Source organism: Rhipicephalus sanguineus, chromosome 5 (genome assembly GCF_013339695.2).
Source record: "Rhipicephalus sanguineus isolate Rsan-2018 chromosome 5, BIME_Rsan_1.4, whole genome shotgun sequence".
Taxonomy (NCBI): Eukaryota; Metazoa; Arthropoda; class Arachnida; order Ixodida; family Ixodidae; genus Rhipicephalus; species Rhipicephalus sanguineus.
The window spans coordinates 18352422-18413369 of record NC_051180.1 but is presented as its reverse complement, the minus strand read 5'-3'; the positions used below and the strand labels follow the sequence as shown (position 1 = coordinate 18413369).

The 60948-nt window shown below is 47.1% G+C and overlaps 2 protein-coding genes and 1 long non-coding RNA gene across 4 annotated transcripts; 1 reads left to right on the top strand and 2 right to left on the bottom strand.

The window, feature by feature from the left end:
• Positions 1 to 5909: 5909 nt before the first annotated feature.
• On the top strand, positions 5910 to 12361 carry LOC119393314 (NFX1-type zinc finger-containing protein 1). The gene is made up of 3 exons (XM_037660262.2): positions 5910 to 6193; positions 7720 to 7998; positions 9159 to 12361. Exons 1-3 carry the CDS (start codon positions 5910 to 5912, stop codon positions 12232 to 12234), a joined length of 3639 nt encoding a protein of 1212 aa, XP_037516190.1. The 3' UTR covers positions 12235 to 12361.
• A 3412-nt stretch (positions 12362 to 15773) lies between these two features.
• Positions 15774 to 18480, bottom strand: LOC119392773 (uncharacterized). The gene is made up of 3 exons (XR_005183696.2): positions 18355 to 18480; positions 16896 to 17035; positions 15774 to 15923 (listed from the first exon to the last, which is right to left on the bottom strand). It is a non-coding gene; the product is annotated as an uncharacterized LOC119392773 (long non-coding RNA).
• A 1870-nt stretch (positions 18481 to 20350) lies between these two features.
• On the bottom strand, positions 20351 to 38223 carry LOC119393312 (alkylglycerol monooxygenase). Of its 2 annotated transcripts, XM_037660260.2 has the most exons (10): positions 38005 to 38223; positions 32701 to 32831; positions 30303 to 30454; positions 29384 to 29487; positions 28477 to 28639; positions 25062 to 25207; positions 24748 to 24882; positions 24053 to 24169; positions 23267 to 23349; positions 20351 to 22646 (listed from the first exon to the last, which is right to left on the bottom strand). In XM_037660260.2, exons 1-10 carry the CDS (start codon positions 38110 to 38112, stop codon positions 22439 to 22441), a joined length of 1347 nt encoding a protein of 448 aa, XP_037516188.1. In that variant the 5' UTR covers positions 38113 to 38223; the 3' UTR covers positions 20351 to 22438. The 2 variants fall into 2 exon arrangements, with proteins under 2 accessions (XP_037516188.1, XP_037516189.1); XM_037660261.2 differs by lacking the exon at positions 20351 to 22646 and having other exon boundaries at positions 23263 to 23349; positions 38005 to 38217.
• Between the last annotated feature and the right edge of the window lie 22725 nt (positions 38224 to 60948).

Sequence of the window (60948 nt, the reverse complement as noted above, 5' to 3'; positions counted from 1 at the left end):
AGAAGATGAGATCATGAAGGGGTTGCACAAATTGTCAGCAGCAAACGTTGCCATTTGAAAGCAAACCTTCCCCGTAGCTCATATACGGGCCATTTGTGAAGGAGATTTCATGCCCGGATTCTAATAACGTGTCCATACCGATCTCCAAAATTACTAAAATCTGGACCCCGGTTCTGAAATATAGCTTTTGTTTCACGGTTATGTTTGAACACATGGTGACCACGAGGGGTGCCTCTCGAAAACAATGCTTTAGGTCAGTCATGCCTATGTAGCTCACGAGCACACTTATTAAGACAATAAAAAAAAGTGAAGCGAAGACAGTCATGTGCGGGCCACGGGCCACACGCGCGAGCCTCGCGGGCCGCGTGTATGAGTTCACTATACCCCTGGTATAGGCTATCGCAAATGTTTGGCAATATCGAGGGCCAACGACAGCATAATTATTCACAGCACTGTCGATAGCATTATCGCTAGTAATACCACCGATGGTGCTCTCGATTTCGCTATCAGTAATACTATCGATAGTTTATCGATAATAGTACTATGGATAGTTTCTTTAGACCATCGATAGTTAAAAAAAATTGTAGTGACTTAGCTCGGCTATGCCAGGATATACGTAGGGTGACCTAAGTTTCAGCTGATTATTCTTAGCTCTCCTGGTTGTCTAGGATTAGCTTGATTATCATGCTTACTGCTGCTTCAATGACACACACAGGGTGTGCGCATCATGTGACACATGTATATTTATTTTTTGCTCAACGCCGTTTCTCTAGTGCCACAAAGACGGCTCGGTGGTCAGTATAGTAACACGCTGCCGTCTCTATGGCAGCGTCTCGTGCCCGGTCAACACCACCTAGACAAGAGAAGGCTTGCGCACTCCCTTCGTGACGTCACAGACCTTGCCCGACGGAGAGGGACGCTATCGCCCGTGGCGCAGTTTGCGCGTTCATGCAGTGGCAGCAGTGGACACACTCGGTCAGTCGACGCTGCACACGCGACAGGGACGCGATCAGCCCGCCCGCAGCCACGGGCTCATAGCGTTAGAGTGTTCCAACGTTCCGGTGCGCCAGATGTGTGACATCACTGCTCCTCGCGCATGCGCAGCACGGCTCTTGTACGCGCACGCGAAACCGCTCCGGCTCGGCCAGTGTAGTACAAATAGCTGTCGATGCTATCGATGGTCAATCTACCGATAGTTCTGTATCACCGGTGTACACGCGTTTGATGATCCAAAAGCGGACCCCTCTCGCTTTGCTCTTGCCTTCGCCGAGTTCCGTTCATCGGCTCGTCTCTCCTCCTGGCCGAGTGCTCCTCCACTCCTTGCGAGGAGGGAGAGCAGCGAGCGTGCGTACCTGCCAGCAGAAAAACAGGTTCTTTTCGTGGATGACATGACCAGACGCCAATGTTGACGTCACGGCCGCCGCTGCGGATTACCGAAAGGCCCGGGGAGGAGAACGGATTGTTTCTTAGAATTTGTGGCGCACCCGCGGCTCGTAGCGCTGCCGCGTTTGGCATTGTTCATCGTGACGGCATTCTGAAACTCGATGCGCGCGTTTACTTGAAACGTCAAAAAAATTATCGGAGGTGATTTAAGGGCCCTTTAAGTACAATTTGTGAAAGCATAAGCAACCGCTCATAGGTAGTGCCCTTTCAAGAAGAACGAAGTAATTTAAGAGCTCGTTTTTCTTTGTTAGACACAAAATTAATGAATACCAAAAAACAATTAATCCAAGAAAGGTACAGGGGATGTAATTTGTAGTGTTTTAATTGTATTGTAATAAATATCATATAAATGTGAAGAAATTAAAGTGGACGAAAAGGTATTTTAACAGTCAGAAGACGGCATAAACCGCCGAATCAGCTGTCGTTATACGGACCCGAGACAAGAGGAAGCTAAGAGACAAGCCCCGTTAACTCCATACAGCGTGGTTATACAGGATGTCGTCGATGCTTCTTATGTATCTATGGGGGCGGAAATCAGTAGTGAGTATGCTCAGGTGTAACAATCAAAGCGCACCACGGTCCGGCCTATGTAGTCCGGACGCGCACTTCGATCAGCGACGTTCGCAACCGGATACAAAGGAAGCTCGACGGATCGGTTGCCTGCCGTACGTGTTCGTCTCCCAGTGCTTCGCTGCTCGATACACACCGTGGACACGGTCGTCGTACGAGGTGAGATCACATGCTTCTGCGATTGGTGTCCACCGTTTCGATTCCTGCGTAGACGTGACTACATGCACGATGCCGTTCTCTCACTTTAGGTTACTTCCATGCAGTAAATTCTTGCTGCATTCTGCGCAGTGCTTGGAGCAGTGTTCTGACCCCCGTATTCTAGCAATGTTTAAAAGTTATTTGGGCTTGAGTGCCGTGCACTCTTTACTGAGGCTGTGCTCCAACCGCGCGGTAACGAGCGAACTTAAAGGTCCACGTTACTTCTGAGGGTGGACTTTTGTAGAAAGCATGTGGCTTTTGTAGAAAGAATACACCTCAAGTGTATTTACATTATGTGCCATAGAAGGATCAGTGTGTGACCAAATTAAGTATAGTCCTTTAAACGGAATTTCTCGTAAATCATAACGTACTTGGGTTAATTGCTAAATTGAAGCGCAGGTGTGTCTGGAATACTGAAGAAGCAGGTGCTGAAACATGACAAATAACTCATAAAGGTGAATAAGAAAACACCGACGCCGTCGTTCTCTTCTGAAACGCCAATTTTGTTCCTACTTGTGCCCCTGTTTAATCGCCTGCTTTTCAGTAAAACAAATCTCTACCAAACTTGCTAAATTCTCTTCCAATGAATGTGTTCAGGAGCGCATTTGAACAACCCGGAGTTTGATGATAGTGCTGCGGCTTAATGCCAGCGCAAGAACGGCGCAACCACGTGGACAGGACAAGACAGAGCGCTCTCCATCGGCTTTTCTATTTGGTTGTCCCTTTGTTTTTGTTTTTTCTTTTTTGCGTGGAAAGAAAGTACTACGTCAAACCAATTAGCACAATACTGTACTGGCAAGAAACCTTCATTTTGTGAAGACGAATCCTTTTGTGTTAGTCGACGTGACATAACACCGCTCACTCGTTAACCTTAACAAAACCTCTCATCGAGATTTTGCTATTATATATACATACCGGGGATTTCGTTGGCTGATTCGATACTCTCGCCGCACTGCCTGCCAGCCACTTCTGACAAGCTGCATCCGTGCTGAGCAGGGTGGCATCCCACTGAGCCGTGGATTTGTTGTCTGGTGTCATGTTTTTAATATTGGAATTGTGTGTGCAGTACCACATCGTACGGAGTAAATTCTCCAGCGTGATCTCAGCTCGCGATTGTAGCGTTGGACAAATTTGCGGCTAGCACTAATTCCAGTCTTGGTGACATGTTAAAATTGCGCGCTTACTTGAGGAATCGCGATGGGCCAACCAGCGGAGACGGAACAAGAGAGAAAGAGGTAGAAGAAGACCTCAAAATGAGCGATCATAGATAGACGCACGTGTTTAATTTATTCTCTTGTTGGTTTTTGCTAGACCTGACTGCATTTTCTGACCTCCGTTCTCGAGATTATCTGTAAATGTGTTATCAGGAACGCCAACACTAAATTAAGCGGTGGGACAAGAAGTGCTTGCCTCAGAAACCAACACTGTAACTTTATTTGGCGAAGAAGATGAAGACTAAGCTTGGCTTTATTCCTTGCAGCTTTTCATCTCTCAATCAACAGTACCCGTCCAAAATTGACTCGACTTATGGTGTCACAGTCTCCGTTCATAGTTAAGCAGGTAAGCGTTTAGTCATATTCAATGCCGCATTTACTTCGCGTACGGGTGACTGCTGATCAAATAATCTGTTATGCTAATTCAGGGAGTAAGAACGAAATGTTGCGCGATAATGGTTAAAAACAAAAACAAAGCCGAGACACAGTAGGGAAGCTGTGTCGTTTTGACCCAGAAATAGTTGTCGCAGCTTACAATGACAATATTGAGTGCAGTGTCTCAATCGCTATGTGCTTGTGCTTTCTGAGCACGGTGTTTGCGGTTTCCATACGTCTGGTCATTTTCGAAAGGATATGGAATACAAAAGCTTCCGTGCACAGATTTTCGTTGGCACTTAAAAAAAACAACTACAAGTGCTGTTTTCGTCCGTAGAGCAGGCCCGAGGTGCTGTAGAAAAAAAGGGGTGTACTGCAAAACGGAAAGGCGAGCTAGTTGGTACTGATTCATAATGGTGTAATAGTAGCGCAAAAAAAAAAAAAAAGGCGAAGACAAGAAAGTGTCTTGTGGTGTTCACTTTCTTGTCTTCATCTTTTTTTTTTTTTTGCGCCACTATTACACCAATATGAGGGGTGTACTGTTTGGAATATTACGTATAATTTACTCGCAGTCACGAGGGCACGATGCGCCTATATAACAGGCGAACTCGCTGTAAGCATAAATGTCGGCGCTGATGTGACCCAACCGACAACTACTTACGTGCGTCTACGTACACTTTCTGACACGCAAAGTAACGAGCGCTCACGCAGGGGACGCTAACAATATGCTTACGCGAAGCTTAACCCTACCAATAAATAAATCGTGGTGGTGTGCGAAAGTTGTAATTTTATTGAAATAACAAATGAAATATTGCCTCGTTCGATCGAGCTTTAGGAATGACGAGTCGCTTTTTCTCAGTAACAATGTGTTTCGAATATTTCAGATCGCCAGCTCTGCGCGATCAAACGCAAAGCTGGAGAAAGCGTGCGATAAGCGTCGTCCCGGCATCTGGGGTAGACATAACAGCTCCACTAATGTGAAACCTGTGGAGGGGCGAACCATGCAATGTGCGTCGGTGTTTCCCACAGCAAAGTCACTGCTAATGGGTAATGAGAGACAGAAGAAAGATTAGACACAGAGACCCGCAGTCCGCTTTTAGTTAACGTGTACGCTGCGAATCTTTATTGGTCAACTACGCACAAGAGAAATCTCCCACCGGCACTACATTGCAGGTCAAGATCCAGTGCCTATATATACGGGGTGGCCGGTGAACGGTTGTGCAGCGCGAGCAGTCGGTTTTTTTCACTCAAGAAACTCGCTAGCAGACGCTGCCTGCGTCGGCGTTGTCTCTCGCGGACGAAGGCGCGTTCTCGTTCCTTGCGAGCTGGTAGTTCAGCGTTCATCGCAGAAAGAGCGTTACCATAGTCAAAGCGCGCCGTTCGCTCTCTCTCGCCACACGGCGAGCGCTGAAGCGGTGGCGCCCTCTCTTGCGTTGAAGCAAATCGACAGGACACAATGCACAGGGCGACAGCAGACGACGATTCCCGCCGACACGCCGAGACCCTAAGGTGCTTCGCCCCTAAAAACAAGTTATACGCCACTCGAGGAGTCAGTAATTTAGGTTATACCGCAATCCTTCGCACTCCCCAATTTGTTCTGGGTATGTCATTAAACAACTTGTTTTATAGTAGTGATGTACTCGTACTTCTGATTAACACTTCTTAATGTGTATTGTGACTACGCATTGTCATTCTGGATGTACTGGAGGATGCGAAGATAGCTTGATGATAGTGGTGAGAAAGGCTCTTGTTTATTGGAAAACTGCTAAAAAAATACCTTCCTCACACCCCTATTCAACCGATAACAACGCTGTTTATTCCCGACGTCCACGGTGAGTCATTCAGCGACAGCAGCTCCGAAGAGTGCTTAAATACTTCTCGGAACGGAAACGTACGTTTTCTTCTCATCTTCTGTTTAAACTACTTGCGCTGCTGCGTCTAACCAAGGTGTCGGATAACAAACGAAAAAAAAAAGCAGCCGGGGAATGTGGAGACTTGATCGACAGCGAACGGACTCGCGATACTTCAGTCTGATGTCAATATTTCTACGATAGAAGTTGGTATGGGTGAGAAATTCAATTGTAATTCGCCTTGTTTCCGTGCTTCAGCATGCACCGGTTGAAACGGCAGAGCGGCTCGACGAGCAACGACGAGTGCTTCTCGAGCGCATCGAGCGAAGACGACGACGACGTCACGCTTGACGAGGCGCTGTTCGAGTCCCCGCTGCCGCCGCGCTTCAGGGACGAAACCGCGGCCCAGCTGAGGCTCGCGAAGGCCGGCTGCCGAGACAACAACGGCCGGCAAGGCAGAAACTGCCACACCTACAGCAAAGGGGCAGGCTTCTCCCTGGCCAACGATGGCGACTCCTCACGGTCGCCGACGGCGAAATCAAGGTCAGCACTGACACTAATACCAGGGGCGTAGCCAGAAATTTTTTTCGGGGGGGGGGTTCAACTATACTTTATGTATGTTCGTGCGTGCGTTTATATGTGCGCGTGTATATATACGCCAGCAAAACTGAAAAATTTCGGGGGGGGGGTGAAACCCCCCAATCCGCCCCCCCCCCTGGCTACGCCCCTAACACCAATGTGTAATATAGTGTTAATTTTGTCTGGGTACAATAGGCTTACTTAGCCTCAGGTAGAAAAAGTATTAACTTAGGTTGGTTGGTGCATATACTAGAAGAACTGAGTGGCAAGGCAAGGAACGGGTCAAACAGACTCAGACAGACGAAGCGCTTCGTCTGTCTTCTACTAGACCCAACTCTTCTGGTATAATTTAGACAGTTTTGCTTAAGACATCTGGGCACCGTCACCTTGGGCTGCAGTGTCAAAGGAATGCTTTCATATTTTTTGTATCTCGTGACGTGAATTGACACGGTCAGGAAGAGTCGAATGCACCAACCCAACCTCTTTCATGTGTATGTGTTGACCGTTAGTTTAGTTGTTCAAGATACAAAACGGCAATGTTAAGAGCCAAATATGGCGGCGCCGAAGCCCATCTGTTATATAGTCTATACTTTATAGGACATCGTGACGTGTTGGCACTTTTCAACCTCTCGTGGTGGCAGTGGCGTAGCCAGAAATTTTTTTCGGAGGGGGCGGGTGGCGTTCATGTATACATGGTCGTGCATGCGTTGTATGTGTGCGTGTATATATACACATGCAATGCTGAAAAATTTCGGGGGAAGGGGTTTGAGCCCCCCCCCCCCCTTGTTAACACCAATGGTGGCTCGTTTGGTGGCTCGTTGGTTCACAAAGGGGTTGGGGAGGGCGATGGCTAGCGGCATAGTAGCTGGCCAAGCGAGTTCGGGTTTGGCCACGCACAACTTCCCTCTCCCCTCAGACACTCATTCACGCACGGGAAGGAGGAGGAGGCATATTCTCTGCATCAGTCCTTAACGCAAAAAGAAGAAATAAACAAGATGCGCATTACTGTTGTAATGCACCAAGTACACACTGCACGATTGAAGTTTCTTGGAATAATAATAATAATATCTGGGGTTTTACGTCCCAAAACCGTGATGTGAATTTGAGAGACGCCGTAGTGGAGGGCTCCGGAAATTTTGACCATCTGGTGTCCTATAATGTGCACCTAGGTCTAACTACACTGACCTCTAACATTTCGCCTCCATCGAAATGCGAATGCCGCGGCCGGCATCGAATCAGCGACCTTGGGATCAGCAGCCGTAATCACTTTACCACCGAGGCGGACAAGTTTCTTGAAAGTCACTGTAAAACTTGGTATCCATTTAAAAATTTATGAAGACCAACGCTTAGCATCGTCGACATCAATACGTTCCTTTTTAAACACGAAGTTTCACCGAATTCTAAAACCACTTTAGCTTCCCTTTAACGGCATGTTACATATATCCGAAGTGCGTTTGTCCTGCGCATATTTTTCTTTCACTATGTACCAGGTCGTGGAGGCACGTCTCTAGGACCGCGGACACGTACGCGTTGTATCAGCTGCTCGAGTCTTCCGACACGGAGGCCCTGTTCACGCTCGTCCTCATGGGGGACAACCTCGACGCCCTGCTGGAAAACGCCGCGCTCGACTGCACAGCGCTCAACACGCTTATCGCGTTGCTCGCCAAGGCGTGCACGTGCCGCCAGGCTGAACACCTGAGACTCCTGCTGGGTACCGTGGCGGCCAACAACAGGTTCCTGCGGAACGTCGAGCAGCAGCTCGTCTGCAGGTGCGGCCGCCGCTCGTTAAAATCCTTGTGCGGATGATCGAATTCAGTCATCTTCAGATGACCATCCAATACAGTTATATATGAAATCATCTTGACAAGTCCGTTCTTCGGAAGCCCGCCAGGTGAATGAAGAAGGTTAATGAAACGCAAAACTGTAACCCGGCAGCTCTTGCTGCAAAGTGGTGTGCGGCATTTTTTTTCCTTTCAAGACATTGTCTTGTGTATTGAAATTCGATATCTGCTGATTCAGATATCCGGTAAGGGAAATTATTGTCACCTCTGTGTTCGAAAGCAGTTTAGTAAGGAAGCAAGATAGTGCGCAGCATTAGCTAGATAGTGTTTTTTTTTTTTGCTTTTTTGTGTCGGCCTATATTGCGCGTGTGTGCGTTGTGGGGGGGTACACACACGGAAAAGGAGGTGGTCGTTAAGAGAACTGCATTGAAGCCTAATCTTTTAAGCGAAGCTTCTATAGACTTTGTTACGTAAGGCATATGGGCGCCGCCATCATGGGCTGTTAAGCGAATGTTTTCTTATTTTTGTATCCCGTGACGCGAACTTATGATAAAGCCAGGAAACGCCGAATGCGCCAACCCAACAGTTTTCATGCGTATACAGCGCTGTTCGCTTGGTTGTTCAAGATAAAACACGGCAAGGCTAACAGCCCAGCATGGCGGCACCGAAACCGGTCCGTAAAATAGTCTGTATACAGAGACTCGGCTCTACAATTCCTTGCCAAGTTGCTTGCTTAAACCTACGACAAGTGGATCGGTCTAGACAACAACGCCGAGCGGACGACCCGATATGCCCACAACGATCGGTAATTGATCTGGCGTGTATCTCGGCTCACCACTGTCGATTAAGCACACATTTCTTCGGTTTTAAATGACTGTAGCATTCGCTCTCTTGATCGTGCGAAAGAAGCTGTATATTTGATATGTATTGTAGTGTTATGCTAGATAAGTCATAAACATCAATGCTGTCGATTTGGAGTGCGTATTAGTAAAGGCTCTTTCGTTTTGATAATTGTAGGGAGATGTGAAAAGTTCTGGCTCAATTGTTGCGCATGTTTCTGCATAAAGTCGAAAAAAAACGCAGTATGCCCTGTACTGGTTAGCGCAATTATTTGTTACACTGAATAGTTTTTCCGTCTTTCTTTCCAGGCGGCGGTTGCCAGCCTTCTGGGACCATTTCGTCGTACCCCTGGTGAAGGTCGTTGAGAAGTCGGTGAAACTGCTTCCACGTGAGGGGAAGAACAACCTGTGCGGCGTCGCTGCCGCTTTGTTAGATTTGGTCAACAGCAGTCTTCAGGACACGCAACCTCTCGACGTGAACGTAGTGGAAGCGGTAGAAAGTGTAGGCACACTCTTGGCCGAGGCGAACAAAGTCGACTTTCGACGAGTCGTTGGGAGGACGCATTACGCCTCGTTTCCAGGAGACGGAGACGCTGGAGAGAAGTCGTCAGTGCTGCCAGCGGAATTCATTCAAAGCGTGCAACTCGGCGAAGCAGATATAGGTTCTATTCGTCCTGCCACGACAGCCGAATACGTAAAGGCTCAGTACAGTCGCCTCAGGCGACTCTTTCTGCAGCCACTGGACAAAGTCTTAAGCACACTGCAGTCGTTCCCGGTCTCGGCTGAAGCCTGCAACGTTGTCATATACACAAAAGTCAAGATTGGTCCTCCGATATGTACGATCAACGGCGTCGGTCACAAGGTAAACTTCAGCGTCGTAGACAGCAGAGATTGCGAGTCCAGGCTGCAGCCTGGATGCATGGTGTGCCTCAGCAACGACGGCTTTCAAACAGTCTTCTTTGGCACTGTACTCTGGCGAAGTTTCAAAGACAGAGAACGGGGACATATGGTAGCGTCCTTTCCCGATGCTAGGAGGCTCGAGGCTGCGGCATCAGCGCGAGGCTTCGTCATGACGGAGTGTCCTGAGCTCTATGAAGACTACGCTTGTGTCTTTGACGTGATGAAGCAGTTTGAGGCGACGCATCTGCAACTGCCTTTCAGAAAATACGTCGTTGACGGACGCAGCGATGCTGCTGCGCCTGGATACATGAACAACAACACCGTTTTTGACGTGAAAGCGCTGTTCAAGAAGAGTGTGTTTATACGCCCACACAAGGACCGAGATTGGCCGAGCAGCGAAGAGACCGAACTGGATCGTTATCAGTTCGATGCCGTACAGACGGCAGTTTCAAGGGCTGTCACACTCGTGGAAGGGATGCCTGGAACGGGCAAAACGTTCATGACAACGCGGCTTGTGTCTGTCATGTTGGATAACATAAACGTTTCCCACGGAGGTCCCATCTTGATCGTATCAAAGGACAAGGAAAGCCTCTGCTCGCTTATGGCACATTTTGAAGAAGTTCTGGATGACGTTGAAGTCGTCAGCGCAGACAGCGATATTTTACAAATTACAAAGAAAGTTATGTCCACCGGACCCAATCCGGAGGTTGTCGAACCAACACCTATGCGTTTACTGAGACGACATGTCGATGAGATCGAACAACTCAAGTCGCGAACTAGGAACCTGCAAGATAACATAAGACGCATTCCGTCCAGGCTCCTAGGAGAGAGTGAACTGAAATCTGTGATGAATGACAAGCATTACAAGAGCTTGTTTTTCACGATGGTGACCGGCGCTGAAGACAAGTTGAGAGACTGGCTGCTTGCTGACAACGAGGATGTTGTATCAAGGTTTTCCTCGGGATACCACAGTTCTCTGTCTGAAGACGAGGTGTGTTACATTAGTGACGTATGGGCGCTTGACATGGAGAGCAGGTACCGGCTCTACGATTACTGGAAGAACAACTATTACGAGAGAAAATCACGCGAGTGGCTCGATCTCGTGGGAAGGTTCAAGACATTGCTTGGGCTGAAGAAAGAAGTGGAAGAAAAATTGCAGTTCGAGGCCCTTCGCGCGAAGAAGATTGTAGGAGCGACTATCTCTTCCCTACCTAGAATATGGAGCGCGCTCAGAGACATCAAGCCACATACTGTCATCGTGCTAGAATCACGTTCGATTCCGGAGCCCTTCATGTTTCCAATGCTAACACTTAACCCTCATCACATCGTTCTCATCAGCGACACACAAAACGTTTTCGACAAACGGGAAGACGTGGGGGCCGCTCATGACTCGTTATTCGAGCGTCTGGTGAAACAAGGTGTCACCTGCTGTCAGCTTTTGAGGCAATATCAACTAAACCCAAACACCGTAAAAATTATAGATGCTTTCAAAACTAAGAAATTCCTTGAAAGGTACGAGTTCCAGACCGAACTTTCCGAGATACGGGGAGCTTCGTCGAACGTGCGTTTCATCGACCACTCCGTTTGCTACAGCAGGGACAACATTGTCGCGTGCGCTTTCGAAGCTGAATTCTTGGCGTCACTGGCCAAGTACTTGCTTTTCCAAGGGTACCGTCCGAGTCAGATCTGCGTGTACGTGCCCACCGTGGATCAGGTTGAACTCATCAAGTCCAATTTGTGCGGCTTGAAAGAAGAGCCTCCGGTCACCACAGTGGACAAGGCTAAAGGCTGCAAGAACGCCATCGTCCTCATGTCATTCTCGTGTCCCAACACGACGCACGACTTCGAGGTCTCTTGCAGGGACCACTACAGCGCCATCGCGTCTTCTACGATAGGGTTGTACTGCATCGGCAACCTTACGTACTTGTCGGATAACACCAAGACATGGAAGCAGGTTGCCCCCGTCCTTTATGCAGAAGGTATGGTGGGGCCGCTTCTGCTCAAGTGCCAGATACACCCGGACAAGACTACATCTGTGACGAAGGCAAAGGACTTCACGGATGTAATTGACGGCGGCTGCAGTACGCCGTGCAACGCCTTCCTGCCTTGCGGTCACCCGTGTCCCAAAACATGCCACCTTACCGACAAAGACCACCAGGGGACCATGTGCACCAGACCTTGCAAGAAGCTGCTCCCTTGCGACCACCCTTGCAAGGCGCTCTGTGGAGAACCGTGTCCAACTGAGTGTGAAATTATGGTAAACGCGCTGAGTCCCTGCGACCACGTTGTTAGGGTGCCCTGCTCTGCAGTGCTCAGTGCGCACGAGGTGCGTTCTCAATGTACTGAAGTGTGCGGAAAGAAGATCAGCCGAGGGGTTCGCTGCACACGGAAATGTCGCGACTGCTTTCTCGAGTGCACTCACCTTAACGACGATGTCTACTTTGAAGAAGAGCCCTCTGTATGCACGAACTGCCGAATCATGTGACATTTTTCTTCTTGACTTCATCGCATACAGACCATTGTACATAGTCTTCCTGGACCATTCGGAAAGTTTGTTTTGTTTTCATTTTGTAGCTGCAGCCAGTTGAAAAGTACTTTCGCATGAAAATAAAAAAAAAATGAAAGTTGTAACTAAGCCTGCATAAGCATTAGAAATACACAACGTGTACTATAGGCCAGTGCTACAGATCGCAACCGTCGGAAAAGGTTGTAGCTAGTTTCACGCATCGACAGCAAAAAGGAAAAATTAGTCAACGTTGCGCATGGAAAGTTTCTTGATGACCAGCTTTCGTACGTACTTCGTTGGAAGGTTCGCTGTTATATGGTGAATCGGTTGCGGCAACTGTAGTGTCCAGCTTTCTTTCAGTCTACTCTATGTTATTGTTACTTTTTGATGCGAAGCATCTTATCGCGGGGTTCAATCCGGTGGTGTGCGGCGTGACCACCCTTACTGCGCATGCGCAAGCCCTCTCCACACACCTCTCCACTCCCCCTCTCTCTTCTCCATTCCCACTTCCCCTCTCCACTCCCCCTCCTCGTTCAGATGAAAGGCTCGCGTTAGGTCGTAGACACGCTCAGTCACTGCGCCGGCTGCGCCGGTGTCACGTGTTCCAACGTCAACGTCGGTGCCAGTTGCAGTAATACCTTAACGCCTGCCGAGATCGCGGAGCAGGGAGTGGAGCAGCGGAAGGCTCGACGCACCGAAGCGCAACGTAAACGTCGGCAAGCGGACCCCGAGCGTCGGGCTGGGGAAGCCCGGCGTAAACTGCAACGCCGGCGGGATGCTGCTGCGGATGAAACGCGGGCTCGACATGCCGAAACGTTGCTTCGCATCGCCTCATGGTCCCCTTTAGCGGGAGATGGTGTAATTTTTGCGCCGCCTGTATTATGAAATTACTTTTTTTTTATTGGCGCCAGTATGCCCTACGGCATAAGTTAAATAAAAGGAAAGAGTTCAGATTCGCTGATAAAGGCCAGGAGCGGTCGATGCAACGGCCCGTGCGTCCAGCGCGTTAAGTCGGGTGGTCGACCGGGGCGGTAGTCAAGGCCTCGTAGGTGGCGGGTGCGAGCCTTGTGAAGGCCCGGACAGGTCCCAAGTAGGTGATGGATCGTTGCCTCTGTGGCTGGAGCAACGCAGAAGGGGCATGTCGTTGGGGGAGGCTGTGCACCGGATGTCCAGGCAGCCTGGATGGCAGGAGTCAACGCGGCGCCCACACGAATCCTCCTGAGCGCAACCTCCTCTCGGCGAGTTAAGCCGCCGGGAAGGTCCGATCCACGCGGAGGAATGAGTGCATCCACGCGGAGTGATGAGTGATCCACGCGGAGGAATGAGGTCCGATCCACGCGGAGGAATGAGCGCCGGAGGGTTTCTTTGTGCAGGAGCAAGCTGTCCTTTGGGGACAAACGAAGTAGAGGCAGCGGGTGTTGAACTTCCGCTGGATGGCAAGCGGCATCTGCGGCCATTTGAGCCAGTGTAGACCGACGGGTCCACAATACGCGGACAGGGCAGGCGCACGAGTAAATTAGTCGGTGCACATCGGAAGCTATATCGAGGGAGCTGCTCACTTTTCGCAACTCTCGAACTGCCTGCGTGGAGTCCGTACAGACGAGCAGCCTATTGAGTGACAAGCAATCCACCTTGGGTATCATGAGTGTTAAGCCGTCCCGTATAGCTGCGAGCTCCGCCAACACTGATGGAAATGGTGCCTCTGTAACATAGGAGCATGTATGTTGCGTTTCAGGTAGCGTGGGGCATACGAGGCTGGTGTGCAAAACGCAGCTATCGATAGCTGCATCTACGTATACCGCTAGTGAGTCGTCGATGGTAGTGACGACGGCTTCCTGTTCCACTTGTCGGTTGGATTGTCGCAGGCGAGTCAGTGGTCGGTTGTCGCTGGCCTGTGCCTTGAGCCATGGTGGAATTTCTGGCAAGGGTGCAGCAGGCTGTGGCAGCGTTGAATTATAGTAGTGAGCTAGAGCCGCCGCCGCAGGAACAGCTTGACTTTTTAGGTGGCGAGCCATTCGACGCTGGTGTACGATTTCGTCGATGGTATTGAGCTGCGCTTCCGCCTGGAGGGTCGCGATAGGTGTTATCCGAGGAAGGCATGTGATCGCCCTCATGGCATCTCGGTTGGCGGTTTCGAGCAAGTCCCAATCTCTCAATGTGAGGCGTTGAAACTGAGCTTGATAAACAAGCCGAGGTTGCAGGATCGACCGCACTAAAACACGGGCCATTCGAGAGCAAGCACCTCCGGTTTTTTGAGAAATACGTCGAATGAGATGGAGGGTATTAGCACTCTTTCGACGAGCAGAGCGAACCCATGCACTCGCGGAGCCAGATGCGTCCAGTTCGACTCCGAGCACACGGATAGTGGATACAGTGCTGAGGGCTTGGCCATTTAGGCTCAAACAAATAGGCGTCTGCAGAAGGCGACGGCGACCTCGTCTGTTGGTGATAGACATGAATGCCGTCTTCGTGGCCGATAGTGTGAGTCCTATGCGCGCACACCAGTCCGAGGCCTTGTCCAGAGCACTCTGGAGTGCATGCTGCTGGCGTTGCAGCTGCAGTGAATCCATCGTATATAGTTTCTTGTTGCGGCGATTGTTGTGTTGCCCTGCTCTCTCTTTCCACCAGCTGTTCGGCACCCTGCACTGACCAGAAGGCGCTGTGTAGCTCCCATTTACTGACGCAGTATCGCAGAAAGAAAATGAGACGCTGTCTGATGAGTGCGCGTCTCACCAGAAAAAGAAGAAAGGGTCAGACGCGTGCTTCACACCGCCATGAGACATACAGAAAATATAGGACGAATTCACCATCTACTCGGCCGATCCCCTCCATTGGGTATGTGCCATGACGAGAGGTCAACAACAACAACAACAACCGCCATGAGGCGATGACCTTGTCAAGCATGCGCGGTCTAGAGGGGGCAGACGCGCAAGTCGCGCTCACTTCCAGTCGGGTTCCAGGCCCAATTTTGCTGCGTTTGGTGGGCACGCTGCGAGTTCTGGCGCTACGGTAGTATTTCGAAACCTCCATTGCAGTTATAGTGTACTAGAATATTATTCTAGTGCACTATAATTGCAGTAAGGGAGCCTTATTATATTTCCGCGCTGTCTGTTTTCGATAAAGCTTTCGCACTGTTACACGCTTTTCGAAAGGCTTGGATAGGGCTCCTCGATGCCAGCGTTCCTTCGCATGAAGGAACGTTGGCATTGAGGCACCCTATAGGCTTAGAAAGAGGCAATGCCATCTAGCATTTGCTTATACTTCAGACTAGCCTTAAAATTGAGCACGGCCTTGCAGGAACCCTACGTAGCGCTTCAGCGCAGTCAGGGTTTTAGACGTCTCTGCATATCGGACGCTGCAAAGGAAATGCGGGCATATCTACAGCAGGCTCTGCGTTTCTTTTGTGCGAACTCTGCTAGCTGGACCTGGACGGCAGAAAATCTTGTTTCTGGAGGATGTAGAAAACAACAACGCATTTTGTTCGAACACTCTTTCATTGAGTTCATTTTGTGAGCAAATTTTTTTTGGGGGAGGCATTTGTCACATCGGGCTCACACAGAATGGAGCTGGGAGTGGAAGATGTTCCCGTAGAAAGTGCAGTTGATGCACGGATGAGAGCTGAATGTGCTGAAGGCCTCCATGAAGTTTCCGATATCGCTTGGCCGCACCTGCAGGGGAGATTGGCAGCGCAGCACAATCAGCAAACCATTCAATGTTATAAATTAACGCTACATTCTTTAAAATAACTCAGTGCGTTAATGAACTAAAGCCTTATTTAAAAAAGACTCCACTTAGTTTAGAAGGAACCAAGAAGTTTACATTACAGAAAACTTCTCGGCAAAGAGCGTTCAAGACAAATGAAGTGTTAAAACATGTGCCAAGGAGAGACAGACAAGCATTCGCAAGAACAAGGGTCGCTGCAGATAGCTAAGTAGCGTCTCCATCTTGGGTAACAGCGCAAGAGAGGCAAGGCAAGAGGAGACGTTGGACAAGGTCAAGAAAATGTAAGAAGTTAACGGAACAACTGATCTCGCAACTTTGCACTTTTGTCTCGCGCGGTTGCAAGATGGCGCTGATCCAACTCGTCCAAATGTCAGTTCTTCTAAACTTTGTCGCCAAGGTACCTTTGTTGGGCTTCTGACGCATATATGGCCGTACCAGAAAACTAGACATCGCTGCTTACTAAGCAGCGATGTGTCGTTTGGAACGACAGAAATTTTAACTATATGAGGTAGCGGCGATTCACCGTGGCGTAAGTTAAGGTGTGCAAACACGAACACAAGAGATAGGAACAGACAACGTTAAATCCGGCGTTAATGCTGTCTGGGTCTCTGATCTTCTCTCGCACATGCGTGCCTTGCATTATTCTTATATTCTCCCTTATATCGTTAATGATCAGTGTTAACTATAGTTTGACGTGAAAGAAGGCGCAAGAACGTGAATGCTTTACATTACGCGGCGAGACCATGAGATTCAGCGACCTGTAGATCGCAAACCCTGGCGTGAATATCAGCAGTAGCGTGTCAGTTACCTGCCTTGAGTCACAGTAGGTTTCGCGATGTTTCCAACTTGGATCCTACGCTAGAGCACGTGCATGCGACAGCAGCGTTGGTAGCGTGACCACCATATAGTATACTCACGGGAGTTCTGAGTGTGCAGTTGAAGTACTGGCAGCCGCTCCACGAAGCGTCCGATTCGGCAGGGAGTGCGGCGAAAACCGCGACAGCAGCGAGCAACGCGCAGGCCGTGATGGACCTCATTCTTCCACTCCGAAGCCCGACTGCCGAAATGGATAGAAAAGCAAAGCGACACGTAAACCACAACTGTTACGTTCGTGGCCTCCAGAAGGAGGCCGTTCGTGCAGAGTGCAGAAAACGCACAGCTGCGTCGCATACCTGACATAATAAAGATGAGTATCGAATGTGGCTGACAATCATATTTAGATGGTTTACTTGAAGTAAGAACAGTTAATCATAGTATAATAATGTGAAGTTCTTTTCTTCCGCATTCTGGCATTCCAGTTTAGACGTAATACTGCCAACCCGCCACGTTGGTCAAGTGGTTATGGTGCTCGAGTGCTGACCCGAAGGTCGCGGTATCGAATACCGGCCGCGGCGGCTGCATTTCGATGGAAGCGAAAATGCTTAAGGCCCGTGTACTTGGATTTAGGTGCACGTTAAAGAACCCCAGGTGGTCGAAATTTCCGGAGCCCTCCACTACGGCGTCTCTCAATCATACTGTGGTCTTGGGGCCTTAAGCCCTAACAATTATTACGTCGTACCGCCAGTAATACCTCACATACGTACCTAAGAACGCTCATTATTTTAATGAAAACTATGTTTAAAAAAAGACCATGCCTGAATCAGTAAATAGATGCGAAGATAACGAACAAAATGCTCTTACTGAAATGGTATAAGCATGGCATCTTACTGAAATCGCAAGTCATCGTGAAGAGTTAATGTAACGCCTCATAACAACGCCTCCTATATTTTTTTTCTTAGGTGCTGCTCAATTTCTCACACAGCCCTACGCTACCTGGCTTTTATGAAGAAAAAAAAAACAGGCTTAAAAAACTAGCACAGGCTTAAACGAACACCGCCGTTAAGTGGAACGAAATGAAGCAAGAGGAAAGCCTATTCCACTTCTGTATTTTTTATACTGACACCTTCACACAACGAGATTTATCCCAACTCGCTTAAGTTTGACGTTCTTATCCTTCATGACTGTAGTCGGCCGGATCAAGCGGCCGCACAGCTGCACCTCGCGACTCGAGTCCAACGCAGACGAACGCGATCTCCGTTATTCAACCATGTCTACTCTCTATCTACATGCGACAGTTGTGGTGCAACATATCTACATATTTACAACGCAAGTAGTTACTGTTCGTCAAGACACCTAATGATGATATGCGACGCTACAATGACCTTACGAGAAACGGTGCATTAGGCGTAACATGGCGGATGGCGGCCATACAAGACCACTCGTTATACCCAGGCACATGATTAACTCAGCCAGCCGAGACGCTTGATTCGAAGGTATCGCGCAGCGAGTACGTTTCAGGACTACTGAACGCAATTTTCCCCTCAGAACAGCACTCACCTGTGCAAAGGATGTCACCTCAGGCGTTCTTGCTTCGAATTCTTCCCGTGCTGCCGGCCAGACGCGTAAGGAGCGTGCACTGCTGGTTCGAGCACGCGCAGCGCGTTCTTTTGTACTGCATCGTCGTCCTCGTCGTCTTCGCATAAAGCTTCAAATTGGCGTGAAAAGCGTTGTGTCTTACCAGCCGTGTTAGCTTAAGTAGTGTCATGGGTCTCTTAAATAAAACTTAATTACTAGCGGCGCATTTCATACTTCGATATTTATCTTGACTCGTCCGGTTTTGGGACAGTATTTCATAACGGGTGTGAGCCATTCATAAGGGGAAGCAACAACAAGAAGTTTGAATACAGGTGTGTGCATCTATCGTAGTCCCATATTTTTGCATACTTGAATACGGGGCGACTCCAGGTGAAATGCTAACAGACACGACGATTTTAGTAGGGCAGCGTACCACTTGCTACACAGAATCAGTACATAGCCAGGGGCGTAGCCAGGGGGTGTTGGGGGCTTCAACCCTCCCCCCCCCCCCTCTGAAATTTTTCAGTTTTGCTTGCGCATATATACACGCGCACATACAAACGCACGCACGAACATACATAAAGTATTGTTGAACCCCCCCCCCCCCACCCCCCGAAAAAAATTTCTGGCTACGCCCCTGCATGTACACGCACAAATAATTTTTGCCCTCGAGAAAAAGTGCCCCGCGCTTTAGAACTGATCGGATTCTTGCCAACTTCCTAATAAATCTAAATGTATTGATAGCCGCTCCTTCGGCAGCGGTTGAGTTCTTTGTACAATAGTAAGGGTGATTCATGTTGAAACCACGGGCCGCAAGGGATCACGCGTTCGCAGTATTTCTGTCGAGAAACAAAAAAAGAAAAGAAGAAAAGAAAAAGGCAGTAGCGCGTGTCGTTAGCCGCAGTCCAGGAAGGCGATCTCATTAAGATACTCCGCGAAGAGGTCGTGTTTACAAGGCGTGTCCTGAACTGGCGTCACGAGTGAATCTACGTAGAGAAAGCGCGCCCGCTTTCTGGCGTCACACGTCTAGGCCCATATTTCGTTGCTGTGACGCCAAGGGTGATTCACGTCCTCCTACGTTACTCGACTAAATGTCGTGCTTTGCGTCGGCCATTCATGGTTAGGTTGTCAGGCTGAGAACAACCGTGTCTAACAGATACAATATGCCGCAGTTTAAGTGCAACTGCAGCTGTGTACTATAGCAAATTTCGCCGCCTGAACGTGATACTGAAAACCAAGACACTGGTATAACGAAATTTGAAACCTATTTCCCTGAATTTTCTGAGGCAATAACGAATTATGTACATTAAGCCACGGCCGGCAAGACGTGCGATTCAGATTGGTCGTGATCAATCAAGCCGCGATTATCGAACTATGTAGGTGCGGTACGAGCATATTTTTTGCACATATATGTTCAATGTTGCTTCTATGGCGTAATGCCTACTGCGGTAATACAAACAAACAAACAAACAAACAAACAAACAAACAAACAAACAAACAAACAAACAAACAAAATTATAATTAAATAAATATTGCGTGCTGTTCATAGTAATCGTCGTAACATATAGAACATATCACGAATTACACAGACATCAAGTGAAAATGGCTGATCGAATTAACGTCGCCAGTCATCTGCAAAGAATGGAAGTACCGCGAATTTTCTGTGTCCTTTGTTTTCGTCACCAGTCACGCTGCGATCCCTAACAAAATAACTGGACGGTCATTATGCATGTCGACTACCAGGCGTGAGCCTAACACTGACAAAGGAAGTTAGCGAATACGTGTTCCGAGTTTAACTCGCACTGCTTTTTTTTTTTTGTCGTGAATGTGTACACGTGTTTTTTCATAGTTGAAACTGCAAATCTAAGAAAGGGGACTTTTCGAGTCCTATTCCTGAAATGTTGACTACAGCGACGTTCTCTGTTGAACGATTTCTCACCAAGTCTAAAGGAGGAGACACGAAGTACGACAGTAAACCAAATTGTGTGTGTTTTTTTTAGTGTTTGAACTTTTATTGAGCTGGCATACGTTGCACAGTATAGTCTTTATTCTTGATAGGTTGGAAGGTATTTGAAACAAGATATTTGTTCGACACGAAGTATCAAAAGGGAATGCTTGCTTACTTTATTCATTCATAACAATATATGCTGAGTTAAACGAATGCTTAAGGCAACGGTTGTTGATCAGCAAAGTAACAGAAATAAAAACTTTGACAGCATTCAGAACATTTATAATTCTTAAAAGCAAAAGGGACAATACGCAGGCATATCCTGTTAAAAGATTCCTCCAACGTTACACGTCACGAAAAAAAAAAGAGAAAGAAAAACTGTAATCCTTTTTCTGTGAGGATTGAATGGTGTAATCTTTAAAAGTGGCAAATATCTCCACGTATTAAAGATCTTATAAATTTGACTCGACGCATTCAGAAAGCAATCTCTTTTATTTAATTTGCAGAGGCATGCAGAAACTTGAAGCTCAAATCGCGGTGGCACTCAAAAAGTTGGATTAAGCTTTAAGTAGCGTGTGTGGGAACAGTGAGTATTGACACTAAATCGAATAAGAATGGAACGGTGCCAACGCGAATCAAGTCTAACTGCACATTGAATACCTTTGGAATAGTTTTCAAGCCCTGAGCAGCCATCATAAAACGATGTCCACGTTCTAGTATTTATACATTTAGAATTAATACCACAGTAGAGAGCACTAGGGACAGATGAGAAGAATCTCTGCATTCAAATAAGTCTTCGGAGAGTACGAACGGTCGCCGTATCGCCGGTAAAGTCTGGCTCCACGAGTGACGTAGTCCGCTGCATTACGTGCAAGCTTTCACGAGTTGTCTCTATAATATGCCTGCGGGGACGAAAATTAACGTTATTTTGCGCCGATGTTGCCTTTATTTTGTAGCCGTTGATATTTTGAAATATTCCTGAAGCATTGAAAAATAGTTTTTACAACTATTTTAAAAAACTATTTAAAAAATAGGTATTTACAATGGCAATTTACAATGGGATTAGGTATTTCATTCCAATACAGAATCGCATATGGCAATATTGGATTGGATACGCAAAACTTTCGAATATTGCTCACTCCTAGCTTTAAGGATTAGCCTTGCGAGCTAGAGTGACCAAAATCTCCCTCACTATTTACAACAAAGAGATGGTATTCACACCTCCATGCAGTTATGCACACTAGATTATGGTCCTTTAAAAAGAAAGTTGGCAGGGCCTCGGCAGATAACATAACTGCTAAGGCGTCAGCGCTAGAATGCACAAAGTGAGAAATGGCATGCTCGAACTATACACAGGGCAATGATAACATGACACTGCATCATTAAGATGTATATATTTCAGTTCCATTTCGAAAATTCGTTCTTTCGCTAAACGTTCTGCAAGATACTGCTGTTTAATGTTCTCGCTTTTCCCAGCTAAGCAATGACTAGCAGCCAAAAATATCGTTCCTGAGGTTGTTCTGTTGGCCAGACGGGTGCTATAAAAACGGTGTACAGTATTAACATTTCTGGCTGGAACGCCATATGCAGTATAATCTTGCTCATAAAATGTAGTAATTGATACGATAACAAAATCTACATAAGAGTTTTGCTCATAAAATGTAGTAATTGATACGATAACAAAATCTACATAAGAGTTTTGCTCAGAAAATGTAGTAATTGATACGATAACAAAATCTACATAATAATTAAAGGGTGCCGTATTTCCCTCACTTCTTTCGTTATTTTCTTTGTGAGACACTGGACGTCTCAGCATACTAGACTACAATTTAAAAAACCGCTTCCTTACCATATCTTCAGGTAGCGTCCGTGATCGCCTGCGGCAAGGCGGGCGATCGCGGAGGCTGCATTTTAACATTTATAACAGTTTTGCTGTTGTACAGTCATCATCAATACAAATCAAGCAAAAGTCTTTTGAAAGCCGATGAAACATCCGCAGAGCGGTCACGAAAAGGGCAGCAGGTGACAAGCCGCCGATAATGTACTTAGGCACGAAGGAAATCATACGTAGCAGCATTCGACACTTCATCTGCATACGTGTACATGTAGAAGTCGATATCAGGCAACTTTTTGCGTGACAGTCCACACGACACCTCGCAGACTGGCGGCGACGCAGCCCAGAAGCGAAGCTGCGTATGTTGCCCTGACGATGTTCAGGAACGCAGTGGCAGCCACCGAGTCGACCATCGATGACAATTGTAGCAGGCGGGCGTCCAGGACAAACATCAGGCCGCATCTGAACGCCTCCAGTGCGAAGGCGTTTTTCCTGTAAAGAACCGGTGTTAATGAACAGCCACTGATTGAGTGGGCTAGACGCTCAGCAATTAGGAAACAATTCGCCATCAAAGTTCAATTGTTGTTGAGATGTACTTCCTCCTTACACCAACGCTTGCGATGAGCAACAATTTAAAAGGCTTGCGTGCAATATATACATGTATATACATTGCTGGACAAGGACGCATTAACGGCTTTGTATGGTCTGTTTATGCGGTGTGGTTTGTGATAAGCGGTCAAAGAATCAATTTATGCGCCACCGTTCGGTTCTGTATGCAGATTGCTGCACAAAACGCTAAATGCGCTGCGTTGAGGTCCCCCCTGAATGCGCTAAGTGCATCTGTAATCGGCGACGCCTCGAACTTGTCTGCTGAAATGTAAGTTCAAAAAGGGAAAGAGAATAGCAAAAACACTTCATGAACAACTGTGCTTTTTGCGCTGAAAGCGTCTTTAGAATACATATACTTTGCCGAAATGGAATACGTACGTTCTGCGGACATGCTCGAAAAGCCCATTTACTACAGAGGGAAGCACTCATGGGAAAGAGGAGGCGTAAGGCTTTGCAGAAGAGAAGATAGCCAGAGTGAAGCATGCGCTCTTCAATGAACTCACCTCTTGTCCAAGAATGCGCCCATTGCAGCGAGTGATAAGAAGATGTAAAGAATTCCGCAAAGAAGCGTGCCGGTCGATATCACCTAAATGTGCGAAACAATGAAATTGTTTGTTTCACTAAGCCGATCTCAAATTAAGCGCTTTTCATTTCCATGAGATCTGTGGGCTTCGCGTTGATTTTCCCATCGCGGGATAACGACTAGCTCTCTTCTTTCACAGGGCACACCGTTTTCCTTGAGGCGCTACTGATCTCAGCGCCGTCTATCATGTACCTATCAATGCACATGACACTGCACACCGTGTGTACCGTTGGTGAGGAATTTCAAATACACAGCGCGCACGCTCGAATTATTCCGATTTGCACTGCTATAATTATCACATAAAGCCACACACGGCCGATTGCACATACCTGTGCGAGGAGGACTACGGCGCAGCGCGGTAGCTCGAGGCTACGTTTTTCCGTCAATCCTAGTCAATCCTAGACATTCAGCTAGACAGGTGCCTACTCTAAACAACAACAGTAGCTATAATAATAATAATAATAATAATAATAATAATAATAATAATAATAATAATAATAATAATAATAATAATAATAATAATAATAATAATAATAATAATAATAATAATAATGACAGTAATAATAATAATAATAATAATAATATAATAATAATAATATGGCCAAATATTTTTACGCATGGACATCATTGTATTATTAAGCACGTTATCCAATGTTTCTACGGCACATGTTTTACTACTATTATGTGCACTAAAGATATTACTCACTTGGCTCCAATGTTTTAACTTCACATAGCCGATTACTACAATGGCAAAGTGCACCGTTACGTATATCTTGCATAGCAGCGTGGTTTTGGGCGCGTAGGTTTCCACGGGTCTGCGTACCTGCATCAAAATGAACGTAATCTTCAGTCAATAGTAAAATGTTGGAAGCATTATTGACTCCCCCCCCCCCCTCCCACCCTAATGGTAAACGCTGCGCACGCCTGTGATCACTAGGTTGAGATCGAATGAAGGCTGCGGCAACCCAGTGAACGGTGCGACCCAAGCCCTCACGTGCGCATGTGCGCAGTCTTTATCACCTTTCCCTCCCCCCTTTACTTTCCTATATAATCACGAACGTGAATAAACACCGCGCGGTGTTTCATGGTACCACTGTCTCGTTTACTGCTGGATAACAAAGGCAATGGGTGGGTTCCAGTACTCGCCGTGGACGGCAAAATAGAAAGCTCCGCGAAGACAGCATCAGATATGAATATGGCGCAGGCTACTTTTATGTCAAAACAAGATGGCGACTGAGCGAAATGCTTCGATCTCGTCGGTGTGGTCGTCTGCCCACAGGTACACGCTTTCTTACGTGTTCAATGTACGCGACGTTCAGTTTACCATTGATTCGAATACGAAAGAAGTTAGGTGCCCGTTTTGTTAAGTGTGTACCTATGACGACAAGGCGTACGACTCACGTCTGGAATGTCATTCGGATCTCCCAGCCTCGGTTTGCCAGGTTGCCATCCAGGGCCTTTGAACAAGGTGGAAAGTTTGTTGCCTAGTCCTTCGATGACCCAGAATTGCCGGCATATGTACAGGAAGTGATGCATCTGAAAGAGGTTAAAAGGTCACGATGGCGCGAAGGAATCGATCCTTTAAAGAGCGCCTCGTGTCGTCCTCAGCTGCAAGGCAACGGAGGAGGCGAAGCGCACAAACAAAGGCGCTCGCGGTTTTGTACCGAGCTCGCGGAATGAAAGACGCAGGGGAGCTGCGACTATGTCTTTGGTACCTGAAGAGTCCATGGGTCGAACGTATTCACTGAATGGGTCAGCCCGTACGCCGGCCGGCTTTGTTCGGCCGCAAATGTGCCGAAAAGACGATCCCAGATGATCAGCGTGCCACCGTAGTTCTTGTCGATGCAGTAGCGGTCCCTACCTGACAAATAGACGTGCATACTACAAGTCAAAGGCTGCAGTATGTCGCTGCACTTAACATCCCTAAGTAAACACTCCTAAGAAGAAATCAGCAGGTATTTTACGTTGTTGGTATGGTTCTTGTACATTTATTACGTTGTATACAATACAGGAAGAAAAAAAAAATGTCCAAACTGCCAGTATTTTTTACTTCGTGCCTGGACGGTCACGTTCATTACTGAGCTTCAAACAGAAGTTTGCACGTTCTCAAAAGTTGACGTGCTGAAATTCTCCAGCGAGCCAGGACCATCGCCGAGAACCTCACACGACGTTCCCCGGACGACTGCGCCTGGTGGCTTAGCCCAGATCACTAATTTCTCGCTGGACCCATAATGAAGATTATTACCTACCTAATTAATGCAATGCAATAACTATACGTTTAAAAAATCAATTAAGAAGCCTCGAGCATATGCTGCCAAAATCAACGACGTGAAGGCCGAGCCGGTGCCGGGTTTTCAAAGTGCATTGTCACTGACGCTTTTTGTTTACGTGTCCTTTCTGGTTTAGTGAGATTCTGTTAACGTTATGAGTGACCGATTTGGTACGTCTGATGTCTAAACTACCTACGTAAGTTACCTATACTTTCTCTTCAGCGTTCATCGAAAATCTGCTGCGCTGATCTGAATACTCAAATCAAGATTACAGTTCAGCGATCAAACTTTACTGCAAAGCTACCAACCGCCATCTATTTTTGTCGAAGCACACATTACTTCGAAAGGCCACTTGGCCATCCATGCCTATACTGCAGTGGGATGACGGCGGCCTAACCAAATACTTTAACCACATACAGTGAAACCTCGGTGATACGATCATGGCTCATACGAATTTCGGGGTGATACGAATTTTTCGTTGGTCCCGGCCAAGGCCCATTGGCCTGCAGTGTAATGGAGTACGGTTGTTGCGAACCGATTTTCACCCAGCGACGTTTGATACGAACGTACGCTACCGCCCAGGTACGAAGAGGTGCTGCCCGCGCTGTCGCGGAAGGCGCGCCAAGCACGTGCGAGCGCGGGAACGCAAGCGTGGACATGCGCGCCGCACCGCCAAATCGTCAGAATCACGGTGTAAGCAAAACACCTTTCTTACGGTCAGAATAAACCTTCAGAGACGCGTCACGGCCTCCAGGATGGTGTGCGCGGATCTTTGAGGTTATGTGCTTCCGTGTGCCTTCGCGTTTAGATTACAGAGGAAATTAGCGGCATGCTTTTTTAAAGACGATAGTCTTTCTTGGGGAACTTAAACGCAGAAATTTTGGTCTGTCTTTCTGTTTGTCGGCACGTCCCTCGATTCAGCAACTCGGCCAAAGTTGAACCACTTGCACAAGGGCCAGCCATCGTGAACGGCTCACTAGGTTCATACTTGTGCATGGTTGATCAAAAAGCAAACATTACGCATATCTGAGGCGCAACATCACTAGGTAAGTATTAGGTGGTGTGTTCCTTTAATATAAAATACATAGATACGTAATTCTAGAGACCCTAGTTTCTTAAGCTGCGCTGAAAATGCGACTGCGCCGAAACTTGGCTTCCTCCATGCCCTCTGCGCGAGCTCATTGTTGTGTTTCGGTTTCAGTTCAGTATTGCACTGTACGAGTGCCATGGGGCGCCGCTCTGTCATTCCTGCTTTACCCAGGCGACGTGAATATAAAAGATTGTGTGGAGAGTACTTGTTGAGTGCGCACGTTTCTTCTGCTTCGGCGCTTCGCGCCAAACCGCGTGTTCGGGCTGGCTGGCGTCCCAGCCGGTCGCGTTGGTCAGCGCCGGTCTTGCCAGCTGCTGCGCCGGGACTACCAGCCCGCAACACAGCATTCGCGTTTCCCGACGTATTGCCAGATGGCGTTCATATCTCACGCAGCGCCTCTTCTATCGTCTTTAGACGACATTTGCAGCGAAACACGCAGATACGCGGCCAATTTTTTTCCTAACTTGTCGACGCGGGCTGCTGTCGTTGTTACTGTGTTTTCACGTGCCTGCCTCGTGCATCAGACATTCTATGAAAGGTGGACGAGGACCGAAAGAAGGCGAGGACGGTCTTGGCGAAGGAGTCGGGCCTCACAACGTCAACATGCGCGACCGTTGAGGTCGCACTTGTGCAGGCACGGCCGTAAATCTCCCAAAAAACACCCCCAACACCTCCGCGATAACAAAATCATAACACAGGACCTGTTCTGTAATTTTGTGGCCTTGATCCATCGCGTCAAAGAACTTCTTTCGTTACTTTCGCTGCAGTACTCCGGTGTCATTCAAAAAAGCATGCTAAAACTTGAAAGGGGCTACTACTGTCGCGGGTCACAACGCACCTGGTTCATTAATTAAATACGCGCGTACGGGCCGTATATTTACGAATGATGGTATGATTACCGACATCTAAAAACTTAACTGACAATCATTCAGGGTTCTTCCTGACGTTGCTGCGGCCCTGAAAAACAATAAATGAAAATGTATGCCAGCTTCCTTTTGTCGCATGCTAATTTTGCATGCTTTCTGGTGATACGAATTTCGGATGATACGAATATTTTTGGCGGTCCCGTGAGATTCGTATCACCAGGGTTTCACTGTATTAAGGCAATCAACTAACACCTGCTTCTTTTTTTTTTTTGGCTTACTCTCGGCCAGCTCCACAAGACTCTCACCTGTTGACGTACAGCAACGTACAGTCGAACTAATTGTTAATTAAAAACACCCCTTCCATCAGTGGGGCCCGAACCCACAACCACGGGCCCACCGACGGAAGGGGTGGTGTTCGTCCACTTTAATTCATATCAATTTATGTCGTAATTACTGCACTACAAAACAACAAATGATGTCCTGCGTGCTTTCCTTGGCTTAACTGTCCGGTGGTTTCATTTGGTTGTGTCTAACCAAGAAACGAGCCCCTCGAACAGTTATCAATCTTTCATTATTGCGATATAGAGGTAATTCAAATAAAATGAAAGTGATTGAACCAATCGCATCAAATGACAAACTCCAAAGGCTATTTTCAAAGGTGGGTAGGAGGTGGGCCAGCCGCCATACTCCAGAAACTGTCACTGGCGGTACTCAGATCGCGAAGTTTGCATCAATCAACATGCATCGCCACCGCTTGCTCCCCGCAACTAGCTGCCAAGCACATGCGAGGCTCCGGCGCAGGCTTTAATTACCGAGTCACCACGTTCACAGCAAGACATATTTTCTGTATTATTCATTATACCTAAATGTTCTTCGTCGAATGCCCCAGAGGACGATAGCATACCGTGATGCACGCGATGGTGACTTGGTGTGTTCAGCACTAGCTCCAGTGGGCCCAGCGTCTGCACAACCTCGGTGTGTATAAGGAACTGGAAGAGCCGGTTGAACTGTCGATGTACCATGTACGCGCTCGGTGACACCGCGAGCGCCAGAGGAAGGTATAGGACCTGCAAGGAATATACGTGACGGTGAGATGAAGGCCGCACTACTCCTTTCAGCATGTCTCATGAACATCTTTGGGAACAACAGTTTGAAAGCGCAACAGTGGAGACCTTCTGGTATGTTCACTACTGCAATGACGCGGTCGCGAACATTAGTGCACACACGTTAGCGAATGGCGTCAGGTACGGAACCTCTCTACGTTTGAACCCGCCGCGGTGGTCTAGTGGTTATGGTGCTTAACTGCTGACCCTCAGGTAGCGGGATCGAATTCCGGCCACAGCGGCCGCATTTCGATGGCGGCGAAGTGCTAGAGGCCTGTCGCATTCTTACATTTAGGAGCACTTTAGAGGCCTTAGGTGGTCGAAATTTCCGGAGACCTCCTCTACGTGTCTCTCATAATCACATCGTGGTTTCGGGACGTAAAACCTCAACAATTATTATATTATTTCTTATCTTTGCAGGAGTCGCGAACTCGCAAATAAAATTCAAGCACGCTTCACTCCAGCTACGTAATGCGAATTCTGCTTGGTTCATAAATACACATAAGTGTTCCGCGGAGGACAAAGTGAACGTTTTTGCGTCGTGTTGGGAAATTATGTGAGACTGCAGGTCGTGGTGTTCGTTGTTATTGCGATATCCAGTGACCAAAAGTTTCTGTCGTTTACTTTCTGGAGTCAAATGGCAGATGTGTATTACCAGCGTATCATTTCAGTACACTCTCTTCGCGTGAATAGGACGCAAGTGCTTACGGGTTCGTAGTAAGCTTGCAGAGCCGACTGACGCACGGCCGTTGTCAGATTGTAGAACTCGGAGCTGTGGTGCACCTGATGGCCGGACCAGGCCAGGTTGATCTCTGCAGGTAACCCAAACTTCATGAAAAGCTACATTCGTATTTCTAGACTAATGGAAAAGCACACATCTTATGAGCCTCAATTAAATTTGCAAAGAAAAAAAAATAGTGGATACTTTTTTTTTTCTGCGCGATATATTTAAAGCTAGGTTTGTAGCACCAATATGAGGCACTTGAATCAGCCTTTACCCACACACAAAATAACATTTGCAAAAAAAAAAAAAACGACATGCAGGAATTCAAACAGCAAAATTTCTATCTGCAAATCTGTGGGCAAAATCTACTCGGAAATTCCTACTGCTAGACAACCATGCAAAAGCTCGCAGGCCCCTTATGCATTTGCCTAAGACGACTCGAAGGCGAAAGCCGTCCTTATTTTGTTTTCATTCGGTTGTATTCAGCGTCCCCCAACCCCCCCTTCTCCTGAAAGCTTTGTGCACCAAGTGTGGTTTTGCACTGCCTCCGGGATCGGTCCACCTATGACCAAGCGACGATGTCATTTGATGACGTCGTCATCAGGTGACGCTACGTTACGTCACGTCAGTAACGTCATGATGGTTTTTCGCATCACTCGTGCTGACGCCGACCTTCACATTTCGCGTTTGATGAGACATCTAAGGCTTTCCCCTTAATAAGCTTTTGATTTCTTTTATAGACGAGGTGCCTTTCGTAAAGACATTGTCCAGGCAAATGTGTGAATGGTCCTAATGTGTCAAAGTAGGGTCAGCTATTTTTTGCATCCATGACACTATAGTGATCTTTTTGTCTCGACGTGACATAATGACAACGCGGCGCCGAGTATGGATTTATGCGCTTGCCATGACCCCAGCGGTGAACCCAGTAGTACGCGAAGTCGATGGCCAGCATGGCGAAAAACCATGTCCCCGTGGAATTCCAAGGCAGCGTCACAATCCTGAAGTTGTTGTACACGTAGACGTAGCCGGCCAGGAGAGTACCTTCCGTGAAGAGTCTGTAAGAAGGAATGCCGATGTATGATGTTTCAGCAGCCACTCTTTCTTCTTTTTTGTATTTGTTCTCATTCTTCGTTTCAAATCAACACACACACACGCACACAGGGGTTGTGTTTGTGTGTGTGCGTGTGTACACACACACACACAGACACAAACACACACACACGCACGCACACACGCACAACCCCTGATTAAATAGGTCAAAGAACTCAAGATCGCGCGCGCTTTACTGTTATTTGCTAAAGGATAAAGAATCGTGCAGTCTTCAAAAAGAAAAAAAAAAAAGAGTGCTGCGAATTGCTTTAAGGGGAACCGTCGTAGAGCTGCGAAGCGTTTGATGGAGTGAGGAAGAAACATATGTAGTCGTACTCATGTGATATTTTACTACGTTATTGCGAGAGCACATAATCAATTAGCCAAAAGTTAGCCAACGCTGGTATTGCGCGAGTAAATGCAGTAGTCTTTATACGAGCTCTTTTTGTTGAGATTAATTAATGTTCGAGTGCATATTTAATCTAGCGGCCAGTCGCAACTTAAGCAGACTGAAAATACAATTTTGATAACATGATGCGTTTAGAAGTTTCTCTGGGCTCCTCTTAAGTGATACTCCTTGAAGGACTTCACATGTACTGCAATGTACCCGGCCCGTTTCACTGAAGAGAGCGAGTCACTTTTACAAGGCATTTGTTTCGAGCGTTTTCGAACTTTTGATAAACGCAGTAAGTGAAATGACGTCCTTTAGCTGATCAGTGGTCTTAATTCTAATTAAGGTTTTCGCTGCGGCCCGTATAAGCGGTACGAGTCGATAGACTACCGTTACGGGAAGCCCTGTACGTCATATGTATGAATTAACAGAGATGACATATGGGATTCTTTTAACCTCTGATTGGCATCCGCCACACACATTGTGCACTGAAAACAGCAGTTTTGAAATAATTAACAATGTCCGCGCTTCCTTCAACACACTGCGCCTCAGATCTGCATAATCAGAATCAGAATCCACTTTATTTCCAACACACTTGTTGGGGGTCCCCCAGGTAAACAGCTGTGCAAACAGCTTGACAGGACCTGAGGGCCTACAGAGGGCAGCACATGCAGTGGATGTCGCACAGTCGTACACATTGTAAACGAAAACAAGCAGCATATTACAAAAAAAAAAACATAAAGAGAGAGAGAAATAGATGAAAAGGAAACGCAGGGAGGTTAACCTGGCGCGAGTGACCGGTTTGCTACCCTGCACAGGGGTGGGGAAATAGGGGTAAGAAAGAGGACAGAGAGAGAGAGAGAAATTGCTATATACACAATGAACATCAGAGCACTGTTTCAGTATGATACACACAACGTGAAATGCCAGTTGGCTTTCAGTAAAGAAAAAGATTTATGGCTTCATCAAGTAATCATGCACATCTACTTTGAACACACTGAAAGGGGTACTGAAATTAATATGGGTTTTTAAGGCGTTGTGAAGTGTTGGTATGCGATATTCTAGTCTTGCTGTACCGTAGGCTGTGGGTGTACGTGGTACTGAAATTTGCCTGTTACTTGTGCTGTAGTCATGACGAGTGTGTTCGTCTTTTGGAAGCTTGTTTTTATGCATATAAAGAGACAGTTTAAAGTCGTATAACCTGGAAGCTTTTAGCATATTATGTTTAACCAACAGAGGAGCCGTGGGCAGTAGGCTTGGGTATCCACTGAAATTTTGAAAGATTCTTAACACCTTCTTTTGCAGCTGTTCTAGTTTCTTATAGCTAGTGGTTGTAGTTGTACCCCACACTAGGGTGCAATATGAAAGACGTGAATCAAAATTTGCATATTATATAGCACTCTTTAGACAGAGGAATTAATTCTCTGAGTTTGTAAAGGCATCCAACTGCATTGCCTAATTCAGTCGTTAACTTGTTGACATACGTGTTTAGACATCGTATCTTGGAACCAAACACCTAGAAACTTTTCTGACGAAACAAGCTGAACGACCGTTCCTTGAAAATTAAGGGTGAGTTCAGAGTCACATTTTTTGTTGAGCGATTTAAATATAATATGTTTAGTTTTCTTAAAACTTAAAGTTAACATGTTAGAGTCCAGCCACTGTTCAAGTTTAATCAAGTAATTGTTTATTGTAGTGTTTAAGTTATTTAAAGTTTATGCGGAAAAGAATATTTCAGTGTCGTCAACATACATGAGCAGTTTCGGTGAATCGGGCACATCACATAAATCATCACAAATCATAAACTGATGCGCAGCTCACCGGGATAATTCTTGAATAATGCCTTGCCCTATAGATGTCAGGCCATCGTCAAGTTGGAAACGGTCACTGTTCTTCTGCAGGAGGTTGAATACCACTTCAATGATCAGGAACGCCGTGAATAGAGGTACAACCTAAATAGCAAACCAGAAAAAAAGAGAAATACACTTTAGTCGATAATATGTTGAATATTCGCCTCATTAACGAAATTCAATTTCCAGTGCAAGGGCGCCAGCACATGTGCTTGCCTATAGGCCCAAATGTGATTGAAACGTGGCCTAGCGTGACCTAACAGACCTCAATAAAGTTTTTCCATCCAACCCTCCATCAACCATGCGCTTCCAAAAAAGAAGGCTTTTCAAACGTGCCGAAAATATTTCTCTACGAACTGTGGGGCTTCGGATTTATATATGGTATCAGATGAGGAGCTTGTTGTTAAGTTAATCAGAACGAATGTCGTTCTGCTTTTATTGTTCATGCACCGTGCAATTCCGTGCGTAAAGAGACGAGGTTGTCAGTGATGTGACGATTTGTAACATTACTGATCACTCCCTCAGACTGTGTATTCTCCTTTGACACACAAAGCTCTACATATATGTAGGGGTGTGCGAATATTCGAGTTTCGAATTCGAATCGAATAATACCTAATCGAATAATTCGACTCGACTTTCGAATAGCTAGTATTCGAAGTTTCGAATAATTCGACAGAACGAATCTCTAAAACGCGACAAAAGCCAATGGTGCAACTTGGTTAAGGTGGGGTGGCTAAAAATAACGCCAACGTCGTTATAGTAGACCTTTCGTTAAAACTTGCACCGATATCCTGGTTCAAAAAACGAGCGCATATTTATTCCAAGTGAGATTATGTCATTTCGGCACGTCATGGCTCCAGCAAAGGAGGCCAGGGAAAAGTCTGGGAGGCTGTCGAACTGCTAGCGTCAAAAAATTACAAGCACACTGAGCTCAGACCTTAGTCAAGAGGTTCAAAAGTACTTCAGTGAGCCACTGATCCCAAGAAAGGATGATCCTTTGAAATACTGGAAAAAGCATGGAGCTGAACTCTATCCAGGTATCGCCAAAATTGCTTTGCGATACCTTCTCATCCCTCTTACTGAAGTTGCCCAGAGAGCGCATGTTTAACTGCAGGAAACAACGCAAGATCGCGGCGAGAGAGCCTGAAAACCAGGTCACGTGGAGGAGCTTTTGTTTCTGCATGACAATTTGTAACCTTTCGGTAGCATTCACTTACCGAGTTATGTGATCGAGGACATGAGCAGATTTCATGTCCTTGTTCCTTCTTTCAATTTTCAATAAAACCTTTTGTATTCGATATTCGATTCGATATTTTTGGCCACTATTCGGCACTATTCGATTTGAATTCGATTCGAGAAGATATTTCACTATTCGCACACCCCTACATATATGTGAGACAGCCTAATATAAAGAGAAAGCAACACTGGAAATATAAGCACTCTAATATGTCATAAAATTAGCGCGTTTTCAGTATTCTGCTGGCAACCCTGCCATCCAGAACTCTTATCTGGTATTCGCACCGCAGTAAACACCAGTATTCCGTAATCGATCAGCGTTGGTAGAGTGTACTAGAATTCTAGTAGTACACTCTAGCGTTGGTGTGTAGCGTCTCTTTCGTCTCCCTAGTTCTCAAGTCTTTAAGAGCAAACTAAGACACGAACAAGAAATGGGAACGACTCGAGCGCTTATACTACCAACGGAAGGCTTTATTTTGTCGTCCCCTTTTCTTGTTTCAGATTGCACCTAAGATTGCAATTATGCATATTCACCAACTAGCTTGTCTTTCCGCTTTCCTTCAGAGGGAGAGCAGGGAGAACTAACTTTCCACTTAACAGGCCTTCGGCTTTCTCCTTCGATTCTTTTGTAATCGAGGGCGCTTGGTGTTACGTAACTAACGGATAATCTAATCTTTATAGCGGACACGCTGTAGTCTCGCAGCAAGGCGTCACGATTGGATGTTGTCGAAGTAGATACCGGAGATGGTTTGAGCTTTACGAGTGGTAGCCGAATCTATTAATCTTAAATACAGGAAAAAATCACTTGTTTACTCAAATGTCGGCTATAAAAAATACTTCGAGGACGCTTGAGCTTCGCCTTCAAGAGTAGAACGCGATAGCATAAACGGGCTTGTGGCATTGCCTTCTCAATTGCTAGCTGGTTTCGGTTCTCGGTGGATGCCTCAACCATGCCGCAAGGAAACAAACGTCTGTGCTGCGCGTAACATTGGCCGTTTCAAACTGTGCTAGAATGCCTACCGCAAGTACAGTTGTGCAGTGCCCACTACGCCATAATTCTTCCTTTTGCGAATCAGCGAAGGGCCCACTACGCGTCTGTAAGTCAACACGCGAACCTACGTAGCTGCTCACTTTGTTGATCCTCCTTGACCCGACATTGGGTCATTTTTAGATGCGAAGTATCTTAAGGCCGAGCTCAATCCGGTGGTGGTGGTGTGCGGCGTGACCACCCTTACTGCGCATGCGCATACCCTCTCCACTCACCCTCTCCCCTTCCCCTCTCCACTTTCCCTCTCCTCTCCCATACCCCTCTCCCATACCCCTCTCCCCTCCCCCTTTCCACTCTTCCTCTGAAACGCGGGCTAGACATGCCGAAATTCTCTCCTGCGCAACGCCGCGATGAGCTCGAGCGCATGCGCGTCCCCTCCCCTTCTCTCTCCTCTCCTACGCTGCCCCCCTCTCGCCCGCCTGTCGGCCGCGTTCGCCGCTCGCCCTGTGAGAATTAACGGCCAGGCTAGATGGAAGATACGACGCGCGTAGCGTCCCTCTTCGCGTTCCACGACGCGAGGTCGGTAGCATGCCCAACGAACGCCAACGGAACGCGATCGTGCAAGTGCTCCGGCTTCGCATCGCCTCATGGTCCCCTTTAGCGGGAGATGGATGGATGGATGAAAGAACTTTATTGAGGTCCAATAGGTCGTGCTAGTTTCCTAGCCCGAAGCGGGCCGCTCCCACGTTGGGACCGAAAGACCTAGTCTTTCGGCCGCTTCGCGGGCCCGTTGGACTGCCCATAATTGTCCCTCTAATGTCGGACTGCGCAGAGCTGCGTCCCACCGCTCTTCAGTGTTTTCCTTGTCGCTGCGTAACGCGGAGCAACGCCAGAGCATATGAGTGAGATCTATTGTTTCGTGGCATGTTTGGCATGTAATTAAGAGCGGGTTCGGATAGGTTCTTGTTTGTAAGAGCCTTAGTGTAATGGCCTGTGCTCGATTTAGTTTACTGTGTGGAGGGGGGAAGACCCTGCGTCCTAGGTAAAAGTGCTTTGTTAGCTCGTTGTAAGAGAGGAGGTGATCCCTGCATTCTGAAACCTCAGCATCTTCTTGCCTTGTGGCTGCACGGTTGGCAAGTCCTCGTGCAGCATTGTGGGCAGATTCGTTGAGGTTCGCGGGAGCACCGTTGATTTCTCCCATGTGAGCAGGAAACCAGATGATCGTGTGTGGTTTGATTACCTTTCCCTTGAGAATTGCCAGAGCCTGTCTGGAAATAACTCCTTTGGCAAATGCTCGGACGGCTGCCCTAGAATCGCTGTGGATCCTCGATCTATTTGGGTCTAAAAGCGCCAGTGCGATGGCTACTTGCTCAGCAATTTCTGATTCTGTGGTGTAGGTGGAAGCCGAGTTGACGAGTTCACCTTCGCCGTTCACAAGTACTACTGTGAAGGCTCGTTTATTGGACATGAAAGCCGCGTCGACAAACGAGCATTCTTCAGCCTGATTTTTAGCTTTTTCTAGCAGGGCTTTGGCTCTGGCTTGCCTTCTGCTCACATTATGAATGGGGTGAACATTCCTTGGAACAGGCAGAACTGTTATATTCTCCCTCAAATCGTTGGGAATTTCTTTATGGTTGTTATCTATTGCTGTTATTGGTATACCAATCCGTGTGAGGATGTGCCGTCCTGATCGCGTGGTGGAGAGTCTAATGAACTGGGCTCTTTCTTGTGCCTCTGCTATTTCTTCCACTGTATTGTGCATCCCGAGCTGCATGAGCCTGTCAGTCTCGGTGTAGACAGGTAGCCCAAGAGCTACCTTGATTACCTTCCTTAACAATACATTTAGTTTGTCTCTTTCGGATCTCTGCCACTCGTGCATGGCTGCTACGTAGGCGAAGTGACATAGCACAAAGGCGTGAACTAGTCTTACGACGTTGTCTTCTCCAAGCCCTTGTCGGCGGTTAGTCACTCTTTTAATGAGCCTGATTGCGTTGTCCACTTTCTTAGCGATACGTTGTATTGTTTGATTATTGGAGCCGTTGGATTCTATCACCAAGCCCAGGACCCGGATAGAATTAACTCTTGGGATGACGCTTCCGCTCTTGGTATAGACCGTGATCTCGTTCTCCTCTGGAGGAATCCAGCCCCTGGGTTTGCGGCCTCTTCTCTTAGGTCTGTATAACAGGAGTTCCGATTTCTTGGGTGAGCATCGCAGTCCCGTTGGTGCAATTTTTTGCTCTGTATCCCATGGGCAAAACATTTTCGTGGGCGGGGGGGGGGGGCACGGGCCCTATGTGCCCCCTCCCTCGCCCCCGCGGCTACGCCACTGGCTCGAACCAAATATTTTTACTATTAATTCTATTGGCATCTATCTCGATTTTTCGCTCACGGACAACGCTGATTTATCGCTCACAACTAACGAGGCCGGCACCGACGCCGACACCGGAATTTCTGCGAAACGAGTTAACACTCTCGCGTTAAAACATCAATGTGCTCTGCAGCCGTGACAATACGACAAATGGCTCTGTGCGAACGCAGGCACACAACCTCGCTGGTCAAGCACTGCGAAAGGGTCTACAACTGTAGGTGGATTGGAAAAAACGATTGATAAGTGGCATTCTGGCCTTTCATTTATATTATCCGACTTACATTCCTCGTTCGCTCTTGACCTTCGGCATATCGCCAAGGCGCTCGGATTATGCGCAAAGATCGCCGAGATAATTTCACTTTTCAGTTCTCAGGGTTGTTAGGCTGCTCGCATTTGCCAGTTTTTGACGTGGTCGGCAGCTCTCAGCACTTATAGTAGACGGAATGAAAAGGAACGTGGTCAAAACACTGATGTGTGTACTTCATTTTATTCGCACAGTCAGCGCAAGCGTTTATATACATCGTCGATACACACCTAGCACAGCACGAAACATACACCAGTACATCGCGTAGCTTAGAAGACCAAATTATGGTCGGCAGCCACGAACAGAAGCGCTTAAAATGGAAGCGTGTCAATCTGCTAATCTGAATCGATCAAGCAGCGGAAGCAAGTGCGGCACTCGCCTGTACAATGTAGTCAGGAACTTCTTCGAGCTTCTCAAACGACGTCTCATTCGGGCTGACGACGTAAAGGAGGTATCCCAGACGCTTCGCAATTTCGCGCACATCCATCGCTCGGCTAGCCGCAGGCCGCCACCTTTCGAGAAGGTGTTGTGCTCAGTGCACCGAGAGCTATCGGCGGCCTCGAATACGATCTATCGCGACGTGGAGAGCAAATTTTTTGTTTTATTTTCTTGCCGCGTCACTTTTCCGCCAAGGGCCGCAACCTCGCAACAGGCGCGCCTGGCCTTGAAACGGGTGATATTATAATACGTACAACTTAGCGAGCACCGGCCGACGTGCTGACGTCAGGATTTTAGCGCTTTTTGGTAGCTTGTTTATACCGATCATAACCAATGAAGAAGCCAACCAATGCCCCTGAATGTACTGTACACGAATGACTGTCGCGTTTGAAATAAACGTTAAAAAACAGTCAGACAATTGCACTCATTCTCTGCTTAGGTTGGTGCTGCCATCTCGTGAAGATTGGCTCAAGGAGCCCCAGATCTGCTTTTGGGACACCAGCAGCGCGCTCTTTGAAGTATAGGGGCCCACGGTAGTCTATCTACTGTTTTTTATTATTAAAGTTTATTTTTTTCTCTCCATGTCTTCGAAGCTCCTGGATGTATAGATGGAAGAACTTTATTTTGTAGTGCCCGGAGTCCATATCGTCTTTTAACTAAGATCAAATCATCAAAGTGCCGAAAAAGAAGAGGAAAGAAGCACTAAAGAAAAAAATCCGGCAGATCCCAGGCATTACGGGAATCGGTGTAATGCGAAGCAGCCAGCAAAGAGCTGCATACATCGCCTAGTTTGTTTTTGAGCCAAATGAAGTCATTCTTGTCATAACACCTAGTTCACTGTATATCGCATGTATGTCATGCATTCATGCATGTACAATCTTTAATATAATTAAACGCATATTCTGGTATATTAAATACATAACATGTCGTTTATGTTCGTCCCTCACTGATGTCATGCCATAGCAGCTTTGGTGTATATCCAGTTAACAAAACGGCCGGAAGCGCACGAAAACAGTGTCATGTAAATCATGCCGTACATGACATGCATGTCATGATTGTCATGTTATTACCTGCCATTTGTGTTCACCATACAGTCGCGTCACGCAATAGCAATGTTGGTGTACGTCAAGCTAGCAAAACTACCGCGAGCAGCCCATGACCGTGGCATGAAATCATGTCCTACATGACATGCATGTCATGGTTATCATTTTACCACCTGTAATTTATGTCCGTCGTACAGTCACGTCATGCAATACCAATTTTGGTGTATATCAAGCTAGCGAAACGGCCGTAAGCGCACCATGAGCATGACATGTAAACCATGCCCCACACGACATGCATGTCATGATTTTCATGTTAATACCTGTAATTTATATTCGTCATACAGTCACGTCTCCAAATACCAGTTTTGGTGTATACGAAGCTAGCGACCCGGCTGCGAGCGCACCATGAGCTAGGCATGTAAATCATGGTGCACATGAAATGCATGTCACGATTGTCATGTTACCACCTGCCATTTATGCTCGTCGTACAGTCACATCACGCAACACCAATTTTGGTGTGTATCAAGCTAGGGAAACGGCCGCGAGCGCACTATGAGCGTAGCATGTAAATCTTGTTCTACATGACATACATGTCATGATTTTAATTTTACCACCTGTAATTTATATTCTTCATACAGTCACGTCACGCAATACGCAATTTGGTACATGTCAAGATAGCGAAACGGCTGCAAGCGCACCGCGAGTGGGGCATGTATGTCGTAGCGAACGTGACATGCATGTCATGATTTTCATGTTACCACCTGTCATTTATGTTCGCCATGCAGAAATGCCTCGTCGTATTAATTTTGGTTTATATCCATTCAGTTAAACGGCCGCGAGCGCCCCGAGACCATGTCTTGTAAATCAGGATGTACATGTTATGCGTGTCATGACTTGCACGATAGGACCTGTCACTTATGTTTTTCATACATTGGTATATATTGTTACAAGAATGTTTCACACTGCTGAAGCAAGGAAGGCACCAAAGAAGACGACGTGATGTTGCTGTGTGCGGCACGCTCTCCGCCATCTTGTCTAACGCTTAAGCGTTGTGTAAATACATTGTAAATACGCACTGCTTCCCTGTGTGCCTTCCCGTAATATTTTGGTGGAAGTGCGGGGTAGCAACGCACAACGGAGCTCCGCAGCGGCCGCCAAGTCGCCACTTCAAGCATGTCTACCGGCAGGGATCCTGCGTCAACAGCCGCGCCCACCGTATCAACGGCGCCCACCTCGCCTGTGGTCATTGTGGCCGCTCCACCCCGTGATCCTGGCAACTTTTCGGGCACTGACGGCGAGGACGTAGATGAGTGGCTTCAACTCTACGAGCTCGTCAGCGAAAATCACAGGTGGGACCCAACCTTGATGCTGGCAAACCTTATATTTTACTTGAAAGGAACGGCCAAGGCATGGTTCAACAACAACGTTGAAGAGCTCACAAGCTGGAGCGTATGTAAGACCAAGTTACGCGAGGTGTTTGGCCAATCTGCCGGCTCCAGGCGGGCCGCCAAGAGAGAACTTGGTATGCGTGTCCAGACGTCCACGGAGTCGTACCTGGCGTATATTCAGGATGTCTTGACCCTTTGCCGTAAGGTTGATACCACCATGGCAGAAGCTGACAAGGTAGCGCACGTGCTCAAGGGCATCGCGGACGATGCATTTAACCTCCTTGTGTTCAGAGGCTGTTCGACCGTCCAAGATGTCATCACTGAGTGCCGACGCTTCGAAGAGGCTAAAAGCCGTCGCATTGCCCACCACTTCGCCCGTCTTCCTAACACTGCTGCGACATCAACGTGTGAGGACCTTCGTGTAGAGACCCAACCCACCCCCCTGTCCGGTGACATTACCAGAATCGTTCGACGCGAAATTGAAGCTATATCACCCGCACCCTTGAGAGCCCTGGCACCCAGTGATCCTCAGCCGACCATATCCCTCATACAGACGGTTGTGCGCCAAGAACTGGCAAACGCGGGCCTTCAGACGATCTGCTCTGTGCACCGTCCCGACGTGGTCACTCCGCCTACCTTGAGCCCCCCCTCCGCCTACTACCGCCGCCCTGCTCCGAGTAACCGTGACCCAAATGCGTGGAGGACGCCTGACGACAGGCCCATTTGCTTTCGATGCGAACGAGTGGGACACATTTCGCGTCATTGCCGAAGCACTTGGACCTCTCCATCGCGGACAAGCTTCAACAACTTCCACTCATCAGCCCGTACTTCTAACCAAGTACCGCCACGCCACGACGACTCAGCAAATTACGTCCCGACCACTACGACCACCGCCCAGTACAGCCGTTCGCCTTCCCCACGACGTTGAGTTTCCCAGTCCCCTCCGCCACGTCGTTCCTCGTCCCCGTCCTACATCCGACGCTTTCCTTCGGGAAACTAACGGGTGCAGCTCCTGGAGGTGACGCTGCTGGTACGACCTGCCCTCAAATTCCTCTGTTGACGCTCCCTACCAATCAGAACCTGATCGATGTTGAAGTGGACGGTATACCTGTTACAGCTTTGGTTGACACTGGCGCCCATATTTCTGTTATGAGCTCTAATATCCGTGACCGTCTAAAGAAAGTCCTCACTCCAGCCCCTTCACGCAGTGTTCGTGTTGCTGACGGCGGTGCAGCTACCGTCATTGGCGTCTGCACAGCGCGCGTTACTATTGCCGGCCACCAAACTTCCGTTCTCTTCACCGTTCTCACCCACTGCACCAATGATGTTATCCTCGGTCTTGATTTTCTGTCTGCCCACTCCGCCCTTATTGACTGTTCAGCTGGTACTGTGCAACTTGACCTGCCGTGTCCGACTGATCCGCCCACTGTCGCCCAAGGTCGTCTGTGCTCTGCTGAACATGCCCGTTTGTCACCGCAAACAGTGACCTGCATCGCCGTAGCGCCCTCGCCACCTGTACCTGATGGCGACTATGTGCTCGCGCCCATCACGTCCATTCTCTTGACGCACAGTGTTACTTTTCCGCACACTGTTATTCACTTACGTGAAAACCGTGCTTGCATTCCTGTGCTCAATTTTGCTCTGTGTCCACAAGTGCTCCCACGTGGAATTGCCCTCGCCTTGCTGACGCCCTCTGACGAATGCGTTATCTCAGCTTTGTCCCCCTATGATATTGCTCGCTCCAACTACAAGCCTGTCCGGTCTTCTCTAGCAAGTCCGTCTCCTGATGTGGAAAAAATGATCGCGCCAGACCTTTTGCCGCACCAAGCTGACGCGCTCTTTGGCCTCCTTCAATCATACTGGGACGTATTTGACTTTTGTGACCGTCCACTAGGGCAAACCTGTGCTGTGAAGCACCGCATTAACACCGGCGATGCCTCTCCGGTCCATCGAAGGCCATACCGCGTATCTCCAACTGAGCGCCACATAATTCAAAAGGAAGTCGACAAGATGCTCGCCAAAGACATAATTGAGCCATCCTCTAGCCCATGGGCTTCCCCTGTAGTTCTTGTCAAGAAGAAGGACAACAGTTGGAGATTCTGCGTAGACTACCGACATCTGAACAAGATCACTAAAAAAGACGTGTACCCGCTACCGCGCATTGACGACGCCCTGGATTGCCTCCACGGCGCTAAGTACTTTTCCTCCATCGACCTTCGGTCAGGATACTGGCAGATTGCTGTCGACGACATGGACCGCGAAAAGACCGCATTTGTGACACCAGACGGCCTTTACCAGTTTAAGGTAATGCCTTTCGGGTTATGCAACGCTCCGGCCACCTTCGAGCGGATGATGGACACTCTCTTGCGCGGGTTCAAGTGGTCAATTTGCCTGTGTTACCTTGACGACGTTATAGTCTTTTCCCCGACCTTTGAAACGCACCTCGAACGTCTTTCCTCCATCCTTTCTGTTTTTCGCAATGCCGGTCTCCAACTGAACTCGTCAAAGTGTCACTTCGGACGACAACAACTAACTATGTTGGGCCATCTTGTCGACTCCTCTGGCGTACGCCCTGATCCTGATAAAGTTCGAGCCGTGCAGAACTTCCCCGTCCCGACCTGCACGAAGGATGTCCGCAGCTTTCTCGGTCTCTGCTCGTACTTTCGACGTTTTGTGAACAATTTTGCGCATGTCGCACGCCCTCTCACAGACTTACTGAAGAAAGATGTCCCGTTCTCCTGGGGCACTACGCAGGCTACGGCGTTCTCTACACTCATCACGTTGCTAACCACACCACCTATTCTGGCTCATTTCGACGTTTCCGCCCCAACAGAAGTCCGCACCGACGCCAGCGGCCACGGAATCGGTGCTGTATTGGTCCAGCATGAAACCGGGTGCGCCCGTGTTATCGCCTATGCCAGCCGTCTCCTCTCCGCAGCCGAACAGAACTACTCAATCACCGAAAGGGAGTGTCTTGCACTCGTTTGGGCGGTAGGCAAATTTCGGCCCTACTTACATGGTCGACATTTCACCGTCACAACCGATCACCACGCACTCTGTTGGCTCTCTTCTTTGAAGGATCCCACTGGGCGTCTTGGTCGCTGGGCACTCCGACTCCAAGAATATAACTACTCCGTGTGTTACAAATCTGGCCGCTTACACCATGACGCTGACTGCTTGTCCCGCAATCCAGTGGACCCTCCTGAGGATTTGGATGAAGTGCCACCATGTGTACTCTCCATATCCGCTTTACGCAACATCCGTGATGAACAGCGTCGAGATCCCGTCTTATGTGACATAATTGAGAAGCTGAATTCTCCGACACCCGATCCGTCTACCCGACTGTTTGTGCTTAAGGACGGCACATTGTACCGTCACAACGTTCACACCAATGGACGCGAACTGCTCCTTGTCGTACCTTCTCATCTACGTGCGAGCGTTATCGGCCAGCTACATGACGCCCCCACTGCCGGTCACCTGGGTGTTTCTCGGACGTACGATCGTGTACAACGTCGATTTTACTGGCCCTGCCTTCATCGTTCCGTCCGCCGCTACGTCGCCGCATGCGACCAGTGCCAACGCCGGAAGAAACCTCCTATGAGTCCCGCCGGACTCCTCCAGCCACTTGATGTTCCCTCTGACCCGTTCTTCCGAGTTGGCCTGGACCTCCTAGGTTCTTTTCCTGCATCTATTTCCGGAAACAAGTGGATAGCTGTCGCGACGGATTACACAACCCGGTACGCCATTACACGAGCTCTACCAACCAGCTGTGCCACGGATATCGCCGATTTCCTCCTGCACGACGTCATCCTTCATCATGGTGCCCCACGCCAACTCCTCACAGATCGTGGACGCTATTTTCTTTCCAGAGTTATTGATGACCTGCTTCGCTCCTGCGAGACGAAACATAAGTTTACGACGGCCTACCACCCACAAACTAATGGACTGACTGAACGATTCAACCGGACTTTAACTGATATGCTCTCTATGTACGTCTCCTCCGACCACCATGACTGGGACGTTGCATTGCCCTTTGTTACATTTGCATATAATTCCTCACGCCACGATACCGCTGGTTTTTCACCTTTCTATCTTTTGTTTGGCCGCGACCCAACTTTACCTTTTGACACCATCTTTCCGGCAGCCGTCGATGCGCCGACTGAATACGCCCGTGACGCTATCACCAGAGCTCGCGAAGCACGAGAAGTCGCTCGTCAGCGCATTTTAGCTTCGCAAGACCACCAGAGGCAGCGTTACGACGCCCATCATCGCGACGTTTCTTTTACCCCGGGTTCACTTGTGCTGTTGTGGACCCCGACTCGGCGTGTTGGACTTTCTGAAAAACTGCTTTCCCGATACTCGGGCCCATATCGTGTATTGCGCCAGGTGACCGATGTCACTTACGAGATAGGCCCACTCGAGTACACATCTGCCTCCGTTTCGCTGCCTACAGACACTGTTCATGTGTCCCGCCTTAAGCTCTACCGCTCAGCAACACCATAGAAAGCACCGAGACGGTGCTTCACCACCCGGGGGTCATGTTACAAGAATGTTTCACACTGCTGAAGCAAGGAAGGCACCAAAGAAGACGACGTGATGTTGCTGTGTGCGGCACGCTCTCCGCCATCTTGTCTAACGCTTAAGCGTTGTGTAAGTACATTGTAAATACGCACTGCTTCCCTGTGTGCCTTCCCGTAATAATATCAAGTTAACGAAACGGCCGCAAAAGCACCAAGACCATGGCATGTAAATCATGCCGTTCATGACAAGCATGTCATGATTTTCATGTTGTGGCCTATCGTTTATGTTCGTCATACAGTCATGTTGTGGCATACCAATTTTGGTATACGTCCCTTTAACGAAACGGCCAGGAGAGCGCGAAGTCGTAGGCGGATAGATAGATAGATAGATAGATAGATAGATAGATAGATAGATAGATAGATAGATAGATAGATAGATAGATAGATAGATAGATAGATAGATAGATAGATAGATAGATAGATAGATAGATAGATAGATAGATAGATAGATAGATAGATAGATAGATAGATAGATAGATAGATAGATAGATACGCTCAAAGTGGCAGTAGTTCGCTAAGAAATGCTTCGCATTTAAAAAACCTGGATTCACTGACGATGTTTGTGTTCTCTTGTTCTCTTATCTTGTGACGGCATTTGCATACATTACCTTCTTTTATGATGGACGCTTATGTCTATTGTAATCAAACATTCATAGATGGGTGAAGCGTACACTAGGTGTCCTTCCTGATCATTTTCCTCCTTTCCCCTTCCACACGTGTGCGTTGACCCCTCGGTGGCTAACCATGGTTAATCTCGACACTCATCCCTTCCTTTACTTTCTCTATACGTTATCTCTCAGTTGTAGACGACATTTTCTTATCGCCCTAACATATCTGACACTACTGTTATCTCATATCACTTCATGTTATCGCTCTTAGCGCTCTTACCCATTTCCCCTTGAATTAATTAAAAATCGTAATGCTTCCCGAATACAATTTTTTGCCTCGTGTACCTGCAGCCTAATGTCATTTTTGCACAGCCATTGCCAGGGGCGTAGTAGCCAAAACTTTTTTTGGAGGAGAGGTGGCGGGTGGGTTCCGACCATACCTTATGTATTCTAAAAAGACAGGGCGTGCAAACACGGACACAAGAAAGAAGTCAGGACACCACAAAAGCCGGCGTTTGTGGTGTCCTGACTTCTTTCTTGTGTCCGTGTTTGCACGCCCTGTCTTTTTAGAATGAATACTTACCAACTAGCTCAGCTCTCTGTTATTCTATACCTTATGTATGTCCGTGCGTGTGTTTGTGTGTGCGCGTGCATATGAACGCGCAAAATTATATCCTCAGAAGTTTCTCTGGCTTGCACACGGCATCGGAGTCCTAGAGCTCTTTACTTTGGCCTAGACTTTTTGTTGGCGAACTACGCGTAAGAAAACCGGTGCTCTTAATATACTGCTATGGAAGATAAACGGAGATCGGAGTAGATATAAGCACAGCCTTCGCTTGGTCAGCCGGACGCACGGGATATAATTCGCGAATTCTTCCTTGTTCGATTACGTCTCAGATCATGGCGTCTATACAGTCTGCTGTGACAATAAATCAGCTGCACATTCCTTGTTCTATCCGCGAGCAGAGTGCTACAGGGTCAAGTGGTGACACAACGTGACGTGGCAGCGAATCCTCTCTCTCTCTCTTGGTGTCCGCGATCGCGCCCGTGGCAGTGTATAATAGGGGATAGGCAGGTGGCCAAAGAGTGCCACTTCCTCAATGCAGCCCGCATATTGCCCAGTGCTAGGCTGCAGCTGCGAACAGTAATGCGGGCGTATATTTCTCCTGTCAGGCCTATCACCAGAATTAAGTTAGGGCTCTTTCGGATTACTTTAGGAAACGTCATGTTGCCTTTGATACGAAACCTCCTCTTCATCATTCACAACATGCTGGTACGTGTTATGAAAACACTTCAAATATATTCAGGTGTGAAAGTGTGGAGAACATATTAATCAGATAAAACCCTCCCGGAGGTTCAAATATTGCAGAAGATAATTATCTGAACATACACATAACAAGCGAGGGGAAAAGGATTAAAAAAACAAAACCCGTTTGTGTCCCTGCAGTGCGCATGCGCAGAACGGCCTCTGCGTAGCCACCAGGAAGGGACCCATTTTGTTGCGAAACAATACAAGAACAGGATAGTAAGGTATAGCAAGAAATTTTAAACGACTAGAAACGCTGATATACATATACAAGCTGCGTTATCAGTATGCATATAGATAGATAGATAGATAGATAGATAGATAGATAGATAGATAGATAGATAGATAGATAGATAGATAGATAGATAGATAGATAGATAGATAGATAGATAGATAGATAGATAGATAGATAGATAGATAGATAGATAGATAGATAGATAGATAGATAGATAGATAGATAGAAAAAACTTTATTTATGAACTACTTTAATTAGTAAATAGCATTGGATATACCCAGCGGTTCACGCATACAAGTGCTCGACCTGCGACGTGCCAGACACAATTGGCACCTAATAATTGTGTGCCCGTGGTGCCACGAAGACGCCATTAAGAAGCCCTAAAGGACAGCACGCATCAGCCTCCTCGCCGAGACGTGCTTTGGCCCCCAAACTCTCTTTCTTTTTCTTTTATAATAAATGTTTTTTCATCATGGGAGGCCAAAATCTCCACCCAGGACCTGGACGACCAACGACAACTCGTCGCCGAAGCCCTGGATGCGATCGCGGCCAGAGGATTCCTAGAATGAGAGACCTTCCCAACTAGGGTGATCCCGAGCGTATACGCGCTTGGGAACACTGTTTCGTCAGTAAAAATTTATTTCATTAATTCGCCCATTCACATAAAAAACACGCATTTCCAGGTGGGAAGTGCGCTCCCGGATAGAATTGCAAGGATTGTTTAATTAGTATTCAAAATATTTGCGAATCTGTCGGAAGGAAGGGAAGCAGAAGGCAAAGAGGTTGACCAAAAAAGCTGCCGGTTGGCTTCCCTACACTGGGGGATTAAGGAAGTTGAATAGAAAGATGAGGGAGAGAAATTAGACACAATTTTCTACACAAATTGTTTAAAATCGGAAAAGAACAATGTTCATAACTCTTTAATTCAGCAATGAAAATTCAGATCAAGATTCTATAAACCTGCATCTAATAATATATCTAAAGTGAAGAAAATTTATACGTATATTATACATTGTTGTGAAATGTGTCTTTAATGAGCATGCCTCAAGCAAATGCGTTGTAAATTAGCGCTGCAACGATGTCATGCAGCATCTAGATTCCTATGTCACGTTTGTCATCTTCGAATTGTCGAAGAAGTCGCTGTTTCGCAGACTCTGTGTTCCATGTTTTTGGTGCAAAGCTACGATCATAGGTCGGCAAAAAATGCGGAGCTCACTCAGACTCACTCATGAAATATATTTTGCCCTTAGAGCTCACTCGGACTCCGACTCCCCAAAATTTTCCTCAACCGGGCTCACTCGGACTCAGACTCACTGAAAGTTTTCTCAGCCGGACTCACTCGGACTCAAACTCACCAAATTATTACTCACTCGGACTCACTCAGACTCGGACTTACAGCTCTATCTGAGTCTCAGTGAGCCTGAGTGAGTCGACTCATGAGCCCGTCAGCGTATAATTTGCTTTTTCGACCATGATGTCAATGCTCCTTATCCCCAATATCTCGCATAATTGGTGGTCTAGTTGGCGCCTTTCGATCTGGTACCTTGAAATATGAGTTATCAGTGGTTGCAATCCATTAAGGACATTTTTATTGAAAGAGATGGCTCAGATGAGATATTTTTATCAAGAACTTCCCGTGAAAGAGTTTGTGTAGGCAAGTCACGGCACTTCCCCCCCCACCCCCTAGCCCCCCTCTCTAACTCACGCCTCTGATCATAAATACTGAGCTGGCGTATCAACTCTGAGACTTTGAAGTACTTGTGAGTCGGCGGGAGTATAAACGTGAGCCTAAATAAGGCTGACAGTAATGCGGAAGTGGTGTAGATAAAACGATAGGCCGGCAAAAAGGCGCTAAGCTCACTCAGACTCACTCAATAAATATAATTTGTGCTTAAGGCTCACTCGGACTGAGACTCACCAAAGTTTTCCTCAACCGGACTCACTGGGACTCAGACTCACTAAAATATTTCTCAACCGCACTCACTCCGACTCAAACTCATCAAAATATTACTCACGCGGACTCACTCAGACTCACACTCACGGCTCGATCTGAGTCTGAGTGAGTCGACTCATGAGTGAGTTTGCCGACCTATGGCTACGATATTGAAAACTTCGTGCTTCGATCTTCTTTCTTACCAATTTTCGATAATATTTATCGACGCTTTGTACCCTAAGTCAATATTCTGGTTCCTACAGTGTCTAGAAATCAGCTGTATTTCTCTCAATGCAATAAATGCCACCGTAATTTATCCGGAATGCGTTTCGCATTCCTGTTACATGTCTGTTCGTGTGTCTGTGTGTTGGTATATATACATACAAAGCGTAAATGCTTCGGGAAGGGTGAGGGAGAGTGAAAGATTGACGTTAGTCCGGCAAACGTGTGTTTTACACTAATAGGATAGCAGGATAATAGCAGAATAACTGAAGTGTCCACACTCGCCAGAGTATTGGCCTCGAGGAGTTACGGAGTCGCCCTCTATCGGACGCGCCTCGATTGCGTGCTAGGCAGGATGCCGCCGGCGCGCTCCCCATAGGTTTTGCTGTCGGCGCTCTACAAAAACACCTCGCGGAAGCCCTCCAGGGCATTTCTGTAAGTGCTTTCGAAATGAACTGTGTTCTTTACTGTCAAGATAATCATTTTCGACGAACTGAAAGCACAAGATAGTCTACAGTCGCCGTCTCTTTGCAGAAAACCGAGCACCCGCTTCACGCTGTCACCGCGTTGGAGACCCCTGAACCGGCTTCTTACGTGAAAGGTAGTCACTCGCTGAGTGCAAACTATGTGAAATATCTCGTTAGAGTAGACTGCCTGTATAACCAAACGGAGCATAACAGAAAGAAGCCTCAAGCCAGCGATCGCACGGGTTCGCGACGACTGACGGTGCCTCTACATGTATGAGCGTCTGCATGTATGTTCGTACTGATGGTTTTGCTTTTGCTACGAGCGCGTTTTGGCACCGCGCTGTGAACTTTAGGCCGCAAAACATGAGAATTTGTGAGTAAACAAACAACTACTGTTCCGCGGACGCTATCAGAGCAGTTCAAAAACAATTTCCTTACAACTGCGGCTTCGGTGCGCATGACAACTTTGTGATCTGCCGTCCCGACGATTCAGTGTTTTTTTTTTCTTTTTCGGTCTAAATTCGGGTACGTTTCAATGTCATTTGACAAGTTGTCTCGCACTGCGTATTGATCGGTCTTCTCAGCGGGCAAATGCCGCTGCTTCTGTTTCTTTATTCAGTGCATTCGTTTCGTTTGGTGCTCACACAAAACGTGAGCAAATGCGACGCCTTTTTTTAGTGCTCCTTATTATCGTTCCGTTTCCATTCCAGTGAACTTGCCGCTCTCTGTGATCAACGAATTCATAGACCAAAGCTTCACCACTTCGAGATTGCTGGTGGAAGGAGAACCAGTCTACGAGACCGAGCATGTAGTAGCATGCGACGCCTAGGAAAAGAAAGGAAATACAGTAACGCGGGAGAATCAGTACATCGACTGACAAGAAGAAGATGGCTTTCGCCGTCTAGTCATCTTTAACGAATGCATAAGGGACTCTGTGCGTTTTTTTTAATTCAACGTATCTAAACAAGGACTTATGCATCTGCAGCCGATTTTGTGGACGCTGATCACGGGGCCGACGATCAAGAGGTCGCATTGGAGGGTTCTGAGATGGCATCGCACGTGGTAAAATGTAGCGCTTTTACCATCCTGCGGCAGATAAGCATCATTTGCCGGCGGGAAGCGCGCGCGAGCTATCGTCTCAGTGCGCGCTGTCTGCTACTCGCCGAACATCGCAGGCCCGACGCAGTAACAAGTCTTCGTCGCGGAAGTGCTTGTTGCACACAAGACTCGTAGCGGATGGCTACTTGCCGGTTCTTAGCTTTACAACCCATGCTTCACGCTGTTTCTTGTCCCGCGGTTACCAGTGCAGGCTGACACTGGGCTCCTTTGCGTAAGCGCGGCGCTGCGGCACCGAGCGGTAGAGCCCCATGTTCGTCGCCTTCGGAGGCAGCCACTCTATTAAAACGGTTTCAATTGAGTAGAAAATGAGAGAAAACTTCCGAATTTGAACAGACCGCAGCGCATGTGGGACTTGAAACTCGCTTTCAAAGCACGCGGCAGTGCGCCACAAGCAGCCGACGCGGCCGCGGAGACCACGTGATCCTGCCAAGTACGTCACGCCGACGGTGGCGCCGGCGTTTCCAGTGGTGGGCCTCGAGGCCAATAGTGCTGCCATCTCTCGAAGCAGATTCCACTTTAGGTCGTGGAAGCTCGCTTTCAACGGCGCCAGATGGGACTGCGCTCTCATTGGTCGTGAAAGGTAAGGATATAAGTTGAATTGTTGAATTGATGCAACCAGCAAAAGTCATCTCAACGTCATCGGCGAACTCTATATGCCACGCTTCACAGGCGTAGCGGTTCCACGAATAGCAGCAACGCTTTTTTTCAGACCGTAACCTAGGCAAGGATCTCGCAAACGTTGCACAACGAAAGTCCTTGAGTACGCTTCACCGCGCCACAACCATGTATTGAGGTAGAGCATACGAAATGTCAAACTTGTTGCTGGGCTAGCTGGTACGTGCTTGAAATATAAAAGGGCGCGTAACCGCCAAGGAAGGACTCGAGGCAGAACGCACTTGACTTGACGCCCTTTCCTGGTGTGTCTCGATTCCTTCCTTGGCGGTTATGCATCTTTTTGTATTTGAGTGAGCATGCAGAATGTATAAAACGGAAATAATTTACTTTTTGCGGTGAAGCATGCTAAGATTGGAAAGGAAGAACCGCTGCTCCCTACGTACGGGGCACTTTAACATGGCCTGTACGTATTGATAAATTATGTACCCGAGCACGCGTCATCTCTGGTACCTCTAGTACGTCATCTCTAGTATCATTCAGATGTCTGAAAGGAGCACTGGAATGGCTGCGGAGCTGTTATTGACGCGCCTCTGGCAATATTAAGGTCTGATCGCGGCGAAAGAATACAAGAATTGCAGTGTGAAATTTGGGTGCGTTCGAAGGAGTTCATAGTTGAACGAGAAGCGCACGAAAACGACGACACGTGAAAGAAAATAATATGATACGAGCGTTAATACACGCCTATTTATCAATGTGAACCTAGTTCACATAAAGTACACCTTCACGCAAGAACAGCTCATCCCGCCCCCCAAAACAAAATTTGAATAAGAAATATGCGGAGTAGTTAAAAAAACGCAGAAGTCTGAAAGCTTGAGATTTGACGACGCATGCTCAGAGTCCTGCCTCATGAGGACATAAAGTGTGTTAGATTATCTGCAAGAAAAGCTATTTAACAGGCTTGAAGATTCAGAGAAGGCTGACTGACACATGTGGGACCGTTCTTTTGAATGTAGAAACCCCTTACGACTTCTCTAATCAGTTTATTTATCTAGTCACCTTGCATAGATGATACTTTCGGGTCTCGAAAGGAATGCGCGCTACCAGCGTGACATAGCATTCTTGGTAGGAATGCGGCGAGTGGTCACGGCACTCACCTTTAGAGCGTAGGGGTCCAAGTTACAGTTCATCCCCGCTAGGAAACTTACTTTGGTTTATTTCTATCAGTATTTCTTCGTGTGGTTCAACTTTCAAGTATATTCACCTTGTACAAGCATGTATGTATATAACCCTGGGGTCACGGCACTCGCCTTCGGATCGTGGGGGCGCGATTTCAAATACAGACCCCACGAAGGAATTGATTTTTTTTTTCTCGGAATGTTCATTTATGAGGTTCAGATATATTCACCTTGTGTTAACGTGGGTACGTAGCCCTGTGGTCAAGGCACTCGCCTTCGGATTGTGGGGGCGCAAGTTCAAATACAGACCCCGCGAAGCAATTGATTTTATTTTGTTTTCTCAGAATGTTCATTTATGTGATTAAGATATATTCACCTTGTGTTAACGTGGGTATGTAGCCCTGTGGTCACGGCACTCGCCTTCGGATTGTGGGGGCGCAAGTTCAAATACAGACCCCGCGAAGCAATTTATTTTTTTTTCTCAGAATGTTCATTTATGTGATTAAGATATATCCACCTTGTGTTAACGTGGGTACGTAGCCCTGTGGTCAAGGCACTCGCCTTCGGATTGTGGGGGCGCGAGTTCAAATACAGACCCCGCGAAGCAATTGATTTTTTTTTTTGTTTTCTCAGAATGTTCATTTATGTGATTAAGATATATTCACCTTGTGCTAACGTGGGTATGTAGCTATGTGGTCAAGGCACTCGCCTTCGGATTGTGGGGCGCGAGTTCAAATACAGACCCCGTGAAGCAATTGATTTTTTTTTTATTTTTCTCAGAATGTTCATTTATGTGATTAAGATATATTCACCTTGTGTTAGCGTGGGTATGTAGCCCTGTGGTCAAGGCACTCGCCTTCGGCTTGTGGGGGCGGGAGTTCAAATACAGACCCCGCGAAGCAATTGATTTTATTTTGTTTTCTCAGAATGTTCATTTATGTGATTAAGATATATTCACCTCGTGCTAACGTGGGTATGTAGCCCTGTGGTCAAGGCACTCGCTTCCGGATCGCGGGGGCCTGAGTTCAAATACAGAACCCGCCAAGGAACCGATTTTTTTTTCTCAGAATGTTAATTTGTGACGTCATACAAAAGTTGGGCCTTATCAAGGGTGATAAGGGCCTGATCTTTTTCGACTGCTTTGCGACGTCAGTTGCGGTGAAGCTAACTCAACAGGGGACATGGAACTCGGGAGACCATTACTTTTACACACAGTATATCCATAGCAGCGAGGTGTGACGTCAGACAAAAGTTGAGCCTTATCATGGGTGATAAGGGGCTCAACTTTTTCGACTGCTTTGCGACGTCAATTGCGGTAAAGCTAACTCAACAGGGGACATTGAACTCAGGAGACCATTAGTTTTACACACAGTATATCCATAGCAGCGAGGTGTGACGTCAGACAAAAGTTGAGCCTTATCATGGGTGATAAGGGGCTCAACTTTTTCGACTGCTTTGCGACGTCAGTTGCGGTGAAGCTAACTCAACAGGGGACATGGAACTCGGGAGACCATTACTTTTACACACAGTATATCCATAGCAGCGAGGTGTGACGTCAGACAAAAGTTGAGCCTTATCATGGGTGATAAGGGGCTCAACTTTTTCGACTGCTTTGCGACGTCAATTGCGGTAAAGCTAACTCAACAGGGGACATTGAACTCAGGAGACCATTAGTTTTACACACAGTATATCCATCGCTGCGAGATGTGACGTCAGACAAAAGTTGAGCCTTATCATGGGTGATAAGGGGCTCAACTTTTTCGACTGCTTTGCGACGTCAATTGCGGTAAAGCTAACTCAACAGGGGACATTGAACTCAGGAGACCATTACTTTTACACACAGTATATCCATAGCAGCGAGGTGTGACGTCAGACAAAAGTTGAGCCTTATCATGGGTGATAAGGGGCTCAACTTTTTCGACTGCTTTGCGACGTCAATTGCGGTAAAGCTAACTCAACAGGGGACATTGAACTCAGGAGACCATTAGTTTTACACACAGTATATCCATAGCAGCGAGGTGTGACGTCAGACAAAAGTTGAGCCTTATCATGGGTGATAAGGGGCTCAACTTTTTCGACTGCTTTGCGACGCCAGTTGCGGTGAAGCTAACTCAACAGGGGACATGGAACTCGGGAGACCATTACTTTTACACACAGTATATCCATAGCAGCGAGGTGTGACGTCAGACAAAAGTTGAGCCTTATCATGGGTGATAAGGGGCTCAACTTTTTCGACTGCTTTGCGACGTCAATTGCGGTAAAGCTAACTCAACAGGGGACATTGAACTCAGGAGACCATTAGTTTTACACACAGTATATCCATCGCTGCGAGATGTGACGTCAGACAAAAGTTGAGCCTTATCATGGGTGATACGGGGCTCAACTTTTTCGACTGCTTTGCGACGTCAATTGCGGTAAAGCTAACTCAACAGGGGACATTGAACTCAGGAGACCATTAGTTTTACACACAGTATATCCATCGCTGCGAGATGTGACGTCAGACAAAAGTTGAGCCTTATCAAGGATGATAAGGGCCTCAACTTTTTCGACTGGTTTTCGACATCAATTGCGGTAAAGCTAATTCAACAGGGGACATTGAACTCAGGAGACCATTAGTTTTACACACAGTATATCCATCGCTGCGAGATGTGACGTCAGACCAAAGTTGAGCCTTATCAAGGATGATAAGGGCCTCAACTTTTTCGACTGGTTTTCGACATCTGTTACGGTGAAGCAAACTCAATAGGGGAATCTTTAACTCGGGAGGCTCTTTCTTTTACAAATAGTAGATCCATCGCTGCAAGGTGTGACGTCAACAAAAGTTGAACCTGATCATGGGTGATAAGGGCCTCAAATTTTAACAGCGGAGCTTTTTAAGCTTGAGCTTGGTCCGTGTGTCGTTCGCCTAAATAGTCGGGCGGGCATGCCACATAGGAATTGGGCAAGCCCCACTGACGAGTACAGCAGGTGCGAGGGAAAGCGAAGACATCAGAGGGAGAGAGCGGAGCGAAGGAGACTAATGGAGAGAGCTGGGCAAGGAGGATGAAGCCTGGGGTGAAAGAGAGTAAAGCCTAGTAAAACGAGGAGTGCTCAGGCAAGGAGCCGAGAGGAGGAGGGAAGCGAGAAAAATCCGCGGGTGAAGTGAATAGGAGGAGACGAAATAAGGAGGAGGAGGAGGAATAAACTTTATTATGAGCCAGCAATTTAAGTTCCTTGGCAAATAAATAAAAAGAAAAATAATTCTTTGGCAAGGCGAGATTTGAACCCGGGTACCGACGATCCTAAAGCGAGCGTCGTACCACTCGGCTATTGAGGAACGGCAGCTGGTCACGCATTTATGGGAATGATATGATTGCGTTGCTATGGGACAGAAAACGAGAAATTGATAGAGAGAAACACAGAGATATAAATAATGTAGGACAGAAGGAAAGAGAAACTAAGGGAGGGAAAGAAATCATTAGAAAGAAAGAGAAAGGGCGAAAAAGAAAGCATAGCGTAGCCATGTATAGTACAATAAAGCAGGGGATGGGAAAGGGAATTGATGGTGGCGAGGAGGAAAAGGAGGAGGATAAGGGAAACAGCAACATTGTTTCCACAGTCTTCGCACCACTGTAGTACGCAGCTGCCCGAATTTTTTTCGTCTGGTTTTTGTGAACTGCGGCGAAGAAAACTCAGCAGGGTAACATTTAATTCAGGAGCCGCTTTCTACTACACATGGTACGTTCATCGATGCAAAATGTGACGTCAGACAAAAGTTGAGCCTTATCAAGGGTGATAAGGGCCTCAACTTTTTCGACTGGTTTTCGACATCTATTGCGGTGAAGCAAACTCAACAGGGGAACATTTAACTCGGGAGGCATGTTGCAAAGGCTGTAGGCTTACCTTTTTGACAGAAATGGGCCCAGAGTCAATTTTATTAAAACGCAACAAAACATTCCAAAATCGAAAAATACGCAATCCGCAAAGGCTATAGGCTTACCTCTTTGACAGAAATGGGCGCAGAGTGAATTTTATTAAAACGCAACAAAACATTCTGAAATCGAAAAACGCGCAATTCGCAAAGGCTGTACCTTACCTTTTTGACAGAAATGGGCCCAGAGAGGATTTTATTAAAACGCCACACGACACTCCGAAATCGAAAAATACGCAATTCGCAAAGGCTATAGGCTTACTGTTTTGACAGAAATGGGCCCAGAATCAATTTTATTAAAACGCGACAAAATATTCGAAAATTGAAAAATACGCAATTTGCAATGGTTATAGGCTTACCTTTTTGACAAAAATGGACCAGCAAACAATTTTATTAAAACGCAACTGAACATTCCGAAATCAAATCGAAAAATATGGAACTTGCAAAGGCTACAGGCCTACCCGTTTGACAGAAATAGGCCCAGAATTAATTTCATTAAAACGCAACAAAACATTCCTAAATCGAAAAATACGCAATTTGCAAATGATAGGCTTACTTTTTCGACAAAAAAAGGCCAGGAAACAATTGTACTAAAACGCAACAAAGCATACCGAAATCGAAAAATACGCAATTCGCAAAGGCTATAGATAGGCTTACCTTTCTTGACAAAAACGGACCAGGAAACAATTTTATTAGAACGCAACAAAACTTCCGAAATCCAAAAATACGCAAATTGGAAGGCTTACCTTTTTGACAGAAATGGGCCCAGAATCAGTTTTATTAAAACGCAACAAGACATTCCGAAATCGAAAAAAATGCAAAAGCTGTAGGCTTAGCTTTCTGGGAAAGGCGGGCCAGGAAAAATTTCATTATAACGCAACAAAACATTCCGTAATCGAAAAATACGTTATTCGAAAAATCTATATACCTTTTTGATAGAAGTAGGTCCAAAATCAATTTTATTAAAATGTGAAAAGACATTCCGAAATCTGAGAATACGTAATTCGCAAAGGCTCAAGGCCTACCTTTTTGACAAAAATGGGCTGATAATCAACTTTGAAAACATTCAATACTTTCCGTTTTGGCGCGTAAAACCACAGATGGAACTGTCTGTGCATACACCGATTCAGCTACGCTTTGATCAAGCGGAGATGCGCTCACTGGCTCTCGATGAGATAATTGTAGTTATAACTGCGCCCGTTATCATGCGTCCATGTATCCGCGACTAATAACTTAAGTAGTGTAGCTTTTTGCAGAAATATGTCACTCCTAGAACGGTTGACAGCGATTGATGGCATTATCAAATGTACATGCACAGACTAACTTTCAGTGAGATAAGAATATAACATAGTCCTTCTTACAACTTCCATAACGCTCCCACGAATACATAAACGCTTGACAGGCGAATATATTGACAAATTTCAGTATCGTTCCATCACAGTTACTTTCCGTTTCTGTTCCGTAACAAGAAAAAAAAGTGCTCCGTAACGGTTCGTAACGGTTTTTATTTGTATGCAAAAATTTTAAATTAAAGTAACGATAAAGAATAGTATTTGTAACTTTCTATTAAGTGAGATGAATTCTTTGAGCACTCTCAATGTTTTCCGTTTAGGGAGTGAGCATGATCTCAGAAGCTGCACGTCATCGAGTGTAGTCTATGATATGAGGCTGCTGTTCTTATCAAACGAACTTCAGGGCCGAGAATGATAAACGAAATTCTTATAAAATGAACTTCACGCTGGCCTGTGTGACTGGCACACGAAGGTGCACTTGTGTTAATACAAAAGAGCTACGATACCACTATTATCGTTTATCGCAAAATTTCTTCAGAACTCTAGAATCACTGCCTGCGATATGCGCTCCCCTGAGATGTGCATTAATGCTCACATTGCATGACCTCGGTTGTTGCCGATCGCCAACTTTTTCCTTGAATGGAAAGCAGATAAATATGTACTTTGGTTTCACTCCGGAACGAAATAATAAATAACGTTTCGGTTACAATTTCATTCCAGTCAGAGATATCGTTGTTTTTTCGTTTTTCGCTTTTTGGTTTTCGTTTAGTTCCGACACACTGTAATCACAACACATGCAGATATCACCACTGACGACACAGGTATCACGCGATGATTACACGATATGGTTAGGAGAGAATTACATTCGATAAAAGTATAGGCTTCCTGATGTGACATAGTCCATGACCTCACAAACACTATCTTCAAGAACATTGCTTTTTCGGCGGCTATATCAATCCCCACGAAAGTGTAAGTGCTGACGCCGATTGAAGCTTTGATGAAACGAACATGAACAGACTGGCTGTCAGTGAGATAACAGTATAGTGCAGTGGTTCTCGAATGGAGGTCCGCTAAACCACTGTTGGGGGCCCACGAAACCCATCCTCAGAAAAAAAAAAAATTCCCACCATGTCCATGAAGTTAATGATGTTAGAGGAGCTTGCTCGGAGATAATCGGGTAAACCGTGAATGCTCCGTACAATTCCTCCACTGTCATATAAAGACGTGACACGTTGTTACGGTATCAATTGTGGTCAGGTTGTTGTCGAACCACAAGCGGTCGCAGACGTTGCAGCTGTGGCCGAACGTGTGGTCGAGGAAATCGCGCTTGAAGCGCGCGTACGTCGGCGCCACCAACTTCAGGTAGCGACCGCTTTCGGCACTTGGCCGCTGCATCCCGCGCCCGTACCTCTTCGAGGTTCTCTTGCCGCCGCTTCCGCGCTGCTTCGGCTTCGCGGGCTTGTATCTCGGGGCCCACACGACGCTGACGTCTCTCTGCGGCCTCGCGAGCTCTCACCGCAGGGTCTTGTCGGCGAGCCCGCGCTGCTGCTGCCTTGCGAGCCCTCCGCTCCGCCGCCTTGTCTTCTTCGTTCATGTTATTATATCGAAGTGCACTGACTGAGGACTGTCGAGAGAGGAAGCGCGCAGTTGTGGCCCTCTAGCAGTCTCTTATCAAACTAGAGCACGCGCCGGAGTGGAGCAAGCGCCGCATGCTACAGTTAGCTATGCTATATGAGGTTTCGCCTGCGTTAATATCATCATCGAGGCGCTCGAAGAACAAGAGGAAGAAGACTTCTCTTTCGCGCGAGCGTGCACTGAGCCAAGCTAGCGGGAGCAATGAGAACTAGCGGCTACTACGGCGATAGACAAGCCCCGAGCATAAGGAGCAAGCTCCTAAAAAATGAATGAATGAATAAACTTTACTAAAAGTCCGGCAGCTTCCTCCGGCGAGGCGTAACCCCTGTCCCGTCCCACTCTCCGTCGATGATGATGGCGTCAGGTGACGGATCGAAGTCCTTGGACCCGGGCGGCATCTTCGGCTTGCCGGACGGCCCAAAGTAAGCGGTTTTTATTTGGAGCCACGCAATGTCCCGCGACAGCGGCCCCTTCTGATTTTTGGTATGCTTCACCGCATAACGATATTGCATTGCAGCGAAGCTGACTTATGCTTCCCCTTCGTCATGTGATTGCTGCAACGCTTTTGTTGCAGTTTTCTACGACATAAGCAAGCGAGCATACTTTTTATATTCCTGCATATTTGGAAAAATGGAAACAGGTTGAATGTGGCTGCAGACCCTACAACTTCACGACCAGCTGTTGAGACTGAATTGGCTCGGCACTTTGGTTTGTTTGACCACTCTTTGCCAGGGAGAAATAAATTGCACTTACTTCATGCTGCATGTTGTGTTAATGTTAATTATCCCGTCGAGTCAGCACAGTTTTTTTTAATTTTTTGTTGCACTGAGGTTGCGAACTCTGCGTCCTACACGCAGCCTAAATCGCAAAAATCCCTGTCGAGGTCGCTAGACGACAATTCACTTATATCGTTATTTACGTGCACCACGAGCAGGTGACAGATATGCCGCTAGTACGTCACGAGTTGCTGTCTCCACGTGACGTCACACTGGACGACACGTCACTGAGAAGCCGCGCTCTCGATATCGAAATCGAAAGTGCTTTTTTTTTTTTAAGGTGGCGGTATTAGAAATATATTCAGTGCATTCCAAGGCACCACGATACTCTTAGGCTTTTCGACACCAGTGTTTTTCTACAGAGGAACAATCCAAAATTTATTAGAATTCGTGTCAGTACTCCTTTAAGGTAGAGGCTGTTCATGATGATGATAGTTTCTGCTAACGCCTAACGTAGTGTGTCCGAGCATAAACAGCAAACACAATAATTTGTCGGGCTTGAAGTGCCAAAACTACGATAAGGTTAAGAAGCACGACGTATGGCGGGCGACACCGGATTACGTTTCGACCACCAGGGGTTT

Bases quoted from the DNA above. Each gene is read 5' to 3' on its own strand.
- LOC119393314 (XM_037660262.2), top strand. From the start codon at position 5,910: ATGCACCGGTTGAAACGGCAGAGCGGCTCGACGAGCAACGACGAGTGC. The intron at 6,194-7,719 runs GTCAGCACTGAC...ACTATGTACCAG, and splicing joins TCGCCGACGGCGAAATCAAG to GTCGTGGAGGCACGTCTCTA. The intron at 7,999-9,158 runs GTGCGGCCGCCG...CTTTCTTTCCAG, and splicing joins GAGCAGCAGCTCGTCTGCAG to GCGGCGGTTGCCAGCCTTCT.
- LOC119393312 (XM_037660260.2), bottom strand. From the start codon at position 38,112: ATGGATGTGCGCGAAATTGCGAAGCGTCTGGGATACCTCCTTTACGTC. The intron at 28,640-29,383 runs GTAAGCACTTGC...TATTCCTTGCAG, and splicing joins TGCAAGCTTACTACGAACCC to GTCCTATACCTTCCTCTGGC. The intron at 24,883-25,061 runs GTACCAAAGACA...AACCTCTTTCAG, and splicing joins TCGACCCATGGACTCTTCAG to ATGCATCACTTCCTGTACAT.